The sequence below is a fragment of the Sturnus vulgaris genome, chromosome 4 (assembly GCF_052056855.1).
Source record: "Sturnus vulgaris isolate bStuVul1 chromosome 4, bStuVul1.hap1, whole genome shotgun sequence".
Lineage (NCBI taxonomy): Eukaryota > Metazoa > Chordata > Aves > Passeriformes > Sturnidae > Sturnus > Sturnus vulgaris.
Genome location: NC_142246.1, coordinates 25,913,675 through 25,985,763, shown reverse-complemented (window position 1 = coordinate 25,985,763; position 72,089 = coordinate 25,913,675). Strand labels below are relative to the sequence as shown.

At 40.0% G+C, this 72,089-nt stretch overlaps 3 protein-coding genes across 6 annotated transcripts; 2 read left to right on the top strand and 1 right to left on the bottom strand.

Moving 5' to 3' along the window:
* Positions 1–34,493: 34,493 nt before the first annotated feature.
* Positions 34,494–50,074, bottom strand: SPATA18 (spermatogenesis associated 18). Of its 4 annotated transcripts, XR_015803089.1 has the most exons (13): positions 49,772–50,074; positions 47,760–47,865; positions 47,561–47,643; positions 46,044–46,159; positions 44,096–44,230; positions 42,648–43,473; positions 41,493–41,654; positions 40,933–41,108; positions 38,951–39,074; positions 38,544–38,609; positions 37,686–37,725; positions 37,113–37,211; positions 34,494–34,970 (listed from the first exon to the last, which is right to left on the bottom strand). XR_015803089.1 is itself a non-coding variant. In XM_088163359.1 (12 exons), exons 1-12 carry the CDS (start codon positions 49,856–49,858, stop codon positions 37,204–37,206), a joined length of 1,929 nt encoding a protein of 642 aa, XP_088019485.1. In that variant the 5' UTR covers positions 49,859–50,074; the 3' UTR covers positions 37,085–37,203. The 4 variants fall into 4 exon arrangements, 3 of the variants coding, with proteins under 3 accessions (XP_088019485.1, XP_088019486.1, XP_088019487.1); XM_088163359.1 differs by lacking the exon at positions 34,494–34,970 and having other exon boundaries at positions 37,085–37,211; XM_088163360.1 differs by lacking the exons at positions 34,494–34,970; positions 44,096–44,230 and having other exon boundaries at positions 37,085–37,211; positions 49,772–50,036.
* Positions 50,075–50,134: 60 nt separating this feature from the next.
* On the top strand, positions 50,135–57,427 carry SGCB (sarcoglycan beta). The gene is made up of 6 exons (XM_014873409.2): positions 50,135–50,216; positions 51,669–51,878; positions 52,658–52,843; positions 52,956–53,147; positions 53,653–53,784; positions 54,618–57,427. Exons 1-6 carry the CDS (start codon positions 50,193–50,195, stop codon positions 54,819–54,821), a joined length of 948 nt encoding a protein of 315 aa, XP_014728895.1. The 5' UTR covers positions 50,135–50,192; the 3' UTR covers positions 54,822–57,427.
* A 330-nt stretch (positions 57,428–57,757) lies between these two features.
* Positions 57,758–67,232, top strand: LRRC66 (leucine rich repeat containing 66). The gene is made up of 4 exons (XM_014873396.2): positions 57,758–58,392; positions 60,735–60,904; positions 61,439–61,769; positions 63,142–67,232. The coding sequence occupies exons 1-4, from the start codon at positions 57,897–57,899 to the stop codon at positions 65,496–65,498; spliced, it is 3,354 nt and encodes a 1,117-aa protein (XP_014728882.2). The 5' UTR covers positions 57,758–57,896; the 3' UTR covers positions 65,499–67,232.
* Positions 67,233–72,089: the final 4,857 nt, after the last annotated feature.

Here is a 72,089-nt window from a genome sequence, read left to right as displayed (position 1 = left end):
AATCAAGGGATGAAATAAACAGAATCCTTTTTATTGCTGTTTCAGCCTCACTGGCACTGAGTAGTCTGCAGGCACTGAGGGGGAAGAGCAGAGAGAGGGGTGAAATAAAGTCCATTGGTAGAATAAATTGGTCCTTTCCTTCAATGTTCCTATATCACTCATCTCTGTTTATTGGCCTGACACTTTTCTACATGTCTGACCAGCTAGAGAGCCAGGATTACATGTGAACATTTGAATGAAGGCCTTGAGAAAGTAGGTGGTGAGGATGGAACATAATCTGGATGTCTCGTATTGCCTTACTTTTAACCTTTGAATCTTGAGCAGGATGGCAGAAGAGAACAGTTTCCTGCAGGTAAATGAAGTTAGAAAGTCAGGATAGTGGAAAATAAATAAAGATGCAGAAAGAGGAGCAGAAAAATCAGATTCCTGTCCCCAGACAGATAAAGAGGGAAAATAAAGTATTCAACAGCTCTATGTCTTTCCCATACTGATGAGAACATTACTAAGTCACGACAGCATCAGGTGCAAAGAACACTGCCATGGAGAATGGCAACCACAGCAGCTGTCTGAAAGCATGGCACTGGAAACACTCAGGAATGTTCCAACAGTGACCTCAGCCCACTGAGAGCATCAGGAACTGTCAACAAGGGCACGTTGTCAGATCCTGTAACTTGCCCAAAATGTGTAAGGACACTACACATGCAGTTGCTATTTCTGAACACAAACCAGTTAATGGTAGAGCAGCATTTGATAGAGAATATGCAGGAGATTGAATAATAATTAGGAGAACCTTCTCTGCCTAGAACAAGAGCAATGGGCTGTTAAAACTGAAGAATTTGTTCACAGACATATCCTAAACACAGACAAGGCATCAGGTAACTTAAGGAAAGCATTTGAAATAGGTAGTTAAACTGGCTGGAGCTTGGGAGCGTGTGTGTGTGCATGCACTTTGTTTTCTTGTTAAACAAACTCTTCAAATGAAGGGAAAAAAACAAGTTACAAAAACAAACGGGATACACAGAAGAAAACAACATGAAGGAGACGTCATATGTGAGACACAGGTGATTGTTCTGCAAGCAATTTTTTCTTACCTATGGCAAGGTAATGTAGTGAATGAGAATGAGATTTTGTATGTTCATAGTATTGATATTAGTACAATCAAGAAAAAAATAGTTTATAAAACTTGGAAAAGCATCCATTGTACATCTGATGACAGCCTAAAAGACAGTGTGAATGGCAAGGAAGTGACAGAGCTCTTAGTAGCCCAAAAGCTACCAAGAGTGCATTTGTTTAAATTACAAGCAAGAAAAAGAAAAATATAGAGATTAAAAGTCAAGTCAGCATAGACAGAGCAGAAGTTCATACTTCAGGTTGATGACATTGAACTGTGGTCAAAACAAGCCTCACAAGACATGGGAAAATGTCACACTTTCAAAAGCTGCTGAAGGTTTTCTATCCTATGTTACTTAAGCCAGGTTAATTCAGAAGCTAAGTGAGTTGCCACCAGGACATCAAGTGCTTTTGTATGTTTTGTTTCCCAACATTTTGCTACACGACCATTTGAGAGAGAGATTTCATGCAATCTCCAAGTACCTTCATCAGACTGGTAATATGCCTAGAGTCAGAATTGTCAGCACTTTATGATGGTTTTGTTTTTTTAAATAGGGGTTACTATGCGTGTGATGCACTTATGGAGTCCATAATATTAAATTAAATATTATTAAATAATATTAATTCAATATTAATACTATGTTAAATACTAGTTGGATTAATCCATGAAGGCATCAGTATCTGTTGGGACTGTAAACACTGCAACCTAAACAAGCCATCTCTATTCTTGCCCCTTTCCCTTTTTTCAGGAAAGCTTGCAATGAGGTAGCTGAATGAAAGTGGTATGTCAGATATGAAAGCCAAGGTAAGCCCTATTATTAAAGGTGACACTACATGGAGGTTATCTTCCTTCTTGGCTGAATTATAACTCATGACAAACAACATGATTACTGTCATTGCAGCTAATTTAACAGCAGATTCTGCCTTTCAGAAAACTGAAGCTTTTTCTTCTCTAAGTCAAGGTCTTATTTCATTTTTCTTGCATGTTTAAACCATTAAAGAAGTATGAATTTCTTTGATCAGATAGAGCTTTTCACATCAAAGGGAAAAAACACAATCCCTTCTGCCAAGGCTATACTCTAGTTGTTCCCACTCACTGTAGTTACTTGTCTCCAGTTGAAGGGGATTTTTTAGAGAGAGCTGGTCTATAAGAATATTCTTATGGCTCTCTAACTGTAGGAGCACTGATTTCCTCTTAGGCACTGGCTAGCTGGGTTTCATACTTGTCATCTGAGACAACACTGCCATCATCCTAAGAAATATACTACCCCTGAAGGACTTAAATCCATCATGCAAAGATCTGGTATAATATCCAGATGCCATTGCCTTGGAGGTGTTACTGATGTTAACATAAAACACAAGCTGGCCATATGACCATGGAGTAACTCCAGTTGGAAGGATCCACAGGAGATCTCTAGCCCAACCTCCTGCTCAGGCAGAGCCAGCTGTGAGTTCAGAGCAGACAGCTCAGGGCTTGGTCCTGTGGGGATTTCAAAACTCCAGTGATGGAGTCTACCCACTCCAATCCTTTGCTGTTTCCATGGGATATCTTGGATCCATTCAGCTAACCTCCCCATGGGCACTGTGGATGGGTGTGCAGATGGCTCCCTCTGAAACTCCCTCTCCAGGTTAAACAGGCTCTTCTCTGCCAGCCTCTTCTCACAAGGCAAGTGCCCCCACATGACCAGTTTGGTGGCTCTCCCTTGGACTTTTTACAGCTTACTAACATTTTTTTCTGTATTGGCTGGGGAACTGAAGGGAGAAACAAATCTAGATGTTGTACCCAGATTTGGTCAATCAAGTGCTGAACAGGAGGAATGATCACCTTCCTGGATGAGGCTATGCTCCTGTTAATTCAGCCCAGGATGCTGATGCCCCTCTCTGCTGTGAGAGCACACTACTCTTGCCCAGCTTGTTCCTCAGCCAGTCAATACACACCTTTTAAAATTTCAAAAGTTTAGTCCTTCCCAAGGTTTTGGGTTTTGGGGGTTTTTTTTGCCATTAAATTTATTATGGCTCAGCCTTTGCTTGACTTGAATATCTAAATATCTTAAAAAACAAAAACAAATCAACAACAAAATCCAAACAAATAAAAAATGTCAAACAGCCAAACTTCCTATTAATTATCCTGTTAGGTCACTCAGTAGTGCTGTTTGCATAAGAATAAGTTTTATATGTAGCCTTTTTTCTGAAAAAATTACCATTTATGCAAAAATTCCAGTGACTGTAGATTCAAAACAGAGGATGGACTTCTGTGGAAATTCTCCTGCTTCAGGCAGACATCCAGCTGCACCTAGTATGAAGTGCTTTAGTATGAAGCATTTCCACACATTCAGCCTAACTGGAAACCAAAGCTGATCCAATATTCATTCCTTAAGAACGTATAAACAAGAGTGCAGTATCTCTTTGACTTCATACCCCAAGAAGCCACACGTTCAGAGTGGCATAGGACTTTTTATTTTGCCTTTTTTTCCACATTAAATGTTGTATACAGTCATAAGTACCTCTCAGCATCCTGTCTTAGGGAGCTAGCAGCTGGTCTGTAGCATTTCAGCTGTGGGGATAGTTTGCCCATAACCCTGAGCCAAGGGGGAGCCTTGGTGATCACTGAGATACCATGTAAAAACCCCTTGCTTTTTGTATAGACACAAATATGTCACTCCAGACAAAAACCTTACATAAAATCCCTTCTCTAGGCTTTGCATTAAAAAGGGGTACTAAGGTCCCCTATTTGTCACCCTCCTAGTGGGAAGAAGCCAATGACCTGGCTCGGGCATGACCCCTCAGTACTGTTATTGCAAGGCCATGTAACTCACAGCTGAATAGCTTCTCCCCACCTATCCTTACTTAGGGGTGACAGGTATGTCATAGAAGACCCTAGATAGCTGAAATAATTTTGTAGTCTGACAACCTCCTGCTCCTGGAATGTCTCATAGGATGCTGGGGTTTGTCAGAAAAGTACACCTGAACCTGTGGGGTTTCCAGCCAGATCTGGGCCTCTGCAACTTAATGGCAGTGGGGACTGTGCTGGAAAACAGCTTATTCCAGGGAACTCTTCCTCCTACAGAACAAAAGTGCATGGTCCTTGACTGATGGTGCCGTTTCACAGACAGGAGTGTTAGTGATTCTTCACGCAGGACAACCACATGTTTAGACTTGACAAGCTACATCTGAAACCCAGATGAGTTTGCAGGTTGGCTAGATATCATCAGTATAAGCAGGCTTCCAATAACCTTAGTCAATTATTAAATAGCATTAAATAAGTAATTCACAGGCACTAGATAGAAGGTGCAGGCAGAAAGGAGTATCCTAATGTTCAGCAGATCCTTTGTCATTTTTGATCTCTAGATACTGATCCAGCAACATGACATTCTGGATTGGCTACATAGGGCCAAGACTAGGGTTGGAAGCTTCCAGAAATAATTTTCAAGTACAAAGGATATGTGCCTTTAATCAGTTCTTCCACATCTGTTTCATAACATTGCATAATTTTTCTGCATGGCTCCACGTGGCTTTTGTTTCTCCCCTTTCTACCATTTGATCAGCCAAGACACTGTCAGGTTAATAACTTTGTTTTCTTCTTGCCATACCCCATTTTTAGTGCTTTGTTTTGACTCCTATGACTAAGCAAATTAATATTATGATTCTGCTTTGCCCCAGGAAAGTAACCGAGACCTGTAATTCCAGCTTTTGATGAGATTTGTACAAGATGTTTGCAAGAGTCTCCTAGAGAACTGTATCAGAGTTAACTTTTCTATTAAGTTAGTCATGTTTCAATTTATCATTCCAAATACTCAAAATGAAAGTGCCCCTCATTTGTTTACAAAAGCTGCATCCTTTGATGAAAACCAGCAGCTCTTCACAGATACCAGAGCCATGCTCTAGCCAGAAGCCACAGGGCAGGCAGGAATGGAACAGGACTAAGCAGAAACCTCCCCTTTCCAAAGGAGGGAAAGCCAGGCTTGAAGAGAACCAGTCCCCAGGGAAGCAGAGCTCACTTGCAGATGCTTGCAGTTTAAGAAATATTACCTTGTCTTTTGCAAAGTCAAGAATAATCCTAGACTCTAACAAAGGAAGATGTAACAAAACCATGCTGTCAGAAGACCAACTATTTCATAGAATATAATCACTTCAGTATTATCAAGCAGTAACAAGTAGCTGAGAAGGCTGTTTCAGATTAAATTTGCATGTCATGCTTATTAACTTCATTAGTCACAAACTCTCCCTTGGATCTGCATGCAGTTTGACAGCCCATCTGAATGTCATTGGCTGAATAGTCAAAGCCAGCCTTTCAAGACCCTGACAGATTATGACCACCCCTTCTTTCTGCCAGTGTCTGCTAACATTAAAGAGACAAAACACAAGATAAATTTTAGCTTGCCGGCAAAGCCCCATGAGACATTTCCTGTCATCTCAGAGTATGACCCTTAGGAAGCAGAAGCAGCACAGTAGTTACAGACAAGCACTAAAGCAGGCCCAGTATATAGTCCAGCTGGATATCTCCAAAACAATCTTTCATGCTAGGTATGCTTCCAACTCTCCTATTTCTTCCATCTTTATCACATCCTCTCTCCCTCATATCTCCAAAATTAACAACTAATCATAATACCTCTGCAGGTTTGCAGTGGGAAATGCAACATACTGCTTGGGACATAGCATAAAAAGTGTTCTTGTACACATTTAGGTTACTTATCTGAGGGTTGCTAAAGAACATGTGTGAATAAAAGAACCCAGTAGCATTTCAATCAAGCCAAATTATGGAAATTTTTAAAAAAAGAAACAAACAAGCCTGGTTCAAATAATTCAGCTTCAGAATTTGTGGCCAAGCAATTAGCAAGATTCAAGAAGCTGGATATTCATAAAAAGAGCCAGAACTTCCCTTAGTTACTTATTTAGTTAGAGCCATTAAATATGTTACACTATTACATTCTTCATTTCAAGACTTAAGCTAAATCTAAAAAATCAAAATGGGATTAAATAATGCACATCAGCACTTCAAACACCTTTCAGTAAATTATTTGTATTGGCTTGATCCAGGGATTAAATATTATGGACTTTTAGTATCATTAGTTCAGACTTCAGGACTTGCCATGATTTTCTCTATATAAAACAGCACAATGTGGAAGATAGAGGTGTTCATTATTACAATTTTACATATATGAAAACAATCCACTGAAGTCAAAGAACTTTCAACTTCATGCAAATAAGAAGCAAGACAGAACATGGAAGATTTTGTTAACAAACATCTACTCTAACCATTTCTTAAAAGCAATTCAAAACCACAGTGCTGTGATGCACTTTCATACAGAACATGGCTGACACAACCAAGGGTCTATTTCCAGTGTGGTTTATGTTCAGTGTGTGCTGAAGTCAGTCTGCTGGAGTGTCCCTAAACAGGACTACATTACAATGTGCTTTGCTAGCCACAGAATAAACTATCCATCTTATTTCTTAAGCCCTCTCATTAATTTTTCTTCCTGTTACCTTCTAATATCAAATTAAAATACTTCATTATTAACTGTTCCATGTTATGACAACATTTCTGCCTATGTTGCCTTTCAAAGGGGACAATATTCAGAAAATGCAGTGTGAATGTGTTTCAAGCATCAGTCCTCTTAAAGCTTTCCAAAGTTACCTACAAGACATCATGTGAATCTTTCCTACCTGCACATAGGAAGAGCAGCAGCAAAACTTTGTGGCAATCCGACATAGTGGTGTTCAGGCTCTTTCAGCTTGGCAAAATACAATTTGCTGGTCAACCCTGCCCTAAGCAACTCATCCAAAGTAGTTGATTCTTGTCTCTCTGATGAGATGAACCTGGATCTCAGTTCAGCAGGTCACTCTGCACCAGTACTGGATAATAACTGTGGCACAATGTAATGGGCACATCTGCTATTCATGATCAAATGGTGTCCAGGTGTGGTTAGAGGTGCCTGTGGAACAGTTGCTAGCCAAAATAAATCTGCCGAGGTTTATTTCTCCAAAGAGTTATGCAGCCTTTATCCACTAGAGCTACAGTTCAAAGTGCAAAACCTCAGAATTGTGAGAAATTATGAACCCTACGTAAAGAAGAATGCTGAGTGCTACTAGATAAACCATAGCTTCTTGCCTAGCAGCATCTATAAATATTCCTGCTGCCAGTTGTCTGCAACACCAAGAATGAGAACTTAAAGGAGCAATACATCCTAAGGAACATGATGATCACAACATACTATTGTTAGTGACAATAGCAAGGAGAAACACACAGCTCTTAAAAAGGAGCAAAGAGAGTGGTCAATGTACTAGTTCTTTGAAAACAACTTCAAAAATGGATGACAGCTGGCAAACTCCACGTAGGTTTCTGGTTTGTTCAACAATCATAAATCATTTTTTTTTTCTTCACCTTTTACAACATCTAAAGAGCCACAGCTGGCTTCTGAAGCCTTCAAATTGATCCACTCCCTGAGAATTAAAGCCATTCAAAGTTAAGGTAAATGTACTCAAAGCTTTGATTTCATCTGGCTCAGATCAGGTGTTTTAGTACAGGTTTAATTTGTATGTGAGTTCCTAAGGGAAATAAGGCCCTTTATAGCTCTTACTTCACTGAAAACTGCATGCCAGATGCTATGGAAATCCAAATGATCTGTGCCAAAAAATAGGAAAGGAGAATGGAAGAATAATAATTATTATTATTGTTATAACAGGAGTTTCAATAGTGTCCTGGAAAATTCTTCTCTTTGGTGATTTAAAAAAATTAGGTATGCACACTCAGTTTCATAATAATAACCAGTTACTTTTCACTGATTTAAAATTTTCTTCAAGGGCTAAAGTCTGGCAAGGGCCCAAGCCAGACAGCTACATACTATACATAAGCTTCCAGGACACCATCACAAGGATCAAAGAATCTGTGTCGGATTTTGTCAGCTGGTTCCGTATTTCCATTTTGACTCATAACTGACACTATATATAGTGCAGAAGTGCTCCCAGGTCCCTTGAGTAAGTCACACCATCCAGTTCGTAGTCCAAGGGCTCACAAAGTCTAAGGAGACAAGGAACTATCAGGCCACCTGGCCTTGTCTGAGAACACAGAGAGGCAGAGAAGTCTTCCCTTACCATGTGGAAGACATGGGCAGTGGGACAGAGTGACCTCCAGCGAGTTTGCTGATGACACCAAGCTGTGTGGTGTGGTCATCATGCTGGAGGGAAGGGGAGCCATGCAGAGGAAACTTGACAGGCTTAAGAGGTGAGCTGGTGCAAACCTCATGAACAGCACCAAGTACAAAGTCCTACAACTTGGTATGGGCAAACACAAATACAGACTGTGTGTAGAATGGATTGAGATCACTCCGGAGGAGAAGGACTTGTGGATGTTCATGGACAAGAAGTTTGACACGACCCAGCAATGTGCACTTGAAGCCCACAAAGCCTAGGCTGCATCCAAAGCATCATGGCCAGCCAGTCAAGAGAGGTTCTCCCTCTCTGCTATAGTGAGACCCCATCTAGAACAGTGAATCCATCTTTGGGGCCCCCAACATAAGAAGGACATAAACTCACTGGAGTGTGTCCAGAGAAGGAACACAAAATTATCACAGGACTGGAACACTGCTGCTATGAGGCTGTTCAGCCTGAAGAAGAGACTACAAGGAGACCCTATATACCTTCCAGTGCCTAAAGGGGATCTATAAGGTACACTTTACAAGTTGTGCTGATAGGACAACAGGGGATGGCTTTAAACCAAAACTGAATATGTCTAGGTGGGATATTAAGAAGAATTTCTTTACTGTGACAGCGGGGAGGCATAGGCACAGGTTTCCCAGAGAAGGTGTGGATGCCCCATTCCTGGAAATGTTTATGGCCAGGTTGAACAGGGCTCTGAGTAACCTGGTCTAGTGGAAGGTGCCTCTGCCCTTGGAAGGGGGGTTGGAACTAGGTGACCTTTAAGGTCCCTTCCAACTTTCCTAATTAACAACTGTGGTGATTGTTCACTTTTTTCCCTCCAAAGTGCTATTTCACTTGCATCACAAGAGAGAAAGCCTGTATTGATTCTTTTATATCACTGATCTGAGCAGGACAGACACTTCTTTGCCTTTTGATTCTATCACCTCTTACAAGCACTGGACAGATTAACAGGTCAGAGGTTCATAGCATGTCATCCCTAACACTTCTTAATACTCTACTTACCAGCAACACCCTTAGTAATTAATCTCTTTAGCTTTTCTCCAAGCATTTCCTACAGCACAGGACAATAATAGCTGAACTCTCATAACTCCTCAGATACTTAAATCTGTGACCAAATCTGGGAGTGTCCTTCTGTCCCACAACAGGGAGCCACCAAGTCCTCACCTTTTAGGCCACTCAACTGCTCTCCACCTCAGGCTAATCAGTTCTTTTCTCTCTTAGAAATTGATTTAAGTACCATATTTATAATAAGGCAACCCTCTTCTCACATTATCCACACTTATTTGGATACCTAATCCCAGTTTCTCAATCTTCTTTTCCTCCAGGTGATGGAAGTTCCAGACAAACACACATAACAACCTTATCCTGCAAAGTATCCTTTCCCTTGTACCCTTCTTAGCAGCTGCCTTTTATAGCCCTGATTTTACATTAATTAGATAGTTCTGGTGCATGACTGTGGTGGACTAAGGGAGTCCCCAAGATACTCAGCTGCTTGCTGAATCAAAATCCCTATCCTTGCAATGCTGCTATCTGCTAGAAAAAGTCAGGTGAAGGGGGATAGTTGATAACAGACATTTGGATGTGGGATGTCTCCTTCATTCATCAGTTCTCTCAAGCTGAAAAACAGGTGTAGGGACTTTGTCCCAGAACTACCACAGCTCTCTCTCATCATTATATTTCATTTCCATAATTTCAGAAAAAAATGTTTTCAAAAATTATCAATGCAAGGGTGACTATGCCTATGTAGGAACAGTAGTTCAATAGTTCACCTCAGCAGTGACAGGTGAACAATGGACAACTGTGATGCCCATGCTGAAAGTCAAGGACTGACATAGTAACTATGGCACACCAAGAAAAACCATCCATGTCTGGAACACCAGACAGGAAAAATCCCAGTTCTGTTGTGGCCATTACTTTAAAAGACAAAACAAGAGCTTGCTTGTACCTTATGAGCAGTCTTGTAGCATAAAGAATGAGATCTCTGGTTTGTTGGAAATTAAAAACATCTTTTAAGTTTTCCTCCTAGAATGGAGACTTTGAATTCATTAATTTCTTGCATAAGGGAGGTGTTGTTTCAGAAAGTACAAAAAAGTTCTTGTGACCTTTTTGAAATCACAGTGATCCAGGGTTCACCTTGAGTCCCTGAGACTTTTTTCAGCCTGCTGGGAGATCCCCCCAGGCATCCACTCTCTGGAGTGGTGAGCTCAAAAACCCATTTTGGTTCTGGAAATTTCTGCCTCTCTTTGGAGACCTGAGGTCACCTCTGCAGAGCTATGGTCTCCTGCAGGCTCCTTCTATGAGTCACATTAGTTGCTCAAGAATTCAATGTCCTCCTACACGTTTATTTGAGCTCTAGCACTGTAGTTAAGAAAACTTGTTAAGGAGTTATGAGCTGTAACTATATGAATTCTCTCTGCAGCACGCAAGGTTATAAATAGAATAGGAAATATAGAAAAGTTTCATGTCTTACCCAATTCCTTTAGCTGGCTAAATTCCATGTCCACAGAACATGTTTCTTCTTTAGTCCTTGACTCTTTCAGTATGTAGCTGACATTTTGGCTCTTGTATTCTTTGTTCACATTGGCTGACAAGCTCCAAATTGGCCAGAGCCAACTTGATCATATTTTGCTAAAAAAGGTTCCTGTCCATGGCAGCCAGGATGCTGATCACTTCATCAGTTCATCTTGGTAAGCCAGAGGTGTCACAACTGCACTTCTCATCTAGCCAACAGTTCCTTCACAAATAAATTGTTTTATTGTGCCTGGAAGTATTTTACCTGGTCTTTCTAGGGAACCTCTAAAGCCCAAAGCTCCTTCAGTCCTGTGAAGGCCTGCCTACTCTTCAGTACTAGTCTTAACTACTTTTGCAAATTTTCAAATCATTCACATGCTATTTCCGTCCTTCAGATCTTCATTGGTTGCTGCAAAACACTCCCATTTTTTGTCCCACTTCATCTGAACAGAAATATCCCAGAAATATCCTCGTTCAATTTCCTTGTCAAATGTCTCCTCTTCCTCCATCAGTTTATTTAGTTGCCCCTTTCTCCTTGTTCCTTTGATCACTGTCCCATTGGGCAGGTGTTCTGAGCTGCTGCTTCAGCTTAGTTGGTCAGAGCAGGATGCTAATATCACCCAGGTTATGGATTTGATCCCCAAATGTGCCATTCACTTAAGAGCTGGACTCGAGGACCCCTGTGGGTCCCCTTCCAACTCGGAATATTCTATGAAAACCATCCTCAGACACAGCAATCTCCTGTCAATCACAGCAAGCCTTCAGTGCTTCTCACCTCTTTACCAAAAAGATGGGAAATGCTGCATCACACCAGGAACTGTCCATTCTTTTTCCACCATCCCCAGGACACCTGTGTTTATGCACCCTTTTAGGGAGACAAAGACATTTTTTGGAGTGAGACTTCCCATCAACAGGGCTGTGCCACGAAGGACATGCCTACATCTGAACATTCTGCCTAACATATTTGCAAATGAAACCAAGTGAGGGAAGAACAAAAGGGCTCCGTAGCCAAAGGATTAGGGGCCAGCTCCCAGCTATTCTGAATCCCATACCTCCCAATTCATTCCCCAATCTCTCAGAGGCTGCCTGCTTCCCACACAAACTACCCATTTGCCCTTGGAGATGTGAACATGCTGCCCATGCAGAGGTTGAATACCGTGAGTTGCACACCTGCAGTCCATAGGCAATAAGGGCATAACACACCAAAGCACACATAGAGAACTCACCCAGAGAACAGCTACATGTTTTATACCACAAAAACACCTAATGTTGGCTGCTGCAAACACCTTTTCATGTTGCTAAATGAAAGCAGCCATAGGGGCCTTGCACAGAGACTGCTGGCAAGGTATGAGTCTAGGCAGTCATTCCACACTTCCCAACACTATGGGGACCACGTGCCTCAGAGACCAGGAAGCAAATGAGTATTGAGTGTCAGCCCTTGCAATCAGGCTACTGGTAAAGGGTCCTGTATACTGGAGCCAGGGCTCAAGGCATGGAGTCCTGGGTTGGAGTCACATTTATTCACCAAAGCCAGATTAGATGCAAATTTAAACACTGAGGTGATGTCTATACAGCTGGGCACATATGCTCACAGCAAGCTCACTTAGCTCTGCTGGCCAAAAGAAACAAGATACAGCCTGTCCTAGGGGTACACCCTTTCAGACAGATCTCTCCCACACTGGTGGGGTCTCCTGGAACCCTTCTGAGTCTGTCAGCCTTCAAGGACACCCATATGAGAGCAGTCTGAGGCAGATAACCCTGAGAAGGACAGCCTATGTGGTGATCTGGCCTTTAAAGGCAATGAGGACCAAAAGGTGATAGCACAGTGTCCCAGCCCCTAGGTGTTTCCAGAATTCACAGCAAAACAAAATTAGCACCGGTCCCCTGGGGCTCACCACACGATTCGTCAAGTCTCTGTCATCACAACATGTACATTTGTGGCTGGGACAGCCCACCTCACAAAGGCAAAAGCAAAGAAAGAAACATCACTGCCAGGATCCCCTCTCAGCCTCCACATCCAGCAGCTTTCTCATTATCCAGACCCACCATTGCCAGGGCAGTTCCTTGGGAGATAACCCTCCAGAAAGGCAGACAACATCTTAGATATTTCCTCATCCATCTGCTAAAGGTAAATCCGTATGTTGGAACAGCTTAGGAGCCAGTGAACTCAGGCAGCAAGATGCCCAGCTTGCCCAGATGGCTGCTTGGCAAAGACATGGGAATTGCCAGCTCAGTAGCTGGTAATCCCACTGCACCCACGAGCTGCTGAGTGTGCTGACCCCATGCCAGGCACACTGCTCTGCAGACACCCCTGAGGGTCTCCATTCCCATTTTCCTTTCAAGAACCAGCCATCTTGACTCCCTTCTGCAGCAGGAGGGCTGTCCTGGGTATTGCAGATATTCCATCTGCTCCTCTGGCCTGCTCCCCAGGCACGTGTAGGAGGGAATGGCCAGCTTATTGCTCTCCTCCATGGGGAAGCACTGAAGAGTGTCAGCTTTGCTGCCCAACAGAGACCATCCATTCTGACCTGATAGCATCCTGGTGGGCTTGCAGGTAGACACAATCCGTTTCCTTATGCAGTCTGAGACCCATGCACAGACTACAAGGGCTGTGTGTTCAAGCAAAAGGGTTCATTCTGCAAAAGGATGTTAGTACAAGCTTGAGAAAAAAAGCTGGTCCTAGCACTGTCACCTGAGTTGCCTCTATCCTGCTCGGATGGCAAAAGGGCAGGACTCCAGCGGTCCCTCTAAAAATGTTACACCTCTTTCCTTCAGGTTTAGGAGATCCTAGCAGTGACTCAGATAAACCACCCATTGTGCCACGTCTCCTTCTGACATCAGTCTCTAGGAGAGTATCACCCACAAAATTCTTGCCACGTGTCATGCCTGCCATGCTGGAAAGGGGACGTGACAGGGCTGACAAACTGACCACAACATCATCCCCACATACAGCAGTGGCAGCCTGGGACATGCTCAGGAAGGTGACCTAAGCAGCAAACACCAGACATGGCCTCTAAGATTCCTGTCCCGGTGCTCTTACCAGCACTGGGACACTAGTGAACCTGCACCTCATGGAAAACCAGGCACAACTGAGTGCTGAGCTAAAATAATAGTTGATTTAAGCCGACGTTTGCATAAATGAAGTTTCCCCATGCATTTTTTAAATTATAAAACATACCTTTTCCTGCAACCTAAAAGAAAGTTTTAATTTTTTTTTTTTTTTTAGAAAATCTTGAAATCATTTTTGCTATATTTTTTTGACCAGAAGATGAGCTGGCACAAGTTACTCAGAAGGAACATGTTTTAGGAAAGGGAACATATGCACCTAGAAAATGAAAAGGCATAGATAAAAAATTCATGATCTCATTTGGACCATCTTATGTGAGTTACTGACCTGGAAAGCAGAAAGTCTTTGCTACTGAATATAGGTGGAAACATATTTTGCCAAAAAATCCTATTGAAAGATGAAATAAAATTCCTTAAGATAAAAGAACTCAGATGTTAGAGAATTTGTATCTATTACTTATTTTGGCAAAAATTATATAGCTGACTAAAGCTTTTAAACAAACACTGACAAAAACAGAGTACGTCTTTATAATACTCCCTTTCATTAAAAAAGGGAATTTGTTCCTATTTGGACCCCCAAATAAAGCATTTGCCATTGTTTAGCAAATACCTTTTCAGCTGCTTTTGATCAGATAGGCATATCCAAGGCATTTATCCCAGAATCACACAATCAGAGGATAAGCTGAGTTGAAAGGCATCCTCAAGTCCAACTCCTGACCCTGCACAGGACATGCTCAAGAGTCACACCATGTGTCTGAGAGCACTGTCCAAAAGCTCCTTGAACTCTGTCAGGCTTGGTGCTGTCACCACTTGCCTGGGGAGCCTGTCAAGTTATACTTGTCCAAGTTTGCCTCTGAAATATCTCCCCCACTCCATAAGTCTCATCATGACAACTGCAATTTGTTCTACATGTCCTCCACATTTTCTCATGGAACTAGTTTGGTTGTAAGCTCCCAGCATCTATTCCCTGCACTGAGACACTGGAGGTTGCCCCAGCACATACAGAGAAAAGCATTGTAGGCTCTAGTCCTTGGGAACAGGAGATTAAGTCCATTGCCAGAGCAGCCAAATCAGAGAGCAGCACAGGTCCTTGAGGTACATCAGAGTCTAAGTGGGGCCTGTTTAGATGGTTAAAACCACTCATGAGATGGGAATAATGTCCTATTTTTTCCAAAGTGATTTAACCAAAACCAAATATAAACATGAGTATCTCCTCCTCTCAATCTCAGATATTCTACAGAAGAAAAAAGTTGTCAGACTTTAGTCGCTTTATTTCAGTAACATATGACTCCTGATTTATCTCACACCTGAATAATTTCTGATGACAATAATGGACCTGATAGAGAAAGTAAGGGGGAAAAAAAAGAAAGAAAAAGAAGAAAAGAAAAAGAAAAATTTAAAATTCCAGTTAGGAAAATACTATTTTCTCATCTAATTTCAGGTTTTAATATTGATGAAGAAATTTTTCTTTCCACAGTGTGTGATGTTCATTTAAAATAATCAATCCAACAAACAATGAGGAATCACAATACCATTGAGGAGGAAATCTCTCTTGCTTTGGGAACCATTGTGATATATCAGTGATATCATTAACTTACCTTATTCTCTATACTGCATGCAGTATGACCATGACAAATATCAGCCTCACCAAAATTTTAAACAGCAAAGAACCCCAGCATTGACTACATAATACTGTACTGACAAAATGAAACCTAAGTACAGATTGCTGAACTTTTCTAGATAAAGATTTTCCTATTTAGTCTCTTCTTTCATCACAGAGGTCATTTATGTCTTCTTGGTGTCTCCTCTGCAAGACTGGAAAATAATTAACTCCTATTCCGATCACTGCATTTTCTTCACACTCTGTGAATGGAGATTCCTGGGGGCTGCCCACAAGCTGATGTGTCTGTTCAGAGTGGAGGCTGTCATAAAGTAGGCAGGGCATTTCTGGCCATGCACATCTTTTGCACAGAAAACTTCCATAATGATGTCCTGTCTCCCTTCAGCCAGAGTCTCACACCTCATTTTCAGATGTTCACCCTTCCAACCCAAGACCAAACCCTCTGTGGAGAGACCACACAGACAGAAAAAGCAGCATTTCCTCCACTTACTGTGCCAGGCTCAGCTGGTAGACCCAAACTTGGCTATTAACCTCCAGCTGGGGATGTGATTAAAGCCAGATGCCCTGCCAAGCACATTGTCTACCTTGAACTGCACTAACCTTTTTCCTGTCCGCTTTCCTCTGCTGTCTTTCCAGCAGCAGCAGAAGCCTCCCAGGGGCTTTCTCAGGAGGGATTTGCTGGTAAGGCATAGGTCACACAGATCTCAGCTACACAAGGCTGAAAACCCTATTGTTTCCTCCAGCTCTTCATGATGGGGAACAAAGTACAGCCCGGGAGCCTGAGGGCTGACAAGGTGTTTCTGGGTTTCAGCTTTCCAGCAATTCACTTTCATTCAGGGGTTGTGGTAGTGAAGACCACTGTATTCTGCTTTCTCTTCTTGATATTTATATTGGGTTTTGCACTATCCAAAGAATCAATGATCTGATTCTTCACAGGCAGTGACGTCTCATGGCACTTGTATTGCCTATCACCATAGAAAATGTAGCAACAGAAGTCTGTGGTAAATTTTACTTTCAAACATTTTTCAGTCTAAAACTATAAGTAATTACTTCTGGAGTCCTCTGGCATACATGTGGCCATCCATGAACTGCTTCTTGCACCTGGAACATGTGAAAATCTGATTTCAAAGGAAGTTACTACTCATGCATGGACTAAGTTGCTGGTAACAGACTGGCCAATGGATTGCTTCCAGTCCACTTTAGCTAAAAATAAAAAATGTCTGGAAAAAAGTTTTCCTCCATTTGCTGTAGATTGCTAAGTAGATGTGCTGAAGAATTATGCCTTTCTCTACAAGACTCACCTGAGACTAGATGGACCATACTTTAAGCCTTGAGAATGACACCAAAGCTTTAAATAAATTTATTATTCTTTAATTTGTTGTACGATCTTTGAAGGCCACCTAACTACATCACTCCCTCCTGTTCTGGGACACCTCTCACCAGGTGAGACAGACTCACAGCCTTTGGGTGTTAAGTAGAGAGGTAATCAATGTAGAATTAGAAGAAGAGACAGGAAATTTCTGAGTGTGAAGTTTACTTATCTTTATAAAAAATGCCTTACATAAACCAGATCTATGCCCAGAGCTGCATCTCAGTTTGTAGTAAGCCCTTAGGAAAGCATATGCACAGCTAATGGAAAACAAATGTCTATTTTGGCAGGGCCTGCAGCTAATGTCAGTTTTTTCCCCCTTTGCTAAATAAATAAAAAATCGTCACAATGAAACAGGCTGACTGAAATACTTTGGTTTTCTCTTAACTGTTTGAGTGCTTCTCTGATACACAACATATGTGACAGACCTTATCTCTGTGGTTCATGAAGAGGAAAAAAATGCTAAAGAAATCATGTTCATTTTCATTAAAACATATAATGTCCTCAGGAAGGAAGTTCAGAGTTGAAAACATAGATATGCTTCATGACTTGATAGCTCTCAGCAAAGGACTGTTTTAATTAGAGTGTAATTTCTAGACTTTGTTTTGCTGGAGTCTGGCCAAAAAAAGAACAAGAGCACCACACAAGCTTTAAACTGTTTTCTAAAGAAAACAAAAGTCTAGAGAGGGCAGAATTATTAGCTGTGGCTAATACCTCAAAGCAAATTAACATAAAGTATAGTTATTGTTCGTTGCTGGGGCAAGAGCAGTACTGTCAACACAAGCATAGAAATCACCAGAAAACAATTCATCATCAGGTTTATGGTCACTAACTCATAGAAACCATACCAAACCACAACCCAGAACACAAGTAAGAGTCTGACTTTACCTCAGTAACAACGTGAATTGAGGGTCACCAAACAGCCTGTAGGATTTTGGCTCATACCATAGTTGAGAAACCAGTAATATGGAAACACCAGGGCTGGTAGGAAATTTCTTGGGCCTGAAGCATCTAATTTCCCAAAGCCTTGTCTCTTCTGGGACAGCAGATCCCACAGGCTGCAAGCATGTACAGGAGAATAACTCCTCTACCATGCTCTCTTTCCTTAAGCAGCTGCTGGAAGCATGGTTACAGGGAGACCAGACTGGTCTTGGTTCCATCAGGCCATTGCAGCCTTCCACACTTCCCCAGGCATGAAGCTGAGGAGGCTCACATCCTGAACCCAGGTGCAGCACCTTGCCCTCGGGCTTCCTAAATCTCATGAGATTTTCATGCACCCACATCTTGAGCTGGTCCAAGATAACACAGGCAGAGTCACAGAGTGACACTGGGAAAAAGCCATTAGAGAGTTTTCTGGGATAGGTGTTAGAAAATATGCCTTGTGACTGTAAAAGAAACAGTCATCTGGGTTTTTTTACTACTTTCATGTTAAAGCAAATGAGCCTCTTTGGCCCTTTAAAAATAAGGGGCTTTCACCAGAGAAAGCAGTAAGGCAAGTAGGCTTTCCTCTCACATTTGAGGAGAAATTCAAACCACTGGCATGACCTAACTTTTGAGGAACAGACTTTGCAAGAAACAAAAGGGGCCAGGAGCTTTTAAATTGATCTGGAAGTTGCTAACCTGATTCTTGCTGAAGTGACTGATACCTCAGGCAGCCATTTCTCTACCTTCAATAAAAGGAACAATCTTCCACAAAATAACAAACAGCTCACGGCCAGCAATGGCTGAATTAATCTTCTTGTAATCGCCCAGACATTGTCTCTTTGCTCTGATCTTCCATCTTTGTGCTTCAGCCCAAATGCCTTTGTGCATCAGAGTTTCCTGACTCCTCTGACTAAGGCTTTGTTTAGTCTTTACTGCAAGGTCTAACACCCTGGTCTTCAAGCTCAGTTGGCACTACGTCGCTGCACTGCCCCTGAGTCTCTGCTGCTTCTCTCTTCACTACAAATTTAATCTCAGATTGTCAGTCTGCTGGGCTTCTCTGCATATATGCCAGCAAAGACCTGCCAATAAAATGATGGATGTAAGATGTGTTAGATCCATAAAAATCCTAAATGTTAAGACTTCAGTCAAAAGTCACTACCTGGGTAGTCAATTGGACTCACCGGAGAACTTTGGTACAATAGGAATTTCACAACCTTTTTGTAGCCTATACAGGTTCAGAAGTAGAGCTCAGATTGCTTCAGTTCAAATAAGGAAAACAACTGCTATTTAGGAGGATCATTTGCTAAAAAGCGTATTTCTCTCAGTTATTGATCCATAAATAAATCAAATAAATTCTCAACATAAATTGTTAGAAAAGGATCAGAAAGATGTCTCTGTCTTGAAGCTGCCAACCCTGAAAGACATAAAACAATGAAGAATATTCTAGGCTAGAAGCTCCCTGCGTTTATTTGAATTCAGTTTGGTTCAGTATAGTGTGGGGTGGATCTTAATGCCTTCAACACAGCTTAAAGATACATTTTGTTTAGGAACTGTCCTTATCTCAGAAATTATCAATCATAGAGCATCAGTTCAAAAAAGACTGATGCAGAGGGAAGAGGCTCTAGAAACAACCACCTCATCATTTGGTAATTGCAAAGGACAAAGTCATCTTACAAGCCATTAAAGATTGTTCAGAGATTTTGGGCATCACTTAGCGAAAGAAAAGACATCAGAAACCATCTAGATCTGGGCACAGAGGAGTTACCAAAGTCACCATGAAGGAATATCATATTCTGCACACACACAGATGTTACCCTTGTGTGCAAGAGTGGATCCACTTATTTTTCTGTCCTTGATTTTAAAAGCAAACAACGACAAATGGATCAGAAGATGGGGGAAAGCCTACAGCACAAGAGTCTGAATCAACAGAAAAGACTGTGGTTGCAATAGCTTGTAGAACACAGATGATCTTGGAATAGATGGCAGACCTCTCTAACCATCTTGGCTAAATCTAAATTCCAACGTGTTGAGTGCTAAAAAAGAACCAAAAAACTCCCAAACAAACAAATAAAAAAAAACACAACAGAGAAGCATAATCAGCAAGGATGGAATTTCTATCAACAAAAGCAAAATAAGACTGTGCAAAACCAGCCAAATTTCCAGCATTATAGATGTGCAGAGTTCTGTAGGGCTCTGCCATAACAGAAAGTACATTTGGAGCTTCTACAGGATCCTGGAAAAATTCCTCATACCTAGTGAAAATAAGAGAATATTTCTCTGGTCACCTGAATGCAATGAAAATTTTCTGGAATTTTCAGAATCCCTCATGATCCCTTTTGTCTTGGTTTTCTTGTATCTTGAAATTCTTTACATTTAATACTGGACAGAGATGCTACTGGATGCAGTTTGGGAACAGCATTATGACACAAGTACACAAAAAATACCCCATGAAATAATGCCGGTTTGGTACAATATAACTTAAGAACTCATGGACAAACAATTACGTCACCCATGAGGAGTATCTGAATATAAATTATCCTTGACACAGCTCTGGTGTTTTCTAGCAATCACAGCTACTTCAGAAACAAAGCTTCAAATACACAAATTGGGAAACAGAGGCCCTTGTCAGAAACCAAAATTCTGATTAATAGGTGCTGTGCCTATCCCAGGGTCTTCTGTGCATTCTCCCTTGGACCATGCATATGCTTTGCATTAAATACGACCATAGTGATTCAGAAGATCTCACTATTTCTTTTTCCTCTAATCATTTTGCCTCAGAAACCTACTAATGTGTCCATAATCCAATGGGAAGTCATTGGAATTCAAACTGGTGTTTTAATTTCCCATAACAGTGTTTCTCAGGGATTTAGCTCTCCAACCAACATCCCTGTACAGCTGCCTTGCAATGGATTTGCAAAGTGGTAACACCAGGACCTCTTCTGGCTCAGCAAGGACAAAAATCTGATTACCCAAATGATTTTATTTCCTGGAACCTGATAGAGTATGTTAGGAGCTCATGCTCTCCACTCACCATCTTTCTGGGCTTCTATGAGTCTTCCTAAAGTACCTGGCAAGTGAGTGCTTCCAGATGTTCTGTAGACTTCAAGGCTGTGAGCAGTGAAACCTCAGCATGAAGTGGGTACCAGTGGGAGCACAAGACAAAATTTCACCCAGCCATGAGTGACAGGACTGCTGAGACACCCCCTGAGTAGCACTTCTGGCTACACCAGACCACCTGTTCTGCTGACATTAGCCAAGTTTTTCCGTGTCAACTCAGATTTCTTGCAAACACTGCCCTTGGGCTGGTACCTCTCCTTCCATGCCCAAGTGTAAGCAGGTAGAGGGGGGACAGATCTTTTGCTCAGAGAAGAATAATACTGTGAAGGAATAGGTGGTTAAATTTTTTGACTAAGAAAGCAACTCTATTCTTCTCAAAGATAAGACATGGGATCTTTTTTATTGGGGAAAAGCAGATGATTAAAAAAATTGCATGCCTCTTCATTCTTTTAATCTGGAAAGTTTTATGGGAAAGACAAAATCACTTTTTTCGTGTTGCTAAAACCAAAAGGTCTTTGTTATTTTATTTCCCTATCAAGACAGGATAGAATATATCAAAAGATCTTTCCATCTTGTCTTCTGTCTCCCACCTCTTTCCCTGCCTCTGTCTGTGGCCATGGGGAATACTGCTAATCCAGCCTTTTGCATGGAGGTGAAGAGATTGTTCATAACTGTGCACTTAGAGACCCTCTCAGAAATTTTCTAGCAAGCCATTCACTATAGACCTCTGAAAAAGATGTATGAAATAATTTCTCCATGTTAGTATTACATTATTTATGCTTCATTCCAGCTATCTCCTTATTTCCTGTGGACAGCATGTTGATTTATTCATGCTGTCTGCCAGCCTCCTCTGACTGTGTTTTCAGTAAAAAACTGCAAAGGAGATTTAGTCACCTACTCCCCAGATGTGCAATGGCTCCAGTTCTATGACATCTGTGTAAACATCAGCAATAAACTTCTAATTTAGATATTAAATATAGAGAGCTTTCCTTTTACCTCACATTCAGGCCCCTTGCATTGAAATCTTTTAAAGGCATCCCTGGCATTTTTTGTTATGAAAGCATTTTTCATGGTCTTCATAAAGGAAGTACATTCCCAGAAAACCATCCACCATTGGGAGACATCAAGTCATAGGACAGCTCCAGTGCCAAGGCTGTGATGTTCCCACCAGGAAATATGAGAAGGAAGAGCAGAGCTCTGAGCTGTGCAGGTGTTAGACAGGAATGCCAAGGTTTGGTTGAGCTGTGGAGGTGTCATTACTGTCACATAAATGAGGATTTTATAAGAGCAGTCATCCTAGGGTATTTAAATATTATCAAATTAAGCATGCTGTTTAACTAATGGTACTTACTTATATGCAGGGAAAAAAACAAACAGAAAAAATATCAGCAACTTGCTGCTTATCAACATAATGATTAATTCCCTGAAACCAGTGGTATGTTTCAGTATCTTATAGGAGTCAAAGCAATGCTTGTATTTAGGAAAATACTACAGAAACGGCCTAGAGGAAGGGCACCAGTGGAGCATATCTGCCTTAAGAAGTGCATCATCTGGAAAGCTCCTTTTCACATGAGACAGGTTCAATTCATTACTCCAACAACATTTTTTTTTGTTCTACTCAGTTTGTACAAAACACACCACTGTACTTGGGTCGACAGCTTGCTGGGGGATAGAAGAAGGGCTGCTGGAACAAAAGGGATCAGCATTTATATGGGGCAGCCAGCAGGGCTCGATGAGGACAGAGCAGCCTGGTTCACACTGACACCAGCATTTTCTTAATTGTAGTTTACTGCGTGGTGGATTTTGACCTGCAGGACTCTGAAAGGGAAGGGCTGAAGGACTCTCTTATCTTCCACATTTTCATTTTTGACTAGTTTTACAACTGCTGGCAAAGGGGGCTTTGGCCAGGGGCTGCACTGGTTTTCCTGATGCTTCAGTGCTTGACTTCTCAAACATGGAAATACTTTAAATACATTTTAATATAAGAACTGGAGCAGTTTCTCATTAAAATCCACTTAAATTGCCCTCTTCAATGATGAGTTTAATCTTTGAATTATTAATACCCACCAATGAAAGACAAGAGATTGATGTTATTTCCCTGAGTTAGTAATGTTGCTGGAAGAAGAAAGCACTACACTAACAGACAGCAGACAAAGACAACAGACAAAGGGCTGTAGACTTAGCTTGTGTGGCTAGCTTTTCAGTTTAGCAACAGCTGATTTCAATCACTTCTAAACAAACTTCTAAAGTATTTTGTTCAACCAGCTAATGCCTCAATAAATATCTCCTGTTTAACTATGGACAATTTAACTCCCAGCTTGAAAAGCTAACCAGGATTTGTTGATGGTTTCCTTCATCTGTCTATGACAAATACTTATCAATAAGAGACAAACTTTGCTCCTTTGGAGATCATACAGCTGAATCCTGCCATGTGTTCTATGTAGCTATAGAATACAGAACCACTGTGTCCTGTTTATCTTTGTAACTCTGGAAAACTCCTGCAGCCTTACAATTAAACCTCCTGCCTTGTTAGGGGTTACTTTCTGACTCAAACGTCAAAACCCAAGAGTGCCCCAAACATCAACTTAATGAGGGGAGTCTTTTGGCCTCACTTCACTTTAGAGTGGAGTCCAAGATCCCAGGCAATGTATGGTCTCCTTGGGCCAGAGCATGTCATTGGCCAGCAGACTGTCTCACAGAAGGAGCTGCTGATCATCTGCATCCTATCAAAAAAATGGCACAAGATAATGTCCTTCTGAGTTAACTTTGTGGAGCTGTCCAGAGAACTTCTGGGCTAAAGCACAGGCTTCTGGGAGCACTGGACATTATTCGTCCCTTAGATGATTTCTGCCTGTGTGTCCATCCCATGTGTCACCCCAGAACCAGGTGAGCTGCAGACAGGAGTTTCCCATCAAAGCACAACAGGCAAGCCAAAGAAGACAGGGAGCCAGGACTCAGCTGGCTGATGCAGGGCAAGGCTCAGTGGCAAACAGCAATGGTCAGGGATCTCTCACTTCTCACGTCCTCAAACCTACTGCTTGTACCATCCTCAGAGGAAGATTCCCACTGGGAAAGGGAAGATGGTATAACACAGGCAATATCCTGCAAGCCCTTTACATTTTGCCTTGGCCCCCTCTCTCCCCAGCTGTGCCAACAGGCATAAGAACATAGGTTGGGTTTTCTCAAACACACATTTCTTGACATGTTTTGTTGTAAGCAGGGCCTTCAAAACTATTTTCACAAAAGCTGATCTGGCTGTTAGAGTCATTATATGTTATATTTGAGTGAAAGCCATGTCTTCCTTTGGTAAACAAAAACCTTCTTAAATATCCTGATGGAAACTACTCTAAGGAAGCTGGTGCATTGCACATACCAGCCAAGGCAGAGAGAGCTGAACAAGTTCAGCTCTGAACAAATGACTTCTTTCAAATTTTCCACTAGGAACTGTGGGTATGCCATAGAACATGGTTCCTGACAAAGCAATTTACATTTGAAAAAAAACCCAAAACACTACTAGAGCTTAGGTATGAGACAATATAAAGCATTTATATTTCTGTCTTTCATAAATTCAAAATAGATGGTGTTTTGAAAGTGCTGTATCAAAATTTAGAGGAATTGTTGACATGTCGATTTATGCTACTCTTAAAACCAGCTTTGAAACATCTGCTTGTCAATGACTGTATCATTATAAGCAGATGCTGTCTTCAAAGAATCAGACAACACAAGAGGAGGAGATATTTCTTTTTTTCTCTCTCCTGTGTATATGTATGTACACCCATATACAACAATCCAGAGAAATTGCACTAGAAGAAAAATATGGAGCTATGCCACAGCACCCTGGCATAATAAACATATATATGTCTACAGCCATCCATTACACGAGTGCTATGGCACATATCTGTAATTTTATCACCATGCAATTCCCCTTGATTATACTGACAGCCTTAATAAGTTACAAAGAATTTGGCTTCCATTATATCCTGCAGCTGAAAAAACTTGGCAAGCAATAACTTAGCAGTAAACTTCAATTTTCCCCTACCTTTAAAAAAATTAAAATATAAAAGAAAGAAGGAAAAGGAAAACTTTGGCATAATATCCAGGTGTAAAAATAATAGCACAGCAGTAGAGAAACCATTTTGCTGTTATCTATTGGCAATCAGAGAGGTAGCAAAAATAGTCTGTGTATGTATCACTGTTTTCTTCCTTTTAAAGACATGTAAGACAATCCTCCTAGTACGATAATAAAGGAAGAAATATACCTGAACCTCCTTCTTTTCAAGCAGGAAATTCTTATATACTTGAAAGCTCCTGTGCACATCTATTACTAGAATTTTGCTAATATTATCATTATCACAGAGTTATCTGGGAATGCAGTGATTATCAAGCAGCAAGGAACACATCTGGAGTATGTCTACATAAAGGGTCCAAAAACCACATACCGTGATGCTCTGTTCCAGAAGAAAACCTTCTCTGTTACTGTTCATTAACCAACCTTTTATGAAGGGACAGTCAGAGAGTTCACACATGGGGTCCTCACCAGGCTGTGATTTGTGGATGACATCTAGCACCCCAATGGTATTTACATCACCACAAGTAATCAGGGGCCATGGAAAAGACTGCCAGCACCACGTGCAAGAAAACTGGTTTGGAGTTTGATATTGTGACTCAGATTTGGTACAATGGGAATGTAGAAGACTATTTATACAAGCAGGAAAAAATTACCCAGACAGGATCTCAAAATCACCTACAAATGAGACAAAGAAATGATTGCTGTTGCTGGCAAGAGGCAAACTGACTCACACTTCATTCATGTGGCACTCTCTTCTGCAAGATCTGGGTTTCCCATGAGAAATAGCTGAGTAAGAGAACAGCTCAGGAGGTTCTGGTTTCACCAATTTGATCTTGTGAATTACTATGCCTCTGTCCTTCACTAATGAACCTGCTCTCTCCAAAAGACATAGGTCTGCTTTTTTCAAAGCAACTTGATTTAATATTATTACTGTGGTTTCCACTATGTTGCCACAAGACAGGGCATTCAATTTTAGAAAAAAAGCCACTTTTTCAAATGTACACAGAACTTGAATACACATCATTAATGAAAGTGCACAGGAAAAAATGTATTTATCATTGAAAGGCAATCTAAAGATTGACTCAATTATTTTCTGTATGCAAGTATCTAGAACGTACCTTTTTGTTTCCCATTTACAGAATGAAAGGGCACAAGTCAGTGGGTACTTCTGTGAAGCCAGGTGCATGCACATGTGGAATATTCTCCTTTGCACTCACTTTTATGGATAGCCTACCAAGTGTCACTTTTTCAACATCCCTGGAGAATGGCTTTTCTCTTCATATAGGCTTCTCATCTACAGGCTTTTTCCGCTCCATGAGTCTGCATGATACAAAATTTGGTGTTCAGATGTAAAAATGTCTTCTGCTGTCTGAACTGCCCTGGCCTCTAGAGCAACAGGAAGACACCATAAGCCAGGCTGCAAAACAGTCACTGGTGACACTCTTCAAATGTTGACCAAATTGATGCATAATCCAGGATTACAGTTTTAATAATAATTTCCTAGAAAAATGTCTGCATTGCATTCCAATCCAGTGCAACAGGCGTTATTAAACCCCTTAAAAGCCTTGGTATTATCAGAGTAACATTATTGCTTCTGAGTCATTTTTTCTGTCCACAGTGAAAAACAGTCTTGCTAAAAAGCCACCCAGAGGGTTCCAATAGCTTCACCTTCTACATAAAGAGGTTAAAAATACTCTACCAAATTCTGAAGTTTTTCAACCCACTATTAGTATCACTTTGTTTATAACAGCAACATAAAGAAACATAAATTCCTGTTTCCTAGAGTCACCATGACACCTATAAAACTGGACAGGCTGAAAGAGCAAAAAAAAGGCTTAAAAAAAGATGCAATATAAGTTGTCTATCCAAAAATACTTTAAAGGTGGTTTCATAAAATGTCAACACATCCACATTTTTAGAAAATGATGAAAAGGTAAGTATCTAAAATAATTTGATTTATACGGACTGCATGGCTGTTCTCATGCCAAAACTGAATAGTACTCATAAAAACAAGAATAAAAAGATCCTCCAAAATTTTAAAGCAAGATAATGATTTATCTATAGTCATCCACTCTTCCAAAAGCAAGTTATACTGCAATGCATTGTGCTGAGAGACATTAAACCTGGAAAACCTATCAAATGGCTACAACATATTTAAAAAAATAATCAGTGATAATGCCCTGCAGAGAGCAGTGAAAAATAATGACGTCAAAGCAAATACATGGCCCATGCAGTTAATACATTTGTTGTGTGCTGGCTTTGTACAAAGTAAAGAGCACAATCAATCAAACAAACAAAAAAACCCAAAAAACAAACAAAAAACCCAATCAAACAAAAACAAACAAACAAAAAAGCAAACAACAGCAAAACCCACAAAAAAGCTCAGTTAAACAGACCCTGAATCAAAATTGCAGATCTGAATGCTCTGAGTGTCCATGAAAAAACCAAACAGATGAAGTAAAATTTCACTGTTTATTCAGTGAAAGTCACTAGAAGAAACAAACCAAAATTAATTTGGTATCAGTTTTACATCCACCCAAATCAGTCCGTGGGTATCAAACATGACCATGTAGGATTTGGTGTAACTCTATGTCTTGGTCTTGTTACAATGTTCTGTGGGAGGTGCTATCCTGCATCATGTGCCAGATGGACTTCAAATAACACTGAATCCCAACAGCTCAACTTGATGTATTCTGCACAATGGTATTGGACATAAGTATGTGTATTTGACTAGAAATAAACAACTATTAGTCTGCTGGAGCTCAGGCTTGTTCTGAAATAATCATTCCCTTCCAAATCTGGAAGGGTGACAACAAAGAGGGGATTTCAAAAAGCCCATGTCAATAATCCCTTTCGACAGGAACTGTGCTTGAAGGAATTTCAGCCCATGGGCTGAAATCTCTCCTCCAGGCATATTTCAAAAAGTAATTTGGGCAAAAGCATTCGTCATCACCCTAAAATCACAATTTAGCAAGAGCTAAATTGTAGCTTCAGCATAGAATAGCTGAACTATATTGAAAGGCAAAAGGTTTAAGGAAACCAGGTGGACCATATTATACACACTGTGGCCAGTGCTGGCTGTCTGCTACCAGATAAGATTTTCAGTCACGCAATAGTTCAGCAGAGAAACTGGAAACAATGAAATCTAAATTAGACAAGAAAGCTCTAAATCTAAAGCTGCCTGATGTCTCTCCAGCTTCAGACAAACTTAAGATCTCGATTAGAAGAGGAAGGTTAAACAGACTGACACCTCCTGAATGAGAACAGGATTTTACCATCCCTCCATCTTGGCCCAGTCTGAGAGATTTCCTTCCCCTTCTTCCTTGTTTTGGGCAGATTGCTTTCTGCTTGCAGCACCTCACCATCTGGTCCAGCCCAAAGGTACATCCCTGCTTTATCAGTTCAGCACCTCTTTCCACAATTTCACTTGAAAATGCACATGCCAGATAAGGAGAAATTTTTTCCAGATGTCAGGAACTGAACATGAACTTATACAGAGAAAGATGATATTACGTGATGAGAACACTGTGGGATAATTAGAAATAGAAAAAAGTCTTCTTTTAGAGGTCAGAGTTGAGCTGTCTGTCAAAACATTTTAAGTTTTCAATGTTTCCACAGAATTCCCCACTCTATGCCATCCAGAATCCATCTAAACAGAGACTTGGGAACATTTCAGAAATATGGTCTATGTATTGAAAGAAAAAAACCTAAAATGATGATAAAGACAAATCTCCCTTAAATCCACCTTGGTCCTAGGATTTGTCCTATCCAGCTCCAAGAGAATGCCTTCCATGCTTACAGTTTCCCTAAGGGAACTGGGTGCACCCCACCATGAGATATCAACTCAGCATTTCCACCTGTGGGGACAGAAGTGAAGAGACGCCCTTTGAGCTGTAGCTACAAACTCCAAGTTACACAAGTAACTTGGGGCATTTTCTAGATGCAAGGCATGTTTTCTTGGCTCATCACCAGTCAACCATACAGTCACCAGTCAACTTTTCTTGTGCAATGGGAACAAAACAAATGCACCCCTTGTTCCAAAATCAAAGTGTGGTACATGCACATGATTGAAAGCTTGCTGCCATAGTAGTGGTTTATGACTTACTACATTTAGCCTGGCTCTTTGTAGCTGTGTTAATATATATTATTTTGCTTCATATGAGACTAAGTCTGGTTTTGATTAGGCTTGTAGAGAGCTGTCAGAAAGTCAGACTTGAGCAAATAAGTCCCTGTAGATTCTCTTGGAAAAGCCCATAAAATGTCTGCTGTTCATTTAAATTAGGCTCAGAAAGAAACACAAACCTGAAGGCTGCCAGTGTTTATACATTTGTTTAAGGTTTTTTTTTCTTGTGGGGCAGAAGAGGCTGGGAGAGGAGTTATTCTGGGAATAAGCCTAGTCAGAGAGCAGCCATGGGCTCAGACCCTCATTCCTGCACACAAAGCAAAGGAAAAACAGGCTTATGCAGGCACCCTGAGCTGTAGTATAAATCCCTCCCAAGAATTTAAGCCCAGCAGTGGAGGAGCAGCACAACTACTTTGCTGACTTTTCTGAAACTACTAGGCTGTGGCAGTGGCTAAAGTGAGTTCTGAGAATACTTTCCTAAATGCGGCTTGCCTAATCACAGTTTTTCTACACATCTCTGAGCCTCAGTTGAGGAAATCTGCCTGGGCATCAACCCAGATGGCAAGGCCAGATTTCCCATGGCACCTGAGCTCCTCCACGTCTAGCTCAGGCCTTCCCATGGGGCTGCCATCCCCAGAATGTGGTACCTGTCCTACATCTAAATGCCCCCACACATAGTAACACTTTGCCCTGCTTGGAAAGGATATGTCAACCTTTATCTTGTACTGTACTTTTATTTCCTTAAGTGCTCACTGGTTTCTATTTCCATGCTTTAGCTGCCAGGGGTGATGTCTGCAGTGCCAGCTGAGACGATGACATTGCTCTGTCATCTTCAACTCTCACTCTGTGCTGTCTGAAACTCTCCTTACAGTTGGGTTTACTTTGGAGGCATTGCTTGAGCGCCTCTGTGCTGTTTCTGAGCCAAGCAGGCTGGCTGCTCTCTGCCCCTCTCCCTTTCATGCATGCACATGTGGATCCTCAGCTCTCCTATACCCCTGACTCACACATTCTCCATATGGAGATAATAGGCACAAAACTTCATTTCTTTGCTCTGTCTCATCTGGGTCCCACAGGCTTCAGCATGTCCTTTCCCAATGTGCAAATCCATGGCTGTCCTCCAGAGCCTTCCTCCAGGCGCCTGCCTGCACATTTTTCCACCCAGCACCATCCCTCAGGTTTTGGGGTCACATCTCCTACTGCTGGGCTGCCATAAACCCAGCATCGCCTCCCAAAGCCTCTGGCTGCATCTTTTTTTTCCAGGGGACTTACCTGACCACTGCACCCATGTGCACAGACTGGTTTTGTTTGCTGCTCCTGCTCAGCCCTTTCTCAATGTGTTTTTGGCCTCCCAACGTGGGACAGAGGACAGGAACAACCTCTGAGGTCTCTCAGGGTGAAAAGTCTCCCCCAGGACCTCCACCAGCTGCTAGTCCTGACCTCTTCAGGGGTTAAATGAGCCCTGATCCTGAAAAAGTGGCCTTGAGGCTGCCCCTCTGGGGGGCAGAGAGGAAAGATTTTTTCAGGATTTTAATGACTGCTAATTATGTAACAGTTTGAGAAATAGGTACATCTAAACACAACTTGGAGGTTCTGCACGTCTTTGACCACTCTAGATCAGCATTTAAGTCCCCAGCAGGGAAATTAGTACCTTGGAGCCCAGTGGAAGAGAATTTCTCTTTCCTTTCTCTTTTTTCTGTCTGGCCATCCACTCAAATGCTTAGAGATGTTGTAGCTGCTGCATTTAAGCTACCAGAATAAGGTCCATTGCTGCCCACTGCAGGGTCTTGGGGACACTTTGGGAGTCTCCCAGTACTGAAACTTTCTACTACTTGCTCTTATTATTGTTAGCAGGGAGGTGGGGATGCACTAGCTGGCTCAGCAGGGTAAGTGACAGGTGCTGCCCTCCATTCAATCCAAACCTCTCCTTCCTACCACATCAGGGTCAGGTTGTATTTGGCTGAACACACACATACATGCTAATTGCGCAGTTAATAGGCACAAAGCATTATCTGTATCTTATCTATTGTCAGTATTTGATTAATTGTTCCCAAAGACTGAGGTTTTTCAGACTTTCATTTTAATTAGGAGGAACAGTTGCCAAAAGAAATTTCTCTCAGGCAACTTTCACCATTTTTTGAAGTATTCATTTATCTGGTATTATTCCAAGGGTGGGTTAAAAAAAAAGCCAAACACAAAACAACAACAGCAACAAAAACCACCCTATAAAAATAGCCCATCTATTCCAATTCTGAGAAGCCTCCTAGACAGCAACTAGGAGGGAAGAGCTGACCTTGTGAAAAATCTCTTGCCCTTGGCCCAGCCAAATCTCCCATGCAATTTTGTTCCCTGTGTGCACTCCATGCTTCAGGGAGATAAGGAGGAAGCTACTTTTTAAGCCTAATCAAAAATAAGGAAAGCCTAATCAAAAATAAGGAAAAAATGTACAATTACCTTCAAGAACATTTAAAGGCCCACATAGTTTAGGGGTGACTTAGGAAGGCTCTTAATATAAGAGGCAATCTGTCTTTTGATCATATTCCTTCTAATCCTTCCTCCCTGCCTTTATTACACATAGGAATTTGTGCATGTAAACACTCATCCATATGCCTGGGTTGTTTTTATTTATATGAGAGGATGGAGCTGTTCTAAGTGCACAATACTCTGGCACAGAGAGTGATTGATGCTGTGCAACAGGAGGGGGGATGGGTCCACAGCTGACTCATGGGACTAGGGGAGCATGTCGCACCAAGCATTAATAATGGTAAGGCTGCATTTGCTTTGCAGACACATCACCTGTGAAATCCAGCCCTCCTGCACAAAAGTTAAGAAACTGTTCCTGATCCAAAGATTTTAGTCTGAAAGCCGCACCGTAGATGAACTGTGAAGGAAGAACCATGAGAACAATAACCACATCCTGTGGGTGAACCAAGATTTAGATATACATTAACAGGGTATTTCAGTGACAGAGGCAATCCTGTACATGTTGACTGCTTGCCTATTACTGGTTGCATGATTCAGACAACAAGCAATGGCACCAAATAGCCTGGGGAAAGTACCATTCAACCAAGGGAGCAGACTTCAAAGCCCTGGATGACCCAGGACATACATATAAACAGCACAAATCAAGAATCATGGTAGAAAATACTTTCAGAAGGGCATTTTATTTGTTACATACATATATTGTGGAGATGCCTATGAAGGCCCTTGGCAAATTTAAGAGGTAGGCAAATACAACTAAGAAAAAAAGCATGAGCCATGTCATCAATAAATCAAAAGGCAAGGTTAGATGGCTTATAAAATATTTCAATGTTATTTAAAGCTCTTGCTGCAAAGCATCAGGTAAACAACTTCCATGCTTTTCAGGAGGAATTTCTAGTATTTCATTCTATTAATACTGACAGAGACCTGTCCATTTATTTCTTCTCTAGGCAAAGTGGACATAAATAGAGTTAAGTAAGATATTTTATTTTGCATCAAGCTCCATGTAGCTACTTTGAAACTTTGTAAGGGCTGGTTACTAAATCTGTTCAGGCAGCTTAATGTAAAGAATCACCTTGCAGTAAGTTTTAGCAATAGAGGACCACCCCATGATGCACTATGGCATTCACAGACACCATTGTCATGGCATGTGTGCAAGTGGATGTCTAAAGTTCAGCATTTCAAAAACAACCATGCCATCCATATAAAAAGCATTTAGACATCAGGAGTCTACCAAAAAATGTGTGGATGAATTAAGTTCTAGGCAGATAAGATTCATCAATTTTAAACAACTGAGGATAGTAAAACTTATTAACTAATCACAGATATTGAGCCAGTTTCCACAGACACACTACAACAGTACAGTGAAACTGGTAAGTGTATGATACAAAGCTCTTGTCAGGCCTTATCCTGAATACTGGGCACCATTTCTAGTCATCTGTACTCAAGAAAGATGGACTGAAAGAGAAATACACCCGGAGCCACCCAAAAAGGATAATCAAGGCAATAAGAAACCTCTCTTCAGAGGAGATGGAAAGGTTTGGTGGTTTTAGTTCAGAGATACAAAAACTAGGAGAAAAGATGATTGCTCTCAACAGTAGGGCAAATACCAAAGGTGGGAAACAAGGACTTGTGAAGATAATCACACTGGCAGAAGAACAAGGAGGTATAGCCTGCAAATTAATACATTTGGGCTGGATTCAGAAGAAAACTTCCAAGTATTAGATAAATGATATTCTGGAAAAACACTGCAATTAAAGGTAGGGCATGGTGCTAAACAAACTTTCTTTTAAAACAGTAATTAATGAGTTGAAGAACATAATTATTCAAACTAGTTGCTGTGACAGCAGCATTCTCTACAGCTGTATCCTGAGGACTCAGCAGGTTTAATTGACTCTGATTAGAAAATTAACAGAGGTGCAGCTAAAAGCAGAAAGTATGTTCCTGATTCAGACTTTTCAGACTTCATTAGAAAAAAACATCTATTTCAGTCATAGACAAAGGGAATAGTGAAGCAACTTGCCAGTCAGCTATCACAACTGACAAATCACATAGAAGATAACAATTTTGCAAGCTGCCATTTTCTTGAACTAGGTAAGAAATAGAAGTAATTTTAAAAGGACAAATGTTAAGAGTAGTTATTTCTTAATCTGAATTTTAGTTTGGGATTTGTTTTATATACATTTTTCGAGAAGATTTGTCAGAATACAACCAAATAAATACCATTCACTTTGGAAAGACTCATTAATTTAATTTGGAAAAATTGACCCCTCAATAGGAAAAAAACCTAAAGTCAAATAGTTTCTCCAATAATGTACTGATAGTGATGTTCATCTTTCAATATGTGTCAGGATTTTCATATTCTTATCAGGCAGCAAACTTCAATAGTTCAATCAGCAAACTAATTCTCCGTTTGACATCTATTGATACTGCTCCTATCTGTGACTATTATGCATTTACTGGCAAACCTCACTATGGCAATAGCTTTTAAAACTGCAGTTGAAATGAAAATCTGTTTTTTCTGTTCTTAAGGCAATAGTGCCATCTCGTGGGAAATATTCAGCTTTGTGTCCTATGCTGGGCAAAGGAGCCCGGAGCCTTTCTTAGACAAGAAATTGAGATTTTATTTTTTTTTCCGTAAGTTGGCTCCCTCAGTTTAACACATAAACTTTCATCTAAAAGGTCCACTAGCCCTTTCTAGTCACTATGGTAAGGTTTCATAAAGTTTTGGCTCAGCTCCAAGGTGTTCTACAAACCACAGCCCCTGTTTGGGTACACACCAAGGGAGCACACGTCCTGCATCCTGCCAGGAGGGTCCCATGGGCAGGAGGGAGAGCACCCAGCCCAACTGCAAGCAATGCTACTCTGCATTGTCCAGCAAGACCAGCCTTCCTGACCAAGTCCATGCTGTGAGTCCTCGGCCCTGCTGCACATTACACACACACACACACACACACATTTCCAGTCACATCTTAACCTTGCTTCTCTTGTCAACATTTTCAGATCATTTTATCTGATTTTGGGCCTCTTTTCATTTTATTGGCTTTTTCCTTCAGTTTCTGCAGAGTCAAAACAAAAACATCTCACAAGCCAGATAGCACCAGACATCTTTTTACATTTAAAATGCTGCCCGTCCTGCAGAGTGTAAATGATGAAGTTACATCTGGTTTTTCCACAAGCAATGGGTCTTCTTTATTTCCCTTTTTAATAATGGGGGTTATTTTTGCCCTTTTCCAGTCCACGTGAAGTTCATGGGACTGCCATGACTTCTCAAATATGATGGACAGTGCCTTAGTCACTTCCTTGGCTAGTTCCTGTGGATGTTACTCTTGTACACCTTCATACTGGACTTGTGCACCTTCAGGCTCCTGAGACGTTCTCAAAACACATTCTCTTTCTACAGCAGACAATTCTTCATTCTCCAAATCCTTGATTTCACCTTCTACAACTTTGGCGATGTGGCTGGAGCACTTGCTGCTGAAGACTGAGGCAAAAAAGTCATTGAATACCTCAGTCCTGGGTAAATAGGTCTCCTGTATCCTTCCTGATAGGACTCACATTTTTTCCTAGTCTTTCTTTCAATGAAGGCGCTTTTTCTCTTAGCTATGATGCCCTTGGCCAGATTTACTTCTGCTGGTAAATCAGACCTAAACAGATCCTTGGCTTTTGGGACAATTTCTGTGTTTAACCCAGGCTACCTTTTTCCCTGTTTCCACCCTCTGTAAGCTACCTGTTTAAGTTTGTCCAGGAGCTCCTTGTTCATTCATACAGGTGCCCTGGTGTTCTTCCTTGATTTCATCTTTGTAGAAATACATTGCTTTTGATCCTAGAGAGACAACCCTCGAATACTGTGCAGCTCTCTTGGGCCCCTCTACCCTCCAGGGCCCTATCCCACAGCACTCTGCCAAGGAGATCCTTGAAGAGACCAAAGTCTGCTTTCCTGAAGTGCAGGGTAGCAAGCTTGTTTCTCACTCTTCTCATTGACTCAAGGATCTCAAACTACACCACTTAATGGTCACTGCACCTCAGACTACCCTTGAGCTTCACATTCCCCACCAGCTGCTCCTTGTTGGTGACAATGAGGTCCAGCATACACCTCCCCTCACTGGCTCTTCTGTCACTTAGAAGAAAGTTATCATCAGTGCATTTCTGGAACCTCCCAAACTGCTGGTACCCTGCTGTGTTGTCCTTTCAACAGGTATGTATAAGGGTGGTTGAAATCCCTCATGAGGACCAGGGCTTGTGAACCTGAGGCTGCTCCTACCCGTCTGTAGCAGGCCTCATTGACTCAGTCTTTCTGGCCAGGTGGCCTGTAGCAGTTTCCCATTAATAATGACACCGGTTCCTGCTCTCTCTTTCATTGTTACCCAAAAGCTTTCAGTCAGCTCCTCATCCATGCCCAGGCAGTGCTCCATGCATTCCAGCTGGTCAACACACAGGGCAACACCATTCATCTCCCCTGCCTTTCCCTCGTAAAGTGCCTTTGCCCTTCCATTCCAGCCGTCCAGACACAGGAGCCATTCTCCATTTCTCAGGATGCCAATAAGACCATAGCCCTGCAGGCTTGTGCGTGTCTCTACTTTCTCCTGTTTACTTCCCATCCTACCTGCTTTTTTTAGAATAGAGGATTTAAGCTGGTCCCCTGGTGAAGCTGACTTTCTGCCTAGAGTGGCTGGAATTCCTTGGTGCTCTTCCTGCAGGTGTTCTCCACAGACCTGCACACCCTCTCCAGGCTCTGGCCATCTCTTTCCGGCTCAAAGAGCCAACTGGTATGAGTGGGATGGCATGTCATCCCACATCTTATCATTGTTAAATCTCTTCAGGTCTCTCAATTTTTACACTTAAAATGCAATAAATTTTATTGTATTTTAAGTAAGAGATAACTGGACAGGATTTTTTCACTGTATTCAAAATTACTGATCCATCAATACAGTATGAAAGCCCATTAAGTATAAAGAGGGCTCAATCAAGTATTTCAAGACTACAAATATTCAGTGGCACACTTTCAAAATACTTCTAGTGTCAAATTACAAATTTTTATAATAATAACTTCTAAGTAAAAATGTATTTAAACAAGGACTATTACTGCCTTGCTAAAGGACACATGTGCATTCATACATAAATGTCAACAAAGCCCTGGGGATTCCTTGAGTATTGGCAGTTTATGACTGTTCTGTGCAACTTCTGAACTGTAGTTAGAAAATTCAGTTTATCACAAGGATATATTTAAAAGGTTGCTGTGTGAGACTGGCACAACTCATGATTATTGCTATTTTCTAAAATTGTAAATAAGCACCAATTAATTACATTGTTTTCAAGTAACAGCTAACCTCAACATTCTGCAACATTCACCATTTAGGTTATATTAAACATCCTATCAAGATCAACTGCATCATTTGGAATCTGTGGAAAGCAAACATCCTAGATGCAATAATTCTATCCCCACCTGCAAGATTACATCATGGGTTCCTGAGAGCTTTGCAAATTTTTTCCAAATGTTCCTGTACTGCAAGCACTTTTTTTCTAGATCAAGAGAGTTTAGTTTCTAAAATTATAAATAAGCCTTCTATAATTCTAAAAAACACACTGAACACAAACTCCATTTGAAATGACAATTGCCACTTGCATTATTGAGAGATTGGATGTATTTCTGAAGAGAAAAGGCACCAGCAAAGTTGTTGAATCCAGATGGACTGCATAGACCGGAACATGTTCTGTTAGCGCCCTATGGAAGAAAAAGTTACATTTCAGTGCAACTGTATTTCTAAATTTCTAAATTGGTTTGGCTTCAAGATAGGCACACATTCATACTGCCTGAAATCCCTCACTTCACTGTCACCACTTAGTCATCTCCTTGGAATTTGAAAGGCGGGAAGCCAGCAGGTGTGCAGCAGCAAACTGTCTCTTGTGTAGGGAAGGAAGCAAGTTTTACTTACTACAGCACTGGCCACAGTGAAGGGAACCAGCAGAAAGAAACCATGACAGTGGTCCAAGTAGAGTGAAAAAACAAGCTCTCCTCCAAGTCAGAAATCTCAGCCTTTTTCCACACATAAAAAAAGGGCTACCCAATTTAAAAATAAGACTTGGGCAAGTATTTTAGAATCAAAGACATTCAACATGTTATTTTGGTCCTTTGTTCAATCGTTCTAGGGCTTAATGTGAAAACCATGAGTCACTAGGAGCCCATATGCCCACTTACTTTTGACCCTCGATGTTGAAAGACTGCGGCTTCGAGTCACCTGCAACACAAATAGAAAAGGAAAACTAGGTATGCTAAAGAACTGTACCCTAGAAAGCCACCTGGGGACCCATCAACATTCTGAAAATTTGCACATGTATACACAGAATGCAGCTCTACTGTTACAAAGTCAAGTTCAAGATCTTTCTCATTTTTTTCATAGCCTGCACACACACAAAAAAGTGAGCCCTACCCAAAGCCTCTCACATTTTCAATATTCACATTTTAAGTTGAGGGCACCTATGTCTATTTAATAAGGCAGGCTAATAATTAAAAAAATATACACATTTTTTACAGAAATAATTAAAATGTTGTGTAACCATACCATATACAGAATTCTGCTAAGGTTTCACATATCTTATTTGTACCACCTTCCCTTTTTGCTCACCCTACACTTATTTTCCACTTCTTTGATGCATTTAGTAAATTAGGAGTAAATTTAGGTTACTAATTCCTGAAGCCAGGAACTGTGTTGTATATGTAATCCGAAATGACTGAAACACTTCCAGATGATGCAATTATTTATTCAGAAGGGCGCTAAAGCAAGGGAAGTAGGGAAACAGCATTCCAAGATACACAGTTGATACTTCTGAGAATTTAACTATGATCTTTTTCTCATACAGTATCTCTACTGATCATTATTCTAGGCAATAACTATCTGTCAGTTCAGTTTCACCTCATTCAAGACCATCAAGCAAAAGCATTTATTCCTAGTGTTAAAATGTACATGTGGCACATCAGCATTTTTAACAGGCTGCCTACATTCCTAGTTAAAATACTTGATGCTGTTAACACTACAAACATTCAGCTGAGCCTTACATGACCAGGCAGGAGACGACGGCCACAGCTGCAGCTTCTGCTTCTAATCCTGCATCTGCGAGGACACTACAAGAGAAGTGTTTGACAAACCTCTTCTGAGAGAGAAAGTTTAATAAAGACAGACTCTGCAAGCAGACTTGCCATGCTGGAGACAAGGTTTGAGGACAGAGAGGAAACACACTAAGCTTTCTACTTAGAACAGGCTCTGACAACAACCATACATCTGCATAATTAATACATTGAGGAAAATGGAACTATTCATCCTATATACAGGATGAGGCACTAAAACCTAATTGATATTTGATATACTACTACACCAATACAGGGAACAGTTAAAAATTTATCTTTCCAAATTTTAAAAACAGTGTTAAAATCCATTTAACATATTCCTTTAACAAAATACATACCAAAGCTATTGTTTTAGTGACTACCTCTCCCTTTACTATTACAGCATCATTTTCCATCAGAGCAGGCCAGACATGATAGGCCACAAAGGCAGCTGTGAAATCTGAGTCAAAACTACGATAGTACCTGTTGAAACAAACAGTACAAGAAATGTCTGCATAGAAGTGCCATAAATAAGTTTCCAATCATCTGTGCTGATAAAAAGTAGCTACAGCTCGAATATCTTTCCACATCACAAAAATACACATTCTTTATGTGATCCTGTAAAAGAAATGGACTTGGAAGACAGACTTAGCAGAACGTACTGTTTACTTCTACTGACAGACATTCTAATAAAGCCATCTCACACTTCAGGCAGCCACTAGACCTTCATTTTTGCAGAAGTCCCATACAAGCTAGGGCCCCTGTGTCCACTGACAGATTAAATCTTCTGAGCAGCAATTTGGCAGAGAGTCATCCCCTTTTCCTGGAACATCTTGCTTAAACAAGCCCCCTATATAAAGGATATTACACAAATACTCAACTATAAATTTACATCCTAGTATCTTATGAGACATGAAGCAACTTGATTAAGATAAGATCCTCATATATTGAAAATGAAACAGGGACATTTTAGCTACGAAAAATTAATTCTAAGGTATATATACTACCACTCTACATCTGGAATATTGGCTAAATAACACACCTGGCTTTATGGATACAAACTCAGAACAAATACCAAATAACGGAAATTTTTTAAAAGCCATGCATCTATACTTTAGTATGTATTACAACAGCAAGTTATATAAAACAATGTCATAACCAGCGGTACAAAGCAAGGCATAGGGTTAAATTATGTTTGGCTGACCTTTTACAGAATGCTATCACACATAATAAACAGAGATATTTTAATTTCTGCAAGTTTTGCTCCATCTCTGTGTACCACATATGCATGCTATACATGTAAACATATGTATACATATGCCACATTTATCTAGATAGACAGACCAACAGATGTATGTGTCCCCCACAGCAGCACACCAAAACATATTACACGTGGTTTCTTAAGGCCATACACACCAAGTAGGTGGAAAAAGCACCCCAAGACTACACCAGAGCCTTGGTGCTTCTTAATTTAGCCAATAGCTTTGAGTGTCAAAAGCTAACTGTCCCATATTTGGATAGGATCATTGAGTAGTCCTGTATGACTTTGCACTCTCCTGTTGACAGTCTACTTCTCTATTTCTCTCCTTGACTTCTCAAGCTCTTCACCACCTGTGATCCATTCTAAATTATTACTAGAAACCTCCTCAGTGATGTTTTTTTGCTTTTGAGAGCAATTTTTTATGACTTATCAATTCCATTAATTTCCTAGACAACATGGAAGCACCCTACAGTTCTCTGCCCGCTAAAAAAGCAGCTTGACCCTATAGAAAAAAGAAAAATTATGTCATTGTGTGAATTTTTTTAAAACAAAATTCCCATTTTTAAGAGGCATATTTGCTTTTGCTCAGCTCTAGACCAGGAGAGATGGGAGCACATTAACACATGTATGTTGTACAGCAGCCACAGCCTGGAGGTTGCAGCAAACATGTTGATGATCCTGGTAATGACACCAACTGCCAGATCTCAGTAAAAATGACTTTTACAGAACAGGCAGTAAGGAGGAACAAAGATGCAAATATTTTTTAAAAGGCAGATAGAGACTAAACAGGGAAAGCTGACGATCATTTTCTTCTTAAATGATAAACTAAATATGCTCTCGAGACTCAATTTTATCCAGAAAATTGCTCTACTGTTCACTAAAATAATTGTTAACATTTATGTACATGCTGCTATTTATACACTATCCTAAACCTTAAAGACATACCAAATTCACTACAGGCCAGGGGTTTTTTGCCGCAAATTAATGTTTAACAATCTTAAACTTTTATATTAATTAGGAAACAAGTAGACTGCACAACCTTTAATGGTAAGAGTTTGACTGAATATAAAGATTTCTTACATGGTCTTATTGAAAAGTTCTCCATCAACACCAACGGCAACATCAAGGGGAGGAATGAGTGTCTGCATTGAAAAAGCCAGACGGCACAAGTCTCGAATCAAAGAGCTGATCACAATGAAATCAACTTCTGCTGGACATGGAAGCTTTGGGTGCATGTTCATGGAGCAAATTACTTCCTGAAAACAAACATACATGAGTATTTTGCACTCACTAACAATTTTATTCACAAGCAAGTATAGAAATTCCCCCTAAATATGCCTCTCAGCTTTCTACATTTAAAAGTCAGTATAAAAAGCTCATAGTAATATTGCCTTAGACTATTCCAAAAAACAATAGCTTCAGAAAAAATGTGCTGCTATAAACAAATAAAACAAGCTATTACTAAGTCATACATATATTAATCCTAGCATTATTGTTCTGGAAAGTAAACTGCTACAAGACAAAGTCCGTACAGTAACTTTTTTCTCTTTCAGGTTACAGTGCCTTTCTAGTGTGCATATTCTGAATTTATAGCTCCTGAAAGAGCTCACCACATCACTTCCCCACTGCCCTTGACTTACGTGGATACTGGGACAAACATCATACAGATCCTTGTGGCAAGCTATATAATCCAGGGCAGCAATTTCAAGTGACACAACTCCCTCACAGGGATGTAGAGCCAAAGTCTCTTTTACACTAACTTTGACCTTCCAGAAGGCCATCTTTGCTACACGGAAAGATTCCTGCAAACATAAAGAACATCTAGTTAAATACAGGAGACCTGTATTTAACTTAATTTTTATCAGCTATTTGAGAAAATGAATCTAACCCATCATCATCATAAGGAATAATATAATACACTGCTGTAAAGGAGAAAGCTAACTTATCGGGAAGGAATTCTCTGATTGAGTGTAATTTACTTGCAGAAGATTGAAAAGCTTCCCACCTAACCTTCTATATTTGCACAAGATTCCATCACAAACTTATGATCAATGCAATCATATTCAAAGATATCATGAGTTTTATGTGCCAGCATTTTATGTGCCACAGCCTAGCATGTAAGACAGTAACACTTCATTTGCTGGGAAAAGAGGTTGAACTGGAGAGTGTAAACTGAATGACACTTGAAAGAAAAAATCTTCAGTAAGTTAAATGTGCTTGGGATTACACACATTAAGAGATGCTGCCTCTCTAATACAGGTATGTGTTATATCATTTTTATATTAAAAAAGATTCAATAAAGAAAAAATGAAAACAACTTTCTTCAAAGTTCATGGTAAATATGGGGTATCTGGGTGGTTTCAAGGGACACAATTAAAACTAAAAAAGCACATAGCTACAAGCATAACGAAAGCATGATATGGAAAGATTTTTAGCTTTGTAGTGTTGTAGTACTTAATGCAGCATTCCCAAAAGAATTTTTCTAAGGCAATATTGATCACTGCAGCATCATCTACTTTTCAGGCCAAATCAGTCTTCTTTTAGTACCTGTACAATAAATCATTGACCCTGTTCCAATCTTGGGACAGGTCAGGTAGGACACTACACTGAGAGTTCAATGTAAAAGTGTGAGTGGAAGAAAGAAAAATCAAAATAAAAAAAAAAAGGAAGAAAGCTTTTCTTCTCTGCACTTGACAGAAATGCTAATTTACCCACAATTTAATCCAATGCAGACATAGTGTATTACAACACACCTCTGGCTTGTAAAATAAGAAGAAATATTATTTCTTTCTCACCACAGCTGCAACGTATATTATCCTCTGCACCACCTCCATGTTACAGACGTATGGCCTCAAAAGTGCCTCTGCATCCAAGCGTTCTTTAGCATAAATGAAGTTAAAGCGAGCTATGAGGCAGGCTCGACGTGAAGCACATGCCTGTCTGATCTGGCAAGGTGACCAGGTCGCCATGGAAAGGGCACAGGGCTTCCTCAGACAGCACGGGAGAGGAGAGCAGGGCCTGCACGGAAGAGGAGAGCAGGGCCTGCACGGAGGAGGAGAGCAGGGCCTGCATGGAAGAGGAGAGCAGGGCCTGCACCGAGAAGGAGAGCAGGGCCTGCACGGAAGAGGAGAGCAGGGCCTGCACCGAGAAGGAGAGCAGGGCCTGCACCGAGGAGAGCAGGGCCTGCACCGAGGAGGAGAGCAGGGCCTGCATCGAGGAGGAGAGCAGGGCCTGCATCGAGGAGGAGAGCAGGGCTTGCATGGAGGAGGAGAGCAGGGCCTGCATCGAGGAGGAGAGCAGGGCCTGCATCGAGGAGGAGAGCACGGCTTGCATGGAGGAGGAGAGCAGGGCCTGCATCGAGGAGGAGAGCAGGGCTTGCATGGAGGAGGAGAGCAGGGCTTGCATGGAGGCGGAGAGCAGGGCTTGCATGGAGGAGGAGAGCAGGGCCTGCACCGGGGAGGAGAGCAGGGCCTGCACCGGGGAGGAGAGCAGGGCCTGCACGGTGGAGAAGAGCAGGGCCTGCACCGCGGAGGAGAGCAGGGTCTGCACGGCGGAGAAGAGCAGGGCCTGCAGGGCTTGCTCACATGGCACGGGAGAGGAGAGCAGCAGCTCCGCGCAAGCCTACAACACACGTGCAAAGAAACTTCATGTCACTTTACAGATGTTTTTCCCTAAGGCAGATTTCTTTTGTCAATGTAATTGGTATGAGGGTGAGATTTTCAGCCAACATAATTAAAGAAGCTGCACCTGGTTAGTCTAATATTAAGGCATTTTCATCAATGTTTTATGGGCTAAAGTATAAATGGTATAAGTAAAGTAATTCCTAAAGCATATGTAGCCAACCAAGCACTTTGTTCCGAGGAAACACACTTTTAGCTAGTAATATTTTGGAGATTTGTTCCTCTTTCAGTACCACTGAAGACTACTGCTGAAGTCAAAAAAGTGAAAATTGAACACTGTACAATTACAGGGCAGAACTTTTTATAAGAGGACTCATCAACAAAAAAACTCTCTTTTTATTCCATAAAGTTGCTCTCTACATATTTTGTAAAGCTGCATTATTTGCTTTCAAATAAAATATTTGGGCACTAGAATAAATTTTCTAAAGAATTTATGTTCCTTCATAACAAAGTAAAAAAGCTTAGCTTTTGTTCATACTTCAATTTCAAATGAGGAGGAAATTCATGCTACCTAACATGACCGATTTCTATGATTCAGGGACTTCTCTGAGTAAGGTCTCTACCTGCTCTGGAGAATAGACTTTTGGGCATCCAGGACAGACATCTCATCCCGCAATAGCTGAATCTGGTGGTCATAGTCACAAGGATAATGTAACTCTTTCAAGTTTTTGCACCCTCCAGCACGGGAAGCCTTCAGACTTAACCACACAGAAGAGTCAGTCACAAGTTTTATCAATGTAAACTATCCATCAATTAATCCTCATAATCAAACATGAGCAGAAAAAAAGGAAAATTATTGAGCAAGCTCCTCATGTTTTCTGAATAATTTCAGCATGCTTTCCTTATGCTGAAACACAGGAAAAATCAAAAGTTTAAAAACAAGTGAACCAAAGCAGAGCCTTGATCTTACTTTAAATTGTATAAGTGTATTGTGGCAGGAGAGTGGATATAGCACTCTGTGCTACAGGGAAAATAACTGGTGATTTTTAACATTTGATGTCCTTACACTAGCTCAGATGACCAGGTCTAAAATAAATTAATTTCTTTCTCATATTTAAGATGTTAACTAAACCAGCTCAGTATTCTTTCCTACAGATTAAAAACCTATGTATTTTCTTCCATCAGGTTCTTGGGCTCTTTGTCTTTGCTGTAATATATTAGTCAGTCAAAGGATATCACAATTGTTATTCAAGTCATACCAAAAGCTAACAATTCCTCTCCTGCCGTCCCCAAAAGGAGTGTTTCTTAAAGATTGGCAGACAATCAGTGAAGCAAGTTTATCTTCTGTCCTTCACTCCTACTTAATATTAAAAACTATCCCAACATCTCTGCTTTCCCTCCAAACATCGGTATTACTGTTGCTTTCCTCTTACCAAAAGTGGAAGGAAAAAATAAAAAATATGTTTTCTATTTATTTTGAAGGTATTCACTCCAGCTTTCCTTTTCTTTACCGGAGGACCCTGGTGAGATTTTTGAGGACCTGAACTAACAAAAGCTCTAACACTTATCAATTGACAAGATTCCTGTTTTTTACTTTTTTAAGTACCTAAACTTTAAGTATACTTTTTTAAGGAGCAGGCTGACTGAGATGACAGGTAATAAGGCCAGCAACACCTGCTAAGAGGAAAAACTGCCCAGTTCCATCCTTAGTCAGCTCCTTCAGGAAAGACTTCTAGCAGGAATAATAGTAAAAGAGGGACTAAAGAATTCTACTATAAAGGACAACTGGGAAAGAAAAGCAGATTTGGGAAGGTGAGTTCTAGAAATAGGTATGTGGAAAATCCAAACTGATATTCTTGGAATCCCTTAGTAAGGACATAAAATTACATCACTTAATGTACTGACCCAAGACTTGTGAACATTCATTGTTCTCATGCTAACTGGATGCATGATAATCTATCTGCCACTTGGAGCTGCCTCTTAAATGGTCCTGAAACTGGTAATAACTTCACAAATTTGTATCTGAACCATTTTACTAATTTTTACATTATACTGCTCCACAAAATATGTTTTATGCAACTAGGCAAAAACTGTTCTGGCCTACTCACTTATCTGGAAATCCAACTGTCTTCATCCATCTTACGACAGTGGATTTTATTTTCTTGGATATTTACATATCAATTACATTGCATAATTAATTGTGACATGTTGGACGTCCTTTAGTAAGTGGTACACTATAGCTACTCAATTGATTTTTTATTTAGGGTTTGCCCAGTCTGCAACATTTCATAGACCATAACTCCACATGGGATTGTGATGGACTATACAAAACCTTTTTATGTAGGATACTGGCATGTTTTCCAACACCCGCCAGAAGCAAAACCTCCCAAGTCAATTTATGAATGTGGGCGTGACTGTATCATTTGTACCCCATTTTGGATACACACCATACAGAGCCTACACAAATTTTGAAACTCTGGTTTTAGGCCAGAAATTATAGACATCAAGGGAAAAATGTGGCTTACTGAAAAATAGAAAGCAAACAAAAGGAATTGCAGTTAATTTCCCTACTCTCGTTCCATCTGGTTGATCTCTATACGAGTTGAAGTTAGTTTGTCCTCCAGCTCTCGCAGTCGCCTTGGATTGCAGGTCAAATCTCTCAGCTGTAGCTCACATCCAGTTGAATCCTACCAGGAAATGAAGTCACACTGCTTGAATGCTCTACCTTATAGATTCCCTCAGCAAAGTACTACAGCATTATGGGCAGATGTATTTCTAAATATTTCAGCAACAACCATTTCTAAAGAAACTGAGAACAAAAACAGTTGCATTCTCTCTGAGACGTAACAATACCTTTCAGGCACACCAACCAAAGATTCAATTATATAAAGAAAAATATTCACTTATTTTATATCTCATGGTAGAAATTATGGAAGGTCTGCATATGCAAATTTACTGCATGAATCATCAGAACACAGTATTTTGCAGATGTGTTGCACAGTTGGTTTTTCTCAGTTAGTCAACTTCTGATTGACTACATCATCAACTAAAGTAAACTTTTTGGGATTTATGCACACAAAATAACAGAAAAAGTTATTAGAACACAGGAGGCAAGTATTGTCATTCCAGAAAGCACACTACTACACATGCAGCTGCCTTTAACCACCCATAGAATGGCCTGATAGTACTGGAATTAAATAAGTAACTGCGCAACAGATTTTTCTTTAAATTTGGAATATCACATCCAACGACAAATCTGAAACTGGTATGCTTAGTGTAATGTCATTTAATAAAATTGTTATTTTATATTTTGTGGGGGTTTTGGCAGAACCCCACTCCTGCATTATACTAGACTCTGACTCTTAGGGGATATCACTTTATTTGCCCTATTTTAATTGTGAAAGATTTTGACAGAGAAGGTGTAAAAATGAGAAACCAAAGAACATGGAGACATCACTGTCAAATCTCAGGATCTTGAAGATCTTCCCCTAGTCTGAATTAGCCAACTCTCTTATTTTCTTTCAAAACAGAAAGTCACAACATCTCTGTCTTTTCTGCCAAACTGTTAGTATTACAACTCCTTCAGTGAATACCAAATACATATGAACTCCAAATATCATGGCAGGAGCATGGTGGTATCATGACATGCATGAGCGCTTCTTTTTAACGCTTCATTAGATAATATAATGTTAAGATATTCTTAGTGTTTTTTCTTCAAGGAAAAAAAATAAAAGAAGCTCACAGATTAATGCATGGAGTTCATGCACACCTTCAGCTTACACATGTATTTTCAGAGCATTATTTTTTTCTAGAAGAGATATGGCATAAATACTTTCATGACATCTCTGCAAATGTAAACATAGCAAATCTTTATCTAGAAAAGGAAAGCTGTATAATAACTTCTTATACAAAGCAAATTCCACCACAAGAGCATGGTTATCTCCATAGGTGTCTCCATAAGCAACTAAGGACATATTTCATTAAGTAAAATCTGAGAGGGAGGCTAATATTAACAGAAAATCATTAAAGCTCTTCTGCAAGTATAAATTCACATAGTTCTATTCCCTTAAAATAAGTTTCTTACACACCTGAGTGAGGTTTTCACATCTTGAAGGAGGAGAGCATAGGCTTGGTGACAGGGGATAGCTTTTTATTGTTTCTGTGCATTCATCTAAGAAAACATATACATTAAGAAATGGTGAGAACACTTACAGAAAGAGCCAGAGTTGGAAAAAATGCCACCTGTGAAATGTGTGTAATTAGTAATTAGACAAGGCACTGATTTACCTTCTTTAGATGTTTCATGGAGAATTGAGTAGAGCTGCTTTTGAATCTCATTGTTCAGTTCTAATATTTCACAGCATCGGCTCATATTTTCACCAGAGGAATTCATCTGTAAATTAATGTGCATTACTGCATCTGTGTGGGCTTTCTTACTTAAAGTTATTCCTGTCACAATCATGGCATTTCCCCCCCTATAATTACATCTTCCCAACCTTTTCTTACCGGATCCATTAGAATACTCATTTTTTTAAGATTCACATTTTTAATAGGCAAATGAACATGACATCAGGACTTCTATGACCCAGTTAATTCACTACTTGGGAAAACATACTCCTTTTACATCATAAAGAGGTTGCAACCACAAGTGTCTCTAAAAGAAGAATCATAGAAGTTATGAATCTGAGTTAAAATCTTTCAACAGTTATTAAAATAGTAATCTAGCAGACTGTTGTATTTAAAAAAATAGTCCAAAATCTGGTTTTCCATATTAGGTGAACTAACATGCAATTTCACTTGATTTTTAAGAGTTACAAACTGAAACATGTACTACTGAAGGACCAAAACCCAGCATTATGCCTAGGGAACAGCAAAACTATATCACTTTCAGCAAATGAAATTTTTAAAAGGAACCGATGGGGTTAATCTGTCCAGGATACTACCACACCTGCCAGGAGAATACACACTTTTTACCTGCTTCCTTAGCCTTTATCTGTAACCTGTGTATCACCTTCCACATAGATAACCCTCTAGGTCTTCAGGTTTTAATGACTCCGTATGTTTTTACAAGCTTTCAAAACAGCTGAAATTCCCCCCCCCCCATGCCCCCATCAGTGTTTTGATTGCTGCAACAGGCTTTCCTCGTGCCTTGGGGAGCGCAACCTGCTCACCTCCGAAAGAACCTGGCTGCAAAGTGCATTTTTCCAGCTCATTACAGCAATGTAATACGGTGTTTCTATCTGCCAGCTCCTCTTTTCCTGAAACACAGCCTGAAACTGTTCATCTTCATTTCCCAAGACCTGAAAGACTATTCCCAACCAACTTATGATGGAGAGGTCAACCCGCACTGCTGCTCAGCCCTCCTAAGGTCTACCTCCACCATCCATTTGCAAGATTTTGAAATGCATGGCATTGCTCCTCCTCTGGCCTCCTCTGTGGTAGCTTTACCAGCTACTCTCAAACTCCTTAAAACTGTCCTTTGCCGTGAATCCTGCAGAAAGTTACACTGGCTATGTAACTGTAACTCCTATCCAGCCATGAAGTAAAAGAAAATAAGGGATTTCCCCTGAAAACGCTGCATCTCTCACCAACCACAGCACACAGTAGCTGGTTACAGGCTCATTACCAACGGTCTGCATCCTGAAGGTACACAAACCTGGGGATGCAGGAGTGAAAACTCTGTTAAAGCACTGTTCCACTGAGCAAAGTCACAGCTGTCAACTCTCATGTTCCTTCGCCTCATCTTTCCCTAATTTTACACCTTCTCCTGCTTCCACTGTTGCACCACCTCAGTTTGCGGTTACTCCTCCATGGATTCCAGTACACCCATCTGCAGCCTTCTCCTCATACCCGAAACTCTTCCCTCCTCGCCGTTCCGAAGCCCTTCAGCGGCTGTGCTGCCTGGCAGCAGCCTCCCAGCTCTAACAGGTTTCCCCACCCAGAAGAGCTGGGATGCTGGATAACCCGTTCTCACTTTCAGCACCCTTTTCCCTCACGTTCCCCTGACCGTTCCTGGGCCGCAGCCGATTCCTTCGGCGCCCAACCCCACCCGTGGTCCCTCCACCCGCCGATCTTTCACTCCAACGCTCTCTTCTGTTCTAAAAGCAGCCAGTACCGCTCAAATCTCACTTTTAATCTCTGACCCTTGTTTTCAGGGGACCTTGTCATGGACAAAAAGCCAAACAACCGAAGCTGTGGGTGCTTAAAAGGTGTTAAAACTGCGCTAACGGGATGCGCGTGCGGGGCAGTGTCCCGAGCGCCAGCCGCTGCCTCCGGCCCTGAGGAGAGGCAGGACAGACCTCATAGTCATGATGCCAGCTCTCCAGCTTCTCCTGCAGCTCTCGGGCGCTCCCCGAGCCTACCAGACTCCTTAAGTCCTTAGCCATGGTCAGATGTCAGATGTCAGCTCACTCCCAGGGACGCAGCGCTGATTCCTCTGCCCCTCCGAGAGCGCTTCTCTGGCGGCGTAGGTGTAACAGAGACGGTAGAGGCAGCCCGGCCCCCTTTCCCTGGGCTTGGCCGCGTCCGAGGGCCTTTACAGCCGCGGTGGTGACGGGAGGGCCGGCGCGGCGGTGGTGGTGCCACGGTAACGCAGCGGCGATGGTCTGGCCGCCAGGCGGCGCTGCCGGGTAACGCCAGTGGGCGCGGGCCGCAGGGACCCGGCCCGCGGAGCGGCACCAGGGGGCGCCCGCGGCCCCGGCGCAGCGGCGGCGGGGGAAGATGGCGGCGGCCGCCGCCGAGCAGGTCCGTCCGCAGCGGGACACGGGCACGGGGAGGCGGCGGCGCCGTCCCCGCTGCGGCCAGGGGGGAGCGGAGGAACGGGGCCGCGGGGAGCAGGCGGTCCGGCCGTGGGGTGCTGCTTGCGGAGGGGGTGCGAGGGCGCCATTTTCGCCGCGGTAGGCGAGGCTGCTGTGCTGGAGCGCTCCGGCCGAGGAGGCGAGAACAGCGCTCGGGCGGCGCTTCCCGCCCCATGCCCGGCGGTGTCCGGGCAGGACGGGCTCGGCCGTGCCGGGGAGAGGCAGCCCGAGCCTGCTGCCAGGCGGAGCGGCCCGGAGGGGCGGTGTCCTGCCCGCAGGCGTGGGTGTGTGACAGACAGAAATAGTTTGTACCCTGGGAGGGAGTGAGTGAGGCGCCTGGCATTTGAGCGGTGCGGGGCGCTGGGCACTGACGAGGGGCCGGGAGGCGGCGGCGGGTGCCTGCGGGGTCTGCAGGGTCACAGTGCGTCCAGAACATCTCCGAGGGACCGAACCCTCCATAAACTCGTCCGGGTCGAGCACCTTTCTCAACACCATCTCTTATTAGTTCTTTAGCAGCAGATGAAAACACGGTGTTGCTGTTCGTTACATCAGTGTAGACATGTGCAAGTGCAGTTACTTAAGGCGTAGCTTTAGGATTCGCTACAAGTGGACAAACTTAATTCCGTCCAAAAGATCAAGCCCCTCTTTGAAGATGTGAATCCCTAAATAGCAGATTGTTCCATTCAGGGGAAGGGGAGCAAAATTTTGGACAGTTACGAAAATACATTAAAGGTTTATTTTCACTATGAATATGTACCAGAGTTTCCTCTTCTAATTTGTTGTATGACAGGCTATCCTTTACAATCTCTTAACCTCAGACTATTACATGAAAGCTACTCTGGCCAAGTTCACCATGCCAGGTTTGAAGCCTCACAGTACCTTTCTCAATGCTGCATGCAACAACAGGAATCGAATGCAAACCCTGTGCTGTCAAACTAATTTAAAAATTGTATCCACCACAGTCTTTTTGAATAGTCACTCAGAGTCTATCACACATGAGCATGGAGGGAACTAAAATGCTGTGTATTGGCAGATGACCTACAGGATTATGTATCATGCCTGAGAGGTAAAAACTTGATTAGTTTCTTGGTAACTGGTTTGTTTTAGTTTTTTAATTGTAACAATGTAATTAATAATTCCTATCTGCCATGATAAATACGAGATATAAAGCCATATATTGTCTGAAAGTATCTGGATTTTAAATTTAGTAATTGTGTTAGCAGAGGTTGCTGTGGTTCTAAGTGTGTATTCTGACAGCAGGATTGCAGACTGAAATCTAATACTGAACATAATATCCAGTATATTCCACTAGTCAACTGACTTTTTTTGCATACATATGTATGTGTTTTTGTAGGCAATTTGCATGCCTTTTAAAGCTAACCCATGCCTCGTGTTACAGCAAAGTTCTAATGGCCCGGTGAAGAAGTCTATGCGAGAGAAGGCAGTGGAACGCAGGAACGTTAATAAGGAGCACAACAGTAACTTCAAAGCAGGATACATTCCGATTGATGAAGACCGTCTCCATAAGACAGGGTTACGTGGCAGGAAAGGCAACTTGGCCATATGTGTGATTGTTGTTCTTTTCATTTTGGCCATCATCAATCTGATTGTGAGTATAATAGCTATAGTGTAAGCAACATTAGGTCATATTTCATTCTGACAGTTCAATAAAAAAAAACAAAAACGTTTCCAGTATAGCTGAGGACTTAAAATATACTGAAGGAGATTCTAATTTTCCTTTCTTTTTAGTTCTTTTGTAATCTGAGCAAGATTAGATGGAAGAATGGCGTAAATTCAGGCATGATTATTTCAGTTATCATGGTCACCCCATGAGAGTTATTAGTACATATGCATTCAGGATATATGGCATATAAACCATGATTATATTTTACATTACAGAGCTGTATGTGAACATTCAGAATTAACTAGCCACTGCACTTTAAAGCTTTACGGTTCTAATTACCACATTTTTATTTCTTGGTCAATGAGAAGTAATAAATTATTTTTCATAATTGCACATCTATGTGTGCCTTCTTGCAGGTCAGTGTTAAGGATATGCCAAGCTGAACTGTTCAGGAAATTTGTTTAGTCAGTGATTACCCTTAAACAGAAAAAAGATGTAATTATAGATGTGATTTAATTTTTATGTGTATGTAAATTATTTTAGTTACTGCTTCAAATAAGTCTAGAAATAATTTTAAGTGCTTTTCAGAATTAAATGTATTTATGATGTTTTCAGTAAGAACAGACTAAAGTAAACTCACACTTAAAGCTCACTTAAACACTGGCATTAATAATTGTTCAAATAAAACTTCTAATTAATACAATAATTCTGGCAGTAAGATCCGACCAATCAACATAATCTTTGAAAATGTGTTTCTGTTTCAGATTACCCTGGTTATCTGGGCAGTGATAAGAATTGGTCCCAATGGTTGTGACAGTATGGAATTCCATGAGAGTGGCTTGTTGCGGTTTAAGCAAGTGTCTGACATGGGTGTTATACATCCCTTATATAAAAGCACTGTAGGAGGGAGACGGAATGAAGACTTGGTGATCACTGGGAATAATCAGCCTGTAAGTTATACCATGAATTGAAAGTTTGTGAGCAACACTAGAGAATTACACTCAGATTGCTAATAAATGTTACATTTGAAACATCATTAAGTTCATGACTTTGTTTCTGAAGATTGTATTTCAGCAAGGAACAACCAAGCTTAGTGTGGAAAAAGACAAAACTTCTATTACCAGCGATATTGGCATGGAATTTGTTGACCCACGAACACAAAATACTTTGTTCAGCACTGACTATGAAACTCATGAGTTTCATCTGCCAAATGGAGTTAAAATCTTGAATGTACAAAAGGCCTCGACTGAGAGGGTATGTCTCTTATTTTTTTAAGTAATAAGAATCCAGCCCATTGTTTTTTTGTGTAACAGTAAAGTAGGGTTAGTGGTTTTATAGAGGGTTGAGTGTGCCTTTGGAAGCACTGAGCAATCATGTTGCAGAAAAAACACAGCTATCAATACACAGGAGGAACAGATTAAGTGAAAACGGAAGGGTAAGTTTACATAATCTGATTTAACAGGAAGCCTGTATTTGGTACAAGTGTTAGCTGTGTATGACATAAAATTGTCACATGAATTTTTATTTTTATACAAAAAAATAATTTTACATACCTTCCAAAATTCAGTAATCCTGTTGTGAAATTGAATGTGGAAAATAACAAATATGCAGAATCTAATGGCAGAAGGGCAAAAAGTACATTCAAGTTTTTTATTGAATTGTATAGCACTACTTTTAAGGTAATTAAAGTTATTCAGACAAACACAAATGGCACATTTTCATTAAGGTGTAATACAGTTTTTTTTGATTATATTCTTAGATTACCAGCAATGCAACCAGTGATCTAAACATAAAGGTTGATGGTCGTGCCATTGTCCGGGGAAATGAAGGTGTTTTTATCACAGGCAAGACAATTGAGTTTCGAATGGGTGGAAACATGGAACTTAAAGCAGTAAGTATTTCAAATCAAAGCAGTTTTTTTAACAGCTTAGTTTCAAATATAGGCTGATAGTAAACTGATGTAGCTTTATGTTGTATTGCACTCTATATAGTTTCAAAATTTATATAAATTACAAATGCAAAGAAGTCATTATATTTAGTAGGATTTTAAATAGATGATTTATTACTTTGCTGTTAAGTAGTGGTTGAATAGCTTCAGGTAACATTAATTTACTACTGGTAAGACACCAAAAACCTATTACGGCCTCTGTACTGACATGAATACCAAAGGGAGTTAATCTCCCCTGGAAGCTTAACCGGGTTGGCAACCTTTGCCAGAAGAGCAAAGCTTATAGTTTGGAGCATTACCTTGTGTGCTGCTGCTGTAAGACTCACTAGCATTCCTTTAAGATTTTTGGAGATTAAGATGGCAGTATATACGGAACAATGGAAAAGAAGGACAAAGGTATATGCACTTTCAAATGTGAATGAATTTCATGTATGAACTCAAACACTGTTTCCCATTTCATGTCCATATTTTACATTTGCTTCATTTGCTATTAAGAATGTAAAGTGCAAAATCACACCAATGCTGTCTTTCTCAATATTGATCCACCATTGAAATAGCAAAATATTGCTGACTATAGTAAAGAAATCCATAGGCATTGCTATAATTTTCATTAAAAAATTAAACATTTGTATACATACCTTTCTATTATTGTTGATTCTACAGCCATCCTAGAGATGTTATTTATCCATTAAATGAACTTCTCAAAACCAATCTGCCTTATTTACATTAGAAGTTGTAATTTTACAACTTCTTTTTTTTTTTTCTCTCCTTAAAAGGAAAACAGCATCATCCTGAACGGAACTGTGATGGTCAGCCCATCACGACTGCCAAGTTCTTCTTACGGGGAACAATTCAATAATGGCAACTGGCTGCGCTTCAAGCTCTGCATGTGTGCAGACGGGACACTGTTCAAGGTTCAGGTGACAGGGCATAACATGGGCTGTCAGACCTCTGTCAACCCGTGTGGAGCCACACACTGAAACAGACTGCTGCTGGGACACGTCTCGTTTGTGTTTACATAGATTTGTATGAAGTAATTGCATGCTTTCAAGGGTTTCTTTTTTTTACAGCAGTTTATACTAACATTTCTTACATAGTATTTTTAAGGAAAGGCTGTTACAGTCAGCAATATTAGGTCATCATCCTGTTAGCTGCAAGTAGTAGCACTGAATCAGTAAGCTTTCAGGGTATTTGCATACTGAAGTACCTTCTCAAATTGGGATATATGTAAAGAACACAATCGTGGCAACAACTCTACTGCTTACACTTGTCTCTAGAGGGGGTTTTTGTCCTGTGTCCCAAGACGTTGAAGACTGCTGAGAACACACAACTGCAGTCTGAAGTACTTCAACCGGAATGTCAACTTTTTGTTGGAAATAGATTTTCATAGGACGGCTGAAGTGGCAGACTTTTCTTTCTTGTTGATACATTGATTTACCACAAACTTAGGTGGTTTACCAGATGTGTACTGAGAAGGATAATGGCAGATTCACTTTAAAATATTGTATTATTTCTGCCATGTATTCTCATGTTGTTAAAAAAAATTATGCTATCATAAATAATATTTGCAAAGTAATACTGAATATGGAAATGTAACTTGAATTTTGAAGTAGTCTTGCGGTTATTGAAGTGTTGCTTGAACTTCCATTCTGTCTGTGCAGCTAATGCATTCTACAGTTGCTTAATTTATGTGAAGTACTTACAAAACGTGTTTATATTAGAAGTACATTTTTAAAGATGTACTTATACCTTGCTTACCACCCAAAAATAGTGTTTTCCTGAGTGCTCTAATGTAAACAGTGTCTGAGTCCATTACTCAATAGGTAATAATCTAAGCATAACTGTTGCAGCAGTGTCTGAGGTCAGATCTCTCCTTCCCATAAATGTCTGTACTGATGCATTACTGAGAACATCAGAATTAAATTCTGAAGTTAAACTGCAGGTCTGTAATTCTAAATGTGCTGGTAGGACATCAGGGTAAATACATCTGTATCAAAATTTGGCAACAGTGAAACTATGCTGAACTGGGGCCTATTACAGCCTTCCAACTCCTTTTGCAGCAGTGAGGTGTTTTGTGCTAAAAATAAACTAGCTATTTATAAGATTCCTTCTTTCCCCACCCAACGTATTTCTTCAGTTTAAAATAGCTTTGTTTTGCAGTAGCATCAAGTAACCTTAATATTGGAGGCCTCAAAGTGACTTTATAACAGCTTTTTGACAAGTTTTTTGATAAGCACACACTTCTTTACCTAAAAGTTGTGTGAGTTTTACACATTAACTTCAGAACTGATTATTTGTTACAGGAAAGTAAACTATCTGCCCTTGTTTTACAGTGCTCAAAGTACATAGGATTCCATAAAATACGAATCAGCTCCTGCTGAACAAGAAATTCATATCTAAGGTCTCAATTTCTGAATTGTGGAAGGCAGTAAGAACTCCTGCATAATGTGTATAGGTGGAACTGATTTTTGGAGGGGTATTCATAAGTCAGGCATTACAGCACATGGGGGAGATCAGACGAGTCGTATTTCCCCCACTGTTCAAATGCAAAGCCAGATTTTGATGCTCAGTAGTTGTTGGGATTTTGGGGCTGGACAGCAGTGAAGCTGTTCTGACAAAATCAGAATAAGAAGAATATAATGCAGCAAAAAACACTGAGTTCTCACATTAAAGATCATGGGGAAGTACTAACATTTTGCATACTGCCTTCATGGTCCTTATACTTTTATCAGAGTTAATAGTTACTAAACATTTTAACACACATTTTGCTGCTTTACACCCATCTTTGCTGCTAAGCAGAGCCTCAGTATCTGTTACAGTTAAGAGGAGGAAATAAACTAACATTTTTAGAATTTTCACTTTCATGCTAATGAAAATTTGTCACTATTTTTATGTATAAAAATGCAAACACATCATAAAAATATAAAGAGGAGTATCCTTAAAGCTGAAGTACATCCTGAAAATGACAGATACTGCGTTGGTCAAGTAGGTTACACATGTATTAGAGCTCTTCTCTGATGAATACTAACATGCCTATATGCTAGTATTGAACTCCTGTAATTATCAAGAGGTTTTTTTAAAAATACTGTGTGCTGTGTAGAGCTGAAAGATTTTTTCATAAAGGTACTCTTAAATCATGATCTACAGAATTGTTTCTGAAGTGTGGATTTTTTGGTCAAAATGTAGCAAAACCAATCATGAAAATACCAAATTAAATAAATTATCAAATTTGGTAGTCATTATGTATTGTTAATATATTTTATATTTATATTACACAGTTTGAGAAATGTTGGCACCACACATGCCTTTTGCTGAGCACTTATTTGTTTATCTTCTAACTGCCTAAGGTACATTTTTCTATTTGTATTTAAAACATTGAGTGGAACACTGTTTATTTCAGTCCCACATATGCACTTAAGATTCTGTGTGTTATAAAGTGCATTCTACATGCCTTTGTAAAATGGGTACACTGAAACAACTTGCATGTGAAGACTTTTTACCATCTGTAAGTGTGGTGGTTGTTCCCATGGGTGAAAGGCAGTAGAATTTCATGTTTGTTTTGAAATAAAACAAATTCTAAGATGCAGCTGCAGTTCAGAAGCGTTATTTGTAAGAATCGTTTTTCATTAAAAATACATTGTTGTGCTATTGATACGGAAACTGGAAGTATAAAAATTGTTCCACACCTGTTTATCATAGATTGTATGTGGTGGACTTTGCTCAGTGTAGTCGTGTGCAATACCTGAAACAGAGTTCAAAAGTCTCCACTGTTGTTAGATCTCAAGCTCTCAAGAAGTTGTGTTTCTCGACCAAAAGGCTGGAAAAGAAGAAAAAGGTTCTAATGGCTTTTTTGGGATAGATGGAAGGAGGGGGGAGGTTACCAGTTTATGAATGTTCTTTCTGAAAACAAGTCAGCCTCCAAAACTGAATGTTTAAGGCAGAATGTTGGTAATGCTGTGGTTATTCGGTGTTGATTTTTTTTAACGTCAAACTATTTTTGCTTTCTCTTCTTGTGCTAAACTTAACCATGATTCTACGTTTTACACATAGATACCATGGATAACCTTCACTTGCATGTCATAGCTGTGGTCCTTTACTTTAATCTCCCTGGATCAGTGGGAACCAAGTCACAGTGGATTCTTCCTGCTACACACCATCGTTCAGAATGCCGGTGGGATGGGCAGTTCTTACTGAATTGCTCCTTTGCTAGAATATCTACTATTCCAGAAGATCTATCACAAACAGCAGTAACAGCTGATTTGAGTTACAATAATATTAAAACTTTTGTGTGCTGTGATGGAAGAAATGAAGAGTGGATGCTAAAACACCTGAACCTCAGTAACAACCTGATTTCTGAACTCACTTTAACTACTTGTACAAATCTACCCATTTTAGAAACTCTAAACCTCAATGGTAATGCCATCCACACCCTCACACTGGACATGCCTTCACCTGCACATGGGTGTAAAAAGTACAGCATTGTTGATCGTCTCCTGCCTGCTTTGAAAGTATTGTCACTTGAAAGAAATAATCTTAATACAGTTCCAAGAGGTAAGCATTTCAAAAATCTTTAAGGACTTGACTCCCAAGGGATAGGTTGGTTTTGCATATAATTCTTGCATCTTACTGAATCCAGAATGTGACTTACTCATTTTATTATACTTAAGATGAGGGAAAGTTCCACCAGCAAATACAGAGGTGGAAGTAAATCTGTTGTTTGTTTACTGTGTTAGGATTTTTATAATACAGTCTTAGCAACTGTCCTGTGTTATTAGCAGTCAAATATAACCAGATTTATCCTTTAAGAGCCCGAGCAGTATTCTTGCTTGTTGTGTAGAAAGGGGGAGTAAGGATCTTTGGAAAAAAAACAGCCTCCACATCCAAGTTGTGAACCTTAAGGTCAAAAAAATTATAAATCATGAATTTCATAGTACCCTTCAGAAGGAAATCAACATTCTTAAATAAAACTTGCTGCAGTTTCAGTATTTCAGAGACAGGAAAATATATTTTGTTCATTACAAACGATTTTGCTCAGTGCTGTTTAATACTCAGTTACAGCGACACCTTGGTGTAACAGGAGAGGGCTGTAAGGTTTCGATAGACTTTGAGAAAGGCTTTGCTGGTCACTGAACTATGCTGGGCAGCTTAGCCTTTATCCAGGGATGATTCACAGTTGCCAAACGGCTCAAATGAAGCAGAAGCTACCAGATGAGCAACCCTGTCCAATATGTTGAATTTATTGATGTCACCGTCAGATTCATTAGAGTTTGAAAATACAGGAGAACAAGTGATGACAAACAAAAATACCACTTATCCCACAAAATCACAAAAAGATAATATATTTTCCCCTACACAGGATCATGAAAGTTCCATTTTTCTCCATTTATGCTATTAAATAATTTTCTGGCACACAGGAAACCCATTTCACTTTATGATTTGGTAGTGTCTGTGTAGACAAGGTATCTGTATAGACAGTAGAGAAAAGCTTACATTATAAAATATATCAATGAAGATTTGATTTGTTTGCTAGATAAATATGACTGCCCATTATAGGATGCCTCAGAAGGTCAGACAGATTAATCCTCTTCTATAAGAGACTTAATTTTTTAAGTTCAAATTTTTGTGCATGGTACCACCATACTTCAAGTTATACTTAAATCCTGTATTCATTTAAATACACATTCAGAACTTTATTCTTGTCCAAAATACTTCACTGAAATTCTGAGGTTTAACCTCTGGAAAGAAAATACAAACTGCAGTTCTATAGCTGAGGTTTCCCACAGAGAAACCCTTCTCCCAACTCCTCCCCCCAGCAAGAGTAAGGCTGCTGCCCACTGCTGCTGTATATTTTTGGCACAAACTGAAATTTAGGGAAGTACCCACAGTACAATTCCTCCTGCAAGTGCACTGATAAATTTATAAACTGCTAGAACTTCTGTATGCCTTTTCCTATCACCAACCTCTAGTTTTATACCATAAATGAATCATTCCCCGTGCTTTTCACAATAAACCCAAAGATCAATTACTTAGCAAACAGAACTGCTGGTTGAGAAAATAGGTTTCTGGTAAACAAGGTGACACCAAGGGCAATTTTTTTAAGAACTAGTAACTTCTCAAAAATACTGCATGATCAAAAATCACTTTAGAGTAACACTGTGGTGTCAAACACTCAGCATCAGTGAGGATGCTGAATGTTCAAGTGCCTGCCTTTTCACTGGACCTTGCAGGCTGGAGCTTCAGGGGCTATCTTCACAGCATCTCAGAAAAATGAGGTGTGTCCAGTAATCGAAAGTGTTCCTTATGTAAGGTGGATGTTATTTTAACTAGGATACACTGAAGAATATATTGTCATGCTTCATAATTCACAGGCAGATAGGCATAAACAACAACATGGTTGTTCCCATTTGGTTTTATATCGTATGAATACAGTTTGAATAATTCCACATATGAAAAACTCCTGTGAAACTGCCCATGCAAATGGATAGGATACTACATCACTTTTTGCATCTCTTTTACTTACAGTCAACATATTTGGATCTTATCAACTCAACATATTCCACCCTTTTTTACCCTCCTATCTCCAGTTCTCCAGAGAAGCTTGCTCAAAGTACAGAGTTCACAATAATTTTGTTAGCACAAAGAAATGCTAGTGCTTTTATGAAAGTGTCAATTTTTAAGACATTCACTGACTGTGAATGTTTTCATGTGCAAGCTGTTGATGCTATGCAGTTTTTAGAGTGGGATAACCCCTGACTAAGAAAGGCATAACACAAAGGCTGCAGCCAATCATTGCAATAATGAGGAATGGAAGGAATTTTGTTGCAAAGAATTTTATAAACATGCAATTGGGAAAACAAGAATATGAAATGTAAAATAGGTTTTTTTATTCCTAGGACTAGGGCTCCTGCAGTCTTTACAAACTGTCCATATGTCATCCAATGCCATACAACAGATTGACCCAAAGGATTTTCAAAACTGTTCACAGCTGAAGGACATTGACCTGCGAAACAACAAGATAACTAAAATTCATCCAGATGCCTTCAGAGATCTGAAAAAATTACAGGTTGCAAAGCAATACAACTGTTTTAATATTTTGTTAATCATTAAAGATGTTATTTACCAACTATCCAGCATGATTATATGATTCTGATTATAATACTAGTCTACAACTAAAAAAATAGAGCAAATAGTGAAAATATTTTTATATATTTGCTTTTTATATGTAGGAAAACACACATGCTGAAAAATACAAGATATAACCATAAATTCACTATTTCTCTATTCTCACTATTTCAAATCAATCCATAACTGCCTTAAACACATACATGTCCCTTTCTACCCCATCCCCTCCATAGCAAGAGCCCTGCAGCTCCCTATTCACACAGAGGTAAGTCTACTATGAGAGAATGTTAAACACCACAATTTTAAACTTTTCATCTACATTAAAAAGCTTAGGACAACATTATTGAAATCCTAAGCAGATGTGTTGTTCACAGAAGTACAGAAGTGCTTGTACACTAAAACACAGTTGTAAGATGTTGCAGTAAGAATTCCATTGTAAGCCTTATCAAATTAATTCTGTATTATTTCCAAATAGGTCGTGGATCTCCGTGAAAATGGTCTGACAATCCCTCTACCAGAGACACTTATCAGTCTGAACTTTTTTCAATTTGAAGTGTATTTGTCAAAGAATGCCAGGATATTTAACTGCAGGCTAAATGCTTTCAAACATTTATTTCATTTTGTCTTTGACTCCACAAGGAACAAATTGAGCCTTTCATACAATAAGTCTGCCAACAATGCCCAGAAACCTCTGCTGTATCTTTCAAGTTTCCATTTAAACTGCAGGGACAATGTTTTACTCAAAAGGGCCACAGTCCCAACAGGGAACACATCAGTCCTGACCTGTAACTTGGACAACATAAGGGGTATGTACATCAGGCATTCCATCCAAAATCAATGCAGAATGATCAAATAAATCTGGTTTTAAAAGTATATTTCTAAAGACACTGTTTAAAAATAACTGAGTAACAATTTAACATGCAAAAATGCTTCATCAGAAAGTAGGATTCTGCTTAGACTATTTAAAAATTAGGTTTCCCTTTGTCCCCTTCCTTACATTAAAGGAGAAGGTGATGCCAAATTATATACAGATAAGTCTCAGTAAGTAGTGCATTGCACATGTATTGGTTCACTTTGCCCTGAAACAAAGGACCAAATAGTGGGGTGGCACTTCTGAGGCATGTAGAAAACCAAGAAGGAGGCAATACTTTTCCGTATTCAGTTACAGCAAAATGAAATGAAGGTTTATTTGCAGGGAAAAAGATTCCTATTTCTTCTAAAAAAGTACAGCTACTGTAGCACACACTTCACTTGCATTTAAAATTAATAGAGGGTATAAGCAACAAAACCTATAGAGCCAAGACTTACCACGCAGATGGAAAACTAAGGCCAAACGTAGAGCAGGTGTATTTGTCATGTGCTGTAAGGCAAAATGATTTAACTCTAATAGACTAACAGCACTTGGAGGTGGTAAGGCTTTCTCCTGGGAATACTTCAACCCAAATAAAAATATGCAGGACCTATCAGAAATGTCCCCTGCTTTTTCTGTTTACAAGAAAAGTCACAGAAACCTGGATTAAAATCAGCACATTGGATTGCAGCAAAACTCAGCTGGGAGTAAAAGCTGATCCAAAGACAAAGACAAAAATACGACCTTGAAACAAATTGCTAAAAGCTACCAACCAGACATGGCCCACATTTGCTCAAGTTTGGAACAATTGCTCAATCTGTATAAATATCCTTGATATACAGACTTTTTTCTGCAGTCAGATCAGCAACTACAGGAAAATCACAGTGGTTGAAACACTGTCAATTAAGAGGTGGTTTTATCCCACAGCTGCACACAGTGACCGTGGCCAGGCTGCAGAGCATCTGGCTGTAGCCAAGTCTCTTCCACAAGGAAGAGCAGCAGGTGTTTCTAGTACACCTCAACTTGCTTAGATGATTTCAGTGATCTCCTCCCTCACACTACTATTTTTCTTGTAAAATCTGCGATTAAGATCCCACATCTTCTGTGTTTTTAGATGGGAGGCAGTGGGGACGGGCCTGTAATATGGTTTAACTGACTTTGTACCATGTAAAATTATTTAGGATTAATAAAAGGAAAATTAGGTTTATAATAAACATAAAATTACGGGAGATAGTCCAGAGTATATTCTTAAAAACATCACTCAACCCTGCAAACCAGGTATACTATGCTTTTAACAAAGACTGAGTTTGTATTTTCTTTCATTTCAGGCAATGGAGTTTCTTGGTGGACACCTAAGGGCAGAATTTCAAAAAATCACAGTCTTCCTGATATGACACTGGATAAAATGAATAATTTAGTGATATACAATGCTGAGAAAACTGCTGAAGGATTATATTTGTGTCTTTTTAATACAACAAAAGAGAAATATCTCATTTACGATATAGAGGTGAAAGAAGGAGTTTCAGCATTTTTGGTTAGAAAAGCCAGGGACACGAACGCTGTTTTTAGACAGAAAGAAACAGAGTCAAACTTTGCACTGGCTGTCTCCCTCTCTGTACTCATCACATTTGTTTGTGCTTTTTGTCTGGGTGCTTTTGCTAGACCCTACCTGGAGAGGCTGTGGAGACTCATGTGCAGGAACAAAAATTCAGGTCCAGAGCACACGTATTCTAATCAAGCTTTTTCAGATGAAACCTTGAGTGGTGAGCCTGGCAGTGGTGTACATTCACCAAATCCCAAAGCACAGTACCAGAAACAAAGCAAAACTGAGATCAACTTGAAGAAAATACCAATGTCTTCAAAAGTCCAACCTAGTATTGACGATAATGAAAGTACAAATATTTATGATACTGAACTATTTTTTGGTAGGACAGACTACCAGAACAGCAATGAAATAATACCAAAAAGCAAAGTAAGAAACAACTCTAGCCTGCTGCATTCTGAGATCACAAAAATGAGACCAGATTCTCCAGAAAGAAAAGGTATTGCTTCACATAATGAACCCAGGCACGCTAAAAAATTTACGCAGGGAAGGCAAAATTGTGAAAAACAATTTGGTCTAAATGGCAACAAAAATATACCTAGTGATGTTGGAGATTTTATTTCATCCAGTAGCTCCAGAAGATATGCAGATAATGAGAATTTAAGCATCTATGAAACAATAGGAAACTCTCCCCTTACAGAGCATGACTATAAAAGGATACATTCACATGAAAAAGATGCTTCAGCTGATATATTTGGTGACAGTTCTTCATCTGAAGGGATTCCATTCACAATGAGTGATTCTAGTTCTTTAGCAGACTTTGAACTGGAACAATCTGATATTCGTGAAAACTTTCCAGTCTGTCAGTCATTGCCAGATGAAGCCAACACAGACAGTGGAACCGAGAAGTTTGCAACACCACCAGAGTCTCCAGTCATTACTGCTGAACTTCAGGAGACTGGGATAAATGAAGATGAGAACAGTGCCTATTTTGAAACCAGTATTAATTATGGATCAGATACCACCACACGTGAAACAGCATCCTCTTACACTGATAAATGCAGTGGCCATGTAAGGGTGTCAGATCCAGATACAGTTAGCTCTTCAAGTCAAGAAATTCCAGATACATTTGATTATTTTGCTAATACAGAATCAACAGTACAAAACTCTATTTCTGATTCTCTCCACAATCAAAGTACAGATTTTGGTAACACTGTATTTAAGTTAAAACATTTTCCCCCACATGACACAGAGAAAACTTCTGAAGAGGATGAACTGCAGCTGTCTCTGCTTCCCAGAGAACCACAGCATTCCCTCAGCTTCACACACACGGAACAAAAAGAAAATGCACCAGCAGAAAGTACAGATGAGCACACAGCCAGGAACTCCCCAGAAAAGAATCATGGTGAAGCAGACATTACATTAAGAAATATGAGTACATCTGAGGACAATGGCTTTATTTTTGCTCCCACTGATACTGGTTTGAATGAAGTTGTAAAAAAACCATCACTGCTGCATTCCAGCAAAGAATCATCTCTTCAATTGCTGTCTGAACACACAGGTGAAAAACATTTCATGTTTGTTACGCAGCAAGATCACTTGCTACCACAGGAGAAGCAGGCTTGTGCAGATAAAATGCAAGAAGGTTCTGATGAGAAAAATTCTGATGAATTCAAAGAATTACAGGATACCAACAATTGCAATCTACCTGAAGAAATGCAGTCTTGTAATCCTACACCAGTTCTGCTGCATCTTCATAGTTCTGGGAAAACACAGTCAGAATTCACAACTGATGATTGCTTCCAACTGAATCAGAGTGATGAGGATGCAGATTCCTTCTCAATCCCACAAGGTTTCTTCAGTGAAAGCACACCATACAGTTCATATTCCTTCCCACAAAAGCCTATAGGAAATACAATCTCTGAAAGCACTGATTCCAGCAAGATGAAGGATCACACTACTTTGACAGAACTGGAGAACCATTCTGCAACAACTGTAGAACACCTCCAAAATTCCAGTGAAAATCTCAGCAAAAAAAGTCAGACAAATTCAGGACAGAACCCGTTTTTTGTTAAGAAGAAAAGAGCATTTGATGGATTTGCTAATATTTTGCAAAGCCAGAGAACAAACTTCAATAGTTGAAACACAAAATGGTAATACTAAGCTTCCACAGTGTTTGTCATTACAGCAAGTGCAAACTTTATTTTGTATTAAAGTGAAATTACTTTTGTTTAGAAGGGTACTCGTAAAAAAAACAAAAATAGACTTTATAAAAAGGTACTCCAGAATATTAATAAAGCTTTTACTGAATTATATTTACTTTCTCATTATTGGTAGCTGATACTAATATATCATTTCCCTTGGAATTTGCTTCAGATACTCACTGTTTCATCTTTTTGCCTAAAATAAATGCAAAATGGAAATTTATATTATTACTACCATTGTGTTTTCTTATAGCACTCAACCTATACAGTGAAATAGTATATACTACCATCTTCTGTGTTTTGAGACAGATTTGTGGATTACCTCTGAATTCCTAGTGTTGCAAAGATAAATAAAGTCCAAGCAGTATTCAATTACATTTCAAAAATTACTTTTTAACTTGGCAAAAGAGAGAAAACCACCTTTCTCAAAGAAACAGAATAGACTTCAATTCTTGCAGAAACATCAGTTATAGAAAGTTGCTATAATGAGACATCACCCCAAGTTTGCAGATGTGGTGACATAGGCAGGGTGATTTAAAAAAAAAGATAAAGGATCCTATACGCACTTGAGAATTTTACTTAAGAGGGGGAAAGAGCAGTTCAAAACTGTTATTTTAGAACATCAGTAGCCAAAAGATAGCAAATGTAAGGTAAAATTACCTCTGAATATAGCCCAAGGCCCTTTCAGCAGACTCAGTATCACTGATACAGTCCTTGAAGAGAAATGTCATCATGAAAGGGAGCAGACCCAGTTCTGGGAAAATGCAGGAAGCTGGCTACATCTCTGGGAAAACTCTTCCACAAAGACACTATTAACTCCTAGAAACTCCAAACAGAAGGAACACATTTCAATTCCTTCACAAGGGGATTAAGTCCAATGGCACACTGCATCACTGAAACTACCTTTAAAGAAAAAATGAAAAACAAAGAGCCCCCACCAGCTTTCAGTAAAGCTCATTATCCAGACAAGTTCTTTGTGGGCAAAACAACTTTAAAAATGCAAGGCCTGAAAAAAAGCACTGACTTGCTCTTTTTGATATCTATGGGTCTTCAAACACCATTAACAGCTCTCCAAAGCCTGTCATCTTTTGGCTGTTGCAGCTGCTAAAATGTTAGAAATCTAACTATACAAGCAAGCCCATTTTGTGAATCATGGGGAAAAAAACCCACTCAAGTGCTCTACTGGTATCTCATACACTGAAATGTTTTGCCATTTGCTTGTGGAACAGTCCAATAGGATTTCAAAATACATATTGGAAAATCTTTTTTCCTGACCATGAGAATGCTGCAGTGGTGAGGCAGACAGTACACTACTTGTGAGAAGCTGCAGGACTTCTAAGATTCCCTTTATACCATAAAGTTGTGGGAAAGTTTCTGTTTTCATCAGGCGAAGTAAATTCGCTCCTTTATAGTGGGATTTTAGTATGTGGAAAAGTATTCATTCTACTGTCAAAATACTATGTTTCATCTCTAACTTATCTTCGTATTTCTGCCTAATCTTGCCACTGTCCTTTGCTACTCATCTCTCCAGTCTTACTATCACATCTTCATTAAAATCCAAACACTCAATTGCTTCTCCTTCTTATTAGTTTACTTCATTAGCAATTGCTCTTTAATACAAAGCCTTTGTATTTTCTGTGACTTCCACACAGAACTCATCATACTCTGCTCTTCCCTACCCACCCCATGTTAGTATGCCCTTCTATATAGAATTAGCTACACAGTCCCACACACACAGACCCCAACATTGTATCCTCACCTTTCTTTACATTTAATCCACTGTATCTTGTTCACACTGAAAACTGATTTAGCTTCATTGGCCACTGGGAATTTTCTAGGACACCTATACTAGTAGGAAGTCCATTGCTGTTACTATCCCAGCTGACTGTAGGTAATCAAAGTCACAGAATAAGCTCGATAAAAAAGGTGCCTGAGCGTATGCTGTATGAATTTGCAACTGAAGCATGAGGAATCAGCCAAGAGGATGTCTGGACACACCGTTCTCACAGGGCAATGGCCTGCCGAGCTCCACAAGTGACAGGACACAGAATCCCTCATACAGTGAATCAGGACAGGAAAAACTACAGGTGTTTTAAGAGCAGATCAAGAACTTCAAATACAGTAACCAGAATGAAATAAAACTCATTTCAAACACATAATAGTTTGATAATTGTCAAGTTATTTGCTGTAGGTACAAAGCATTTCAATCTTTCTTGAATATGCTGAAAATTGGGCTAGAAATTAACCCTTAAATATAAGAAGACATGCACATTTAACCTACACATAACAAACAAAAGAAACTGTTTTGGATAGTAGCAGTAAATTTTTCACAGTAGAGAAGACTGTGACTCACCCCCTATGATGAATACAGATAAGCAACAGCCTACATTCTGAGAATTGGCAAAGTCAATCCCAGCCTTCATCAGAAACATAAACACAATGAAAAACTTATTCAGGATGAGTTCTGCATTACAATATTCTAATTGCAATGTAAATCCATTGATTTCAAGTAATATTTTAAGTCAAGGTTGGAAGCAATATCTGGAGGTCATTTAGTTCAACCATCCTGATGAAGCAGGGCCACCTAGAGCCAATTGCTCAGGACCATGTTCAGATAGCTTTTGAGTATCTCTGAGGATAAACTCAGTAACAGTGCATGGTGACCCTCACAGAAAACAGCAGCAGTTCTTGATGTTCAGATGGAGTCTCCTATGTTTCAGTTCATGCCCACTGTCTGGCCCTGTCACTGGGCACTGGCTGAAGAGTCTTTGTCTTCTTTACACCCTTCCTTCAGACATTTAAATACTTTAGTAAGACTTCCCACAGCACCTTCTCTTCTCCAAGCTAAACAGCTATAAGCCTTTCCTCATAGGAAAGAAGTTCCCATCCCTTCATTATGGCCCTCCATTCATGGCCCTCTACTGGACCCTCTCTGGAATGTCACAGGATTTCTGGTACTGGGATGCCCAGAACACGACACAGTAGCCAGGTGTAGCCTCACCAGTGCTGTGCTGTGTAGGAGGGAATAATTATCACTCCGCTGGCAATACTTTGTCTCAATCAGACCAGGAACCACTCACCTTCTTCACAGCAAGGATTATTGCTGGCTCATCTCTGACTTGGTGTCTGTCAGGACCCCCAGTCCCTTTTCCCAAGTTGTTTTCCAGCTGGGTGGCCCTCAGCAGATACTGGTGCAGGGGGTTGCTCCTCCCCAGCTGCAGACTTGGCACTTCCCCTGGATGAAGCTCATGTAGCTCCTGTCAGGCCACTTCTCAAGCTTGCTGAGGTCCCTCTGGAAGGCAGTATGATCCTCCGGCTTATTATCCTTTACTTCCAGCTCTGTCATAGCAGCAAACTTGCTGAGGAGACACTGTGCCACATCACCCAGGTCAGTAATGAAGCTGTTGAACAGGACTGGACCCAGCTCGGAGCCTGAGGATACAGCACTAATTACTGGTCTCCACTAAGACTTTGCTCTGCAGAGCACCACTCTCTGGGCCCTGAATTTTCAGTTTTTAGTCCACCTATCTGCTTATCCAGTCCATACATTGACACCTTGTTGAGGACCTTGTGGGTCAAAAGGCTGGATTTGATGAGTGGTAACAATTATGCTTCTGTAAAATTTTGTCTTGAGACATTTCTGCTTGAATTGACTTGCTGTTGAAGACTTTTGTATTACAGTGCTGTTTTACACTGACACACTTCATTTGAACCATAACCTTTCTGAAACACATACCTGTTCCCAATAGATTTTTGCTCTACTATTAGAAACAAGGAGGACAAGAACCTACACACAAATTCCCTGCTAATACTTGATAAACACTGCCTGCTGATGTATGTTCAGATATGAGAATTTCTGAAGTATGAATCACAGAAAAATCTGAAGTCAGTTTCTGAAACCAACACAAATACTGTTTATTTGTGGGATGCCATTTTACAACACCATGAAAAGACCTAAAAAAAAAAAATCAACTGGATTAACTCATTTTAGGTGGCATAATAGTATTTTCATCATATTGTGAGTCACAGGAGTTTAGCACACCTTTTTAATGTAATATCCAAATAACTAAGACATAAAGCATTCACAGTTACAGGTTAACTGCTGTTCCTGCAACAGCAGTGTCAGTAGGTGCTATTTTGACACATGTACAAATGCATAGACACACAATGGGGGAGCAGATGAGGATTTAAAAAATAAAAGCAAACAAAAAAATAAAAAAGCTGAATTTTGGTCTCAATTACAGAAAAACTATTCCGTTTGTGGATGGATTCTATATACTTGTAGAACAATATGAAGAGACAAAATATAAGGCCTAGAAAGAGGTATGTTAGCAGCTATAAATAAAACCAGGGCACGAGCTAACCTTTCAAGTTGCCTATATTAATTTCCAAGAGTATCAAACAATTTGTTAGACTTGTGACTAAGGATCAATAGAAATCTGGGAAAACCTTAACACAACTGAAGTACATTTCTAGTCCTTCAAAACAGTCACTTGGGAACATTAACCAAGTAACAATAAGCTGTAACTAATTTTGATTGTGTGAGCATATTTCTGATGAAATGAAATGTGTGTTTGTGGTAAAATGGGAGAAGCCTCTGCAGAATTAGAAATGACTACACAAAGATAACCCAAGCATTTATTGTAGCTCAAAGACAACCTTAAAGAGGTTTTAACTGAAAACTCAAGTGCATAAATAATTTCAGTAATTTCTATGTTCTTCAGCTTGCTTTCCTTGGAAGAGCTAAAAAGTGAAAAAACAACAGTAATAGAGAATTATATTAATACTTTAAATACTTAGTATGACTTTGCTTTAGAAGGAAATTTAATTCATGGACTGTTTTGGTTACCAACGTTAAGAGAATCATTTAGGTTGAAAAGATCCTTAAGATTATTGAGTGCAAAGAGCTCCAAATATTTGTCATCTATCAAAGAACATCAACTTCTATAGTCTCTCGACACTGTTTTACTTTGACTAACTGTCTTTCCAATTTACATCTCTGAAATACCAAAAATGAACTGTATATTGATCATGAGGTTTCTGCTGAAAGTTCAGTAACAGTACACCAGACATACTAGAATAAGACCCACAAAAATTTTTCAGGAATGACTTCTCAGTGTCTTGTTCCAGAAAACAGCGTATTTTGTACATTACTTTTCATAAGGCCTGGGAGGGTAACCCACAATCAATCAAACAACAACAAAAAATCTACATCAGCTATTTGATGGCATAATAAACAAAAAAAAGAAAATGCCACACTTGTACTAAATACAAGATTAACTGAGTAGGTTAATTACGTTTCCACAAATATTAAAAGTTTCTCCAATATACAGGAGCAGGCAATGTTAGGAGCTTCTGCTTATCAGCATATATAGCAAAACCAGCAGGATGGATAGCACAGGGAAGCTCATCAAACCACATAGGTCCATTTCAGTCCATTTGTTCACTATAAATGGCAGTAAAGCTGTCTCTACTAGCTGTAATTGAATCCGTGGTTTACTTTATGAAAATGCATGTTTATAAACCTGCTGATAGCTACAGATTCATACTATTTCAAATGGAAGAAAAAAATTGCAGCATCTGATTCATTTCCAAACACATTCTTCCTCTCCATCACTCCCAGTTACTTTCACCCAAATTAAAAACAAGTTTGTTTGCCTACACAGAACAAGTACTTTCTGAGGTTTTTTCCCCATTTCTTTGCTTTTAATTAAATTTTTTATTCTGATAAGCATTTGAAAAACTGCCAACACCTGGCTGAACCAGTTTCTGTCAACCATTATATGAAAGCTATACCTGCAACAGTAATAGATTAAAAGTGTCTTTGGCTCTTGCTTCCATTATTGGAAGCTCAGTTATTTGTGACATACAAAACCTCTTATACAAACTTGTATTTGTTGTAGGATTCACGCCAGTTTGTGCTGCACAGTTTCCTAGTGTAAACAGCTAGTTTTAAGAACAATTAAGAATGTTTTAAGAACAATTACACCTACTTCACTTAAAATCTTGGCAATCACAGTTTGGCCTAATGTTAAAAGTTATATTGCTTCTAAGTTCATTCTTTGAAGAACTAAACCAGCAGTGCCACTGGTATTTCATTACAGTAATACTATTGTAATATACACATTTACATCAGAAGTCTTAATAAAAGGTGTGTTTTCTTAAGAGGCTTATTGTAAACATTAAATACCACACTCCACTCAATTTCTTGTGCAAACTGGCATCAAACATGGAATTAAGGTTATGTGCATTAGTACATGAGAAAGCACTGACTGTCTATGTTTTACCACTACTAACTAAAAAGCACTACTTAGTGTTACAGAAGTCCAAATGTAGGTATTTCACAGCAAAGGTAGTATTTTCTTCTTAGAATCATGAAATTCTAGGTTTCATATGTGCATGTATAGTGTATATTTACGTATATACAAATATACACAAACAGGTACACAGTTTTTGTCTTTGGCAGCTGAGCTTGAAAAACAAAAACCAAGAACAGCAACAAACAGATCTGAACACAACTGACCAGCTG

What these genes read in the sequence shown, in the direction of transcription:
- SPATA18 (XM_088163359.1), bottom strand. Translation starts at nt 49,858, where the DNA reads ATGGCTAAGGACTTAAGGAGTCTGGTAGGCTCGGGGAGCGCCCGAGAG. An exon ending in CCATGAAACATCTAAAGAAG is followed by an intron (nt 47,644 to 47,759) that starts GTAAATCAGTGC and finishes ATGTTTTCTTAG; the next exon opens with ATGAATGCACAGAAACAATA. An exon ending in GTCGTCTCCTGCCTGGTCAT is followed by an intron (nt 37,726 to 38,543) that starts GTAAGGCTCAGC and finishes TTTGTGTTGCAG; the next exon opens with GTGACTCGAAGCCGCAGTCT.
- LRRC66 (XM_014873396.2), top strand. Translation starts at nt 57,897, where the DNA reads ATGGATAACCTTCACTTGCATGTCATAGCTGTGGTCCTTTACTTTAAT. An exon ending in TCTTAATACAGTTCCAAGAG is followed by an intron (nt 58,393 to 60,734) that starts GTAAGCATTTCA and finishes TTTTATTCCTAG; the next exon opens with GACTAGGGCTCCTGCAGTCT. An exon ending in TAACTTGGACAACATAAGGG is followed by an intron (nt 61,770 to 63,141) that starts GTATGTACATCA and finishes CTTTCATTTCAG; the next exon opens with GCAATGGAGTTTCTTGGTGG.
- SGCB (XM_014873409.2), top strand. Translation starts at nt 50,193, where the DNA reads ATGGCGGCGGCCGCCGCCGAGCAG. An exon ending in TCACTGGGAATAATCAGCCT is followed by an intron (nt 52,844 to 52,955) that starts GTAAGTTATACC and finishes TTGTTTCTGAAG; the next exon opens with ATTGTATTTCAGCAAGGAAC. An exon ending in AAAAGGCCTCGACTGAGAGG is followed by an intron (nt 53,148 to 53,652) that starts GTATGTCTCTTA and finishes TTATATTCTTAG; the next exon opens with ATTACCAGCAATGCAACCAG.